This window comes from Dendropsophus ebraccatus, chromosome 2 (genome assembly GCF_027789765.1).
Source record: "Dendropsophus ebraccatus isolate aDenEbr1 chromosome 2, aDenEbr1.pat, whole genome shotgun sequence".
Classification (NCBI taxonomy): Eukaryota; Metazoa; Chordata; class Amphibia; order Anura; family Hylidae; genus Dendropsophus; species Dendropsophus ebraccatus.
Genome location: NC_091455.1, coordinates 106,907,233 through 106,979,321, shown reverse-complemented (window position 1 = coordinate 106,979,321; position 72,089 = coordinate 106,907,233).

The window sequence follows — 72,089 nt, the reverse complement described above, 5'->3', positions numbered from 1 at the left end:
TATTGATTTCCATGCTATACTGCAATGTGTGCCACGACCAGAGTAAAGTGTGTACAGTCTCTAAAACAGATTGTGGTCGGCACCACTGAAGCTGTGATAGCAGGGGGGTATGCAGTGACACAGTGATTCCAACAGGGTGCTCTGTGCAATAGAAGAATGTATCATGTAAACAATGAAGACAGAGGTCCGGGCACTCACCGTTCTTCTGAAATCTTTATTCAGGGGTCTGTACAATATTTATGTACAGACCCCCACCTCAAAGAAATGACTGAGCATTACCCACTGATCACGTTCCACAAGAACCGAACTCTAGAAGATAAACTAAATAGCAAAACAAACTGCAACACTAAACAGACCAACTGGCTACATAAGACATTACCGCAGGGTAACAAAAAGTGCAAGCAAGGCACTGAGTGCAGAGTATCTCACTTCATGACGTGCAAGACAAGCTTTGTCATCTATGTTGTGACGTGTCCTTGCGTTAGATATTATGTGGGGAAAACGGAGCGGTACATGTGGGTGCGGTTTAAGGAACACATGTATTCAGTGAGATCTGGGAAAGGCATCCTCCGACTCATTGAACATATGTGTCAGGTTCACGGTGGAAATTGCATGAAATTTTTTGGTCTGCAAAGGGTTAATACCCCCCCAGAGGGAGGAGACAGACAAGTTGCTGCTTGCCAGAGAGGTATTCTGGATCTGCAAACTCCAAACCCCTTTAGGGCTTAATGAGTGCAACGACTTAAATGCCTGTCTGTAGTGTTGATTTTAACATAGTGTCACTTTATTACTTTATCACTTGTTTTGTTTAGTGTCACGCTTTATTTAAGCACCCTCCCCCCTGCAGTCACATGATACCCTAGCTTGAGGAAGCGGCAATCAGCCGTGAAACAGTTGTCCTGGGGTAGCGTACACCCGCACCTCCACCTGTCCTCCCTTCCCTGATGTGTACTGTGCCTGAATAAAGATTCCAGAAGAACGGTGAGTGCCCGGACCTCTGTCTTCATTGTATGATAAATTCTTCTATTGCACGGAGCACCCTGTTGGAATCACTGTGCCACTGCATACCCCCCTGCTATCACAGCGTCAGTGGTGCCGACCACAATCTGTTTTAGATTTTGATTTTTGTATTTGTGTTCAGGATCCGAACCGAGCATCAGGACATTCACTCATCACTACCCATGAAGCCTATGCACCAAGAGCAAGGGCTGCCAAAAAAAGAAGGAAAGAGGGACTCCCATACACCTTTCATTACACATAAACGAGGGCCTTACTCACACCCTATACATTTTTAGGGTGGTGGTTATCCTCTTCATAATTGTGGGCAAGAGCCTGGTGTGACCTTCATTATTTTGGGTGAGAGCCTGGTGGTGACTCTGAAAAATTGTGGGAGAGCCTAGTTTGACCCTCTGAAAAATTATGGTCGAGAGCCTGGTGGTGACCCTCTGAAAAAAGGTCTTTTCAGTGTACTGGTATGCTGGTTGAGAAGGAAGAGGAAGATAAGCAATAAAGGTATAAACCAATGCAACCTATACCTTTTTTTGGGGGGGTCATAGGGGTACATGGTTATGCAGTTACAGCTTGTAAAGGCACCTTGCACCTGACTTTATGGTCTGCTGCTTTCCCCTGGTGGAGAAGCGAAGTCTGGGAAAATCCAAGCTTTATTCATTTTAATAAGCATCAGACTGTCAGCATTGTCAGTTGACAATCACTTATGATTCCCCCCTGCATCTCTAAATACCCTCTCTGACAAAATGCTAGCAGCAAGATGGGCCAGCACCTTTAAATCGTACAGCGCCAGTTTGTGCCACATGTCCAGCTTAGACACCCAATAGTTGAAGTAAGGAATCTGTTAGCGATAGCGATAAGTAAATTTTGTTGTTATTATTATTATTATTATTATTATTATTATTATTATTATTATTATTATTACAGAGGGACCAGGGAGGATATTGGTACAGTCAGCTACATACTTCCTCACCATCTTCTAGATTTTTCTTTCCTGATCATTCTAGGCTAAGCATTGGTGGAATTATCCTGGGAGAGTGTCATGAAACTCCACCAGTTGGGTACTACCATGTGTACTACCCTATGCAGTGTAAGAAACAGTCTCCTGTTTCTGCTTATTCTCCTCATCCAATATGTGCTGAGAAATGATGGTGTAGAGGAGAGCAATAGTGGAATACCAGCTGCAACATGCTTGTCATTGATGGCTGACATCTGTGAAGTGTTATTCTTTGAGGAGTCAACCCACATGGTAAGTAGCCATGCCACTATTCTCAGCATAACCATGCCGAGTCTACTAAATGCTTGCTGATGAGAGACACAGATCAGTATGCTCTATCATACCAGTCAACAGCTCTGTGGCAGTGAGCTTTTTGTGTCCCAAGCTCACTAGTTTCAGTACAGCCTGTTGACACTTCCCCATGGGAGTGCTGAAGTGCTTCCAATTATGGATTGATAGTGGCATACTGTCAGATGTTAATGTAGAAGGGGAGATGAAGGGGTTGGTGGAAGTTGTATAATATGCAAGGGAAGCCCTGACAGAGGTAGGACCCACTATGCTCAGCATCAGTAGCACGTATGCCAACCCAGGGTCTGACTCAGTCCTGGCCTCCAAAACATTCACCCAGTACAAGCAGTCTGCTGTGCTACTATAAGGCACTCTGTTTACCAAGTGCTACATAATACAGCCGTCCAGCTTTACCTATAAAATATTCATACACCCTTTAATAACCAGGTAATTCACCTGTATAAAATCGACTTGTGATTTTATTACCTGCGATTTTGGGGTGCTAGATGCTTCCCCTGCTGTCCCAGTTGCATTCCAGTGGTGTTGGCCTCCAAGTGGTCGAATAGATGTTTTTCAATAAATGAATACTTGTTCCCATAAACTTTAATGGGATCGAATATTCAATCGAATATTCAAATATCGGGGAAATATTGGAACGAATATCGAATATTCGAATATCTCACTATTCGCTTATCAGTACATGTAACCCATTCTCTGCCTGCCAGTTACACTGGTACAGAGAAATACACATAACAGTTTAACATAAGACATAACTCCTAGAATATAGAATAAAACACTTGTGGACAGGTGCCATCCTAAACCCAGCCGCAGAAATTGCGCTCTGGTATACTATAATTGCACTGATGATTGTGTATGTATGTGGTCATTATCGCAATGAAATCAGCGTGTTTTCGTTTTTGCAGGGGCGGCATTGCTTTGAATTCAATGCAATGCTACCCACTGTGTTCCAACATTGTTATTTTAATGACCGTTCTCTACAATGGTCATTAACATAATGAACATGCCTATTATTTCTGTACACTGTTCGCAGAACAGCGTCTGTAAACATTATCTGTTTACACAATGTAAAGTATGGCTGTACTTTACACTGTAGTCAATGGTTAATTGATTTGCGGGCACACCCAACGGTGCCCACAATTCAATTGTGAACAAATAATGTTTCTGTAGTCGATACAGCAGTATCAGCTGCAGGTACTGTACGTGCCAAATGTGGCAGCCGGCAGTATAGCACCTTCTGCTGCTATGCAATGGATGGCGTTATATGATGCGTGAACATAGCCTAACAGAGATGCATTTCTGCATCTCTATTATGGTGGCAAGACCTGGCTGGACCGCGGGTCAGATTAGCAAAAGAAGGTTCGTGCCCCAGGCGATTTAGGGCTCTAGCAACACTCCTGATGTGATCTATAACAATTGTGGCACCTACTTGTTTCTGATCCACGTAATAAAGATAACATATAACATTTACTGTGATGTGCATTACATAAAAACAGAACCTGCAAAAGTTGCAAAATTGTATTCCACTCATTTTCTATTTAAGCTTTTTTAATCTTTCAGTGTATTTTATGACTAAGTGAAAGGTGTCATTGCAAAATACAATCGTTTCATTCTAAAGTGGGGGGGGGGGGATAAAAACAAAATAAGGTTTATCTGGTTCTATAAAAACAATACAAATTATTGTTGGAGATGAAAGTGTAACACCAAACAGACCACTGTTTTTAGAACACAGTGGAGTGGTAGTCTGTACCCTAGACAATGAGCTGGCAACAATGGGAGGGAAAGAGCGGGCATATCAAGAGAGGGAGGCCTACAAGTATAATTATAGAGTAGTTGACTTGATACCTAGTTGAGGTGGGAATATCCCTTTAAGTCATTCCTAATACAGAGAAGTGAAAGAAAACCTATAAGGTTGGAAACCATGGTTCAAAATCATTCCCTCTCTACACAGCTAGCCTACAATGTACTCCAGTGTCACAGCTCAATTTAAACGCCTGAACTTTTCAACACCTCCCAGTTACAATGTTGTACCTTTGACAGCTATGAATGTGATCAAAAAATGTGTAATTCCTACCCTACTTGTTCATGTTCATTCAATAAAGCAATTAGAAAATAAAAATGCTAAAACTAAAACAAACCACTGACAGAACTTATGTTTTTAAGACTGGGTAGATTTTATTTTAAAACATAGTTTAACTGTAAATGAGGAATTTGCACCTATTTAAATACAGGTATCTTTTTTAAATATATAGAAGGAGATTTAAGACTTAATTTAGAAAATGTTTTGTAATTTATGAGCACCTGTGTTTCCAGATAATTACCATAATACTTAATGACAGCTTGCAGTCCCAAATGGGGGTATCTTAAAGGGCATGTATCACCTAGATTTTCTTTTACTGATTAGAGCCAGACACTGAACCTTTTTTTTTCTGATGTGTTTCTATATTCTTTATTCTTTTTTTTTTTTTTGTACATTGTAATGGGGACTGCCATATTGTCTTAGCTGTTTAGTGATCTGCTTTACAGAAAGCCTCATGGAAGGTAGACGACTATAGACAAGCAATGGAAAGCGAAAAAAAGGAGGTCAGCTCACCTTGTTGTTGTGTAGTTCAGATTTCAATGCATTGAGGGAGGGTGCACGGTTCCAGGCGGTGGCTAGCCGTCAGTAGGTAAATGGAATGGAAAGAAGGTGCGGATCCAGCACTCCAAGGTAAGTTAAAAATCTTATATTTTATTCAATCATGTTAAAATACAGCAGAGCTATGTGTGCTGTGTGGCCCAGTGGATTATACTATAGACAAGACCTGTCCCCTTGACATGAGCGTGAAACATTACTGAGCATATTCTTTGACCTTTACATGGATCATTCTACGGGGAGCAGCTATTGTCTTACACTGGTATTATCTATCTAATGTGTACAGATCGCTATAAAGCAGCCTCTTTCTTGTCACCATAGACAGAAAAGAAAGTCTCAGCTTAGTTTTTGAACTAGTGGTAAAAATGAAAACGACAACATTTCCTACGATTCTCAGGCTACTGCATGGCAGTCACAGAAATCTGCACAATCTCTGGAGCTAGTATAGATTTTTGCCAAAATGAATAATGGGTGGGAGAAGGCCAGGCATGATCCCCGCCTTGCCACAGCCCCCTACCTAGCCAAACGAGTGGGGCTGATATCAACAAAAATCTGTGCCGAAGTATGCCATGTGCACCTTAGATAAGTTTTCCCAATCTAAAATAAGAAAAGAAATGGAAAAACATCTGTCAAGTATCTAATAAAAATAAGTATATAGATGAACCTGAACCTCCACGTGTAAAGATGAGTAAACATGCACTAGTCACTCGAGTATCAGGGTACTCAAAAGAATTCATGTAGGGAAGGGGCGTGGAGATCCTAAAACAGCTGTGTTCGCTGCAAGCATAGCAGTGATTGGCCAGCCACATCAGGTAACCTGAAAGAGAGAGTTGATTGGGTGTAGTAAGATCTCTACCTAGTAATACAGATGGGGATGTGTAGGTGTGTTACTTGGTTATCACCTCTGTACCAGAAATGTGTATGTGAAAATAATAGGCTCTCTAGCAAAACTCCTTACAGTGAGTTGTATAAATGATGATAAGTAGTAAATGGGTTTTTAAATATTTACTAGGATGTTTAACATATGTATATATAGTCTGCATATATGGTATAGCATATACATACGAATAGATAGAATGTACCGTTTAAAAAAAAAAAATACAATATTAAAAAATATATATTAAAAAAACTATATAAAAAACACAATGTAGATGCAAAAATACAATATGAATAAAAACGTATGTGGCTTAAAAACATTCTCAAGAATACTCAAAATATAGAAACCTGGAAGAGAGAGTTGCTGGAGCAGGGACAGGGCATTTGTAGTGCTTAGTGTGGTAAGTTAAGAAGATGATTAGCAATTACTAATCTGTCAGTGTGACTGAGGAAACAAAAACATATTCCATACACTTGAAGCCTGTTAGCTGACAAAGAGAGCTGCTGGAGCAGGGACTGAGCCAGTGGACTAGAAGTCTGTTAGTGTAACTGGAAGAAAAAGAAAAATAACCTGAAGGTGTTATAGGAGTGATACCAGGAGGTTCTCAGAAGTATAACCAGGAGGTGTTGTAGGAATAATACCAGAAGGTGTTGTGGGAGTACTGTAGCTTTGTGTGCTTCTGGGCCTGAGTTCTGGGCATAGCTCCTATGTAGTCCTGCAACATAAGCTGGTCTACAATATTGCCCCATTCATTACAAAAGTTCTTTTGATACAGCGACCTGGGAGTCTTTAATGGCATCCATGCATGTTCCACCTACTGTGTCATTTGTGTGGTGTTTCCATCACTTTCTGAGGATTTCAGGTACACCAGACACCCTCCATTCTGTTGAATAGGAGGCCCCTGAAAAATGTGTCCCCCATTGAATTTAATAGGGTTAAATGCTCAAATCGAACACTGAAGAATTTGAAAATACTCGACTCGAGTAATGAACATTCCAGCATTTTAGTACTTGCTCATCTCTATAAATGTGATAAATCAAATATCCATTGAGTTTAGCCCTGTTTGTTCTTCAATGATGACGACTATTAGAATGAATTTTACACTGTTATTCCATGTCATTTTTCTGACTCTCCTCTTTGCTACAGTACATCTTTCTAAAGTCTTCATAATTGTATACTGTGGGTCGACACAATAAAAACAATTGGGCACAGAATCAAGACAATAGACTATTGATTAAAGTCTAAGATATAATGAAGAGGTTCATAAAGTGCACGTTATTTCACATCTTGCTTTCTACTATTTATTGGTGAACATTTACATTTGGTGCTATTGTTGTTATTAGGGATGAGCAAACTTTTGAAAAGTTCGGTTCGGTTCGATCCCCCGAACTTTCCTGAAGTTCGGGTTCTGACGAACCAAACCGAAAACGAACCTTGCAATAACGGCTGAATAATTGCAGCTACAATAGTGGGAGTGTGATAGGGTATAGTTTCGTGTAGTTGCAGTTGCTATTACAATGAAAAAAGTGGAAAAAAATCAAAGTGCAAAAATAGTGGAAAAAAAAAATAGCAGGCAAATCGGCAATAATGCCGAGCCGACTCCCCTAATGGTTAATATATTTAATTAATAGAACATACTTTCGTTGTAATAAAGTCCCTTTCGTTGTTCAATAATTTGATTAAAACGATTCCATCATTGTGCAATTAAATATACTGTTAAAATAAATATATATGTATATATATATATATATATATATATATATATACCACTGTTGTTAGAAGAAAGGTAGAGGGCACTCACCCGATTTGTGATCTTTTCTTTATTATTAAACGTGCATGAACAATTATCCGGACATCGGAGGCCACATAGTAGACGCCAAGCACTGATGAAGCAGGGTGATCACCCTGCTTCATCAGTGCTTGGCGTCTACTATGTGGCCTCCGATGTCCGGATAATTGTTCATGCACGTTTAATAATAAAGAAAAGATCACAAATCGGGTGAGTGCCCTCTACCTTTCTTCTAACAACAGTGGTATCGCATGTTTGTACAGTTTTTCTGAGTGAGCACCAACCAGTGATCCCCGTATTTTCTAAAAATAAAAATACAAGTATTAAGTCTAGTGACTCCCCAAATAATAAGCTCCCATAAAACAAGTCCTTAAAGCCTCAAACAGCAGCAGTGCCGGTTAACTGTATCCTTGATTGTGGAAGTGTCTTATATATATATATATATATATATAAATAAATGTATATTTATGTATATATATATATATATTTATTTTTTTACAGTATATTTAATTGCACAAGTATGAATTTGTTTAAATTAAATTATTGAACAACGAAATTAATTTTATTACAACGAAAATGTGTTTTATTAATTAAATATTGATTATTACAGGAAGCTCTTTTAAAGCCGTTAATTCATATACCCGGTAAAAAGAGCTCACTGTAATAATTAATACTTTACTTTAATTAACCCCTTCCCCCAATATGACGTCCAGGGACGTCATGAAAAGCAGTGGCAGAATGCATCATGACGTCCCTGGACGTCATGCTTTCCCTGCCTCCCCCCTCTGTCCCTGGGTGAGATCGGGCAGCAGGAGGAGGCTGTGTCTCACAGCATCCTCCTGCTGCCACTGCCCGGAGGGGAGCCGCGCTCCCCCCCGGGCAGTTAACCCCATAAACGCCGCGGTCAATGCGACCGCAGCGTCTATGGGGAGATTCAGTGTCCCCCGCCGATCGGGCGGCGGGGGGAGGCTGCAGAACGCTGCCTCCCCCCACCGCCACTCAGTCTGTGTCCCCCGGCCCCCTCCCCTCGTTCTCCGATACCGGCGGATCGCCGCTACTACCTCTTTAGCGGCGATCCGCCGGTACCGGGCATTACCGGCGCCGCCGATAGCTTTCATCTCCCCCCACCGTGAATCCACAGTGGGGGGAGATGAAAAATGTCCCCTCAGACCCCAGATCAGCCCCCCGATCAGACCCCAGATCCCCGTACCCGGGCGGCCATCAGATCCAAGATGGCCGCCCCCATCCCTGCGATGTTTGTTCGCAGGGATGGATATAAAATAATGATCAAAGCCCCATGCTCTCCGCCACCGGAGGTAGCGGAGAGCATGGGGCAGTGATCGGGGACCCCCCCGTGTGGTCCCGGAGCAGGCGATCGGCGGTATATACTATATACCGCCGATCGCCTGTTCCCAGTGCTGCCGCCACTTTTTATCCCCTGTCACCATAAATCATTGGTGACAGGGGATAAAAAGTGTCATCGTGCCCCCCCCCAAGTCGCCCCCCACCCCCCCCAGTCACCCCCGTCCCCCAGTCACCCCCCCTTCCCCACATACGTTACCTGATCCACGGAGCTCCGTCCTCCTCGACGTCCTGACTGCTTCTGATGTGCGCATGCGCGTCAGAAGCAGTTAGCTCTGAAAATTTAAAGTGACAGAGACCAATTTGGTCTCTGTCACTGAACTATGATTACTGTGATAGAAAATATCACAGTAATCATAGTAATACAGTGATAATTAATGTATAAAGTACAAAAAGTGAAAAACATACAAAAAAATAAAAACACACTTTTTATTATAGTAATAATTGCAGTTTACTCCCAGATTACCCCTAACCCCTCCCCAGATTACCCGTAACCACCGCAGGTTGCCCATATCCGCCCCAGATTGCCCGTATCCACCCCAGATTGCCCGTAATCACCGCACGTTGCCTATAACCACCGCACGTTGCCCATAACCACCGCACATTGCCCATAACCACCGCACGTTGCCCATAACCACCGCACGTTGCCACTAACCACCGCACGTTGCCACTAACCACCGCACGTTGCCACTAACCACCGCACGTTGCCCATAACCACCGCACGTTGCCACTAACCACCGCACGTTGCCCATAACCACCGCACGTTGCCACTAACCACCGCACGTTGCCACTAACCACCGCACGTTGCCACTAACCACCGCACGTTGCCACTAACCACCGCACGTTGCCTATAACCACCGGACATTGCCTATAACCACCGCATGTTGCCTATAACCACCGCATGTTGCCCGTAACCACCGCACGTTGCCCATAACCACCGCACGTTGCCTGTAACTCACACACGTTGCCAGTGACCCCCTCCAGATTGCCGTAACCACCCAAAATTACATGTACCCACCCCTGATTACCTATAAGCACTTCCGTTTATCCGTAACCACCCCAGATTGTCTGTAACCACCCTATGTTGCCCGTAACCACCGCAGATTGTCTGTAACCCCCCCAGGTTGCCCCTAATCACATGTAATTCCTCCCAGATTGCCTCTGACCACCGCACGTTGCCCCCGACCACCACACGTTGCCCCCGACCACCGCACGTTGCCCCCGACCACCGCACGTTGCCCCCGACCACCGCACGTTGCCCCCGACCACCGCACGTTGCCCCCGACCACCACACGTTGCCCCCGACCTTCGCACGTTGCCTCTGACCACCGCACGTTGCCCCCGACCACCGCACGTTGCCCCCGACCAACGCACGTTGCCTCTGACCACCGCACGTTGCCACTGACCACCGCACGTTGCCCCCGACCACCGCACGTTGCCCCCGACCACCGCACGTTGCCCCCGACCACCGCACGTTGCCCCCGACCACCGCACGTTGCCCCCGACCACCGCACGTTGCCCCCGACCACCGCACGTTGCCCCCGACCACCGCACGTTGCCCCCGACCACCGCACGTTGCCCCCGACCACCACACGTTGCCCCCGACCTTCGCACGTTGCCTCTGACCACCGCACGTTGCCCCCGACCACCGCACGTTGCCCCCGACCTTCGCACGTTGCCTCTGACCACCGCACGTTGCCTCTGACCACCGCACGTTGCCTCTGACCACCGCACGTTGCCCCCGACCACCGCACGTTGCCCCCGACCACCGCACGTTGCCCCCGACCACCGCACGTTGCCCCCGACCACCGCACGTTGCCCCCGACCACCGCACGTTACAGGTTCCCATCCCAGATTACCTATAAGCACTTCAGTTTATCCGTAACCACCCCACGTTGCCCGTTACCACCCCTCGTTGCCCGTAACCACCGCAGGTTGCCCGTAACCACCGCAGATTATCCGTAACCACCCCACATTACCTGTAATCTCATTTTTTTTTTGTATTTTAGTAACTGCGCTATTCTAATAACCATTACTAGCTGCGGTTTTGCTCCAGCAAATTGGCGCTCCCTTCCTTCTGAGCCCTGCTGTGTGCCCATACAGTGGTTTATGTTCACATATGGGGTACCGTTGTACTCAGAAGAAGCTGCGTTACAGATTTTGGGGTACGTTTTTTCTCCCATTCCTCGTGAAATTGAGAAATTTTAAACTAAACGAACATATATTGGAAAAATTCGAGTTTTTCATTTTTACTGTCTTATTTTGAATACTTTCCTCTAATACCTGTGGGGTCAAACCGCTCACTGCACCCCAAGATGAATTCTTTGAGGGGTGTACTTTCCTAAATGGGGTGACTTTTGGGGGGGTTCTCTTCTGCGGACACTACAGGGGCACTGCAAACGCACCTGGCGCTCAGAAACTTCTTCGGAAAAATCTGCACTGAAAATGCTAATTGGCGCTCCTTCCCTTCTGAGCCCGGCTGGGTGCCCATACAGTGGTTTATGCCCACATATGGGGTACCGTTCTACTCAGGGGAACCTGCGTTACAGATTTGGGCATGCAGCTTCTCCCCTGTTCCTAGTGAAATTGAGAAATTTCAAACTAAACAAACATATTATTGGAAAAATTCAAGTTTTTCAATTTTACTGTCTTATTTTGAATACTTTCCTCTAATACCTGTGGGGTCAAAATGGTCACCACACCCCAAGATGAATTCTTTGAGGGGTGCACTTTCCAAAATGGGGTGACTTATGGGGGGGTTCTCTTCTGCGGACACTACAGGGGCGCTGCAAACGCACCTGGCGCTCAGAAACTTCTTCAGCAAAATCTGAACTGAAAATGCTAATTGGCGCTCCCTTCCTTCTGAGCCCTCCTGTGTGCCCATACAGTGGTTTATGCCCCCATATGGGGTACCGTTGTACTCAGGAGAACCTGCGTTACAAATTTTGGGGTGCGGATTCTCTCATGTTCCTTGTGAAATTGAGAAATTTTAAACTAAACGAACATATTATTGGAAAAATTCGAGTTTTTCATTTTTACTGTCTAATTTTAAATACTTTCCTCTAATACCTGTGGGGTCAAAATGGTCACCACACCCCAAGATGAATTCTTTGAGGGGTGTACTTTCCAAAATGGGGTGACTTTTGGGGGGGTTCTCTTCTACGGGCACTACAGGGGCGCTGCAAACGCACCTGGCGCTCAGAAACTTCTTCAGCAAAATCTGCACTGAAAATGCTAATTGGCGCTCCTTCCCTTCTGAGCCCGGCTGGGTGCCCATACAGTGGTTTATGCCCACATATGGGGTACCGTTCTACTCAGGGGAACCTGCGTTACAGATTTGGGCATGCAGCTTCTCCCCTGTTCCTAGTGAAATTGAGAAATTTCAAACTAAACAAACATATTATTGGAAAAATTCAAGTTTTTCAATTTTACTGTCTTATTTTGAATACTTTCCTCTAATACCTGTGGGGTCAAAATGGTCACCACACCCCAAGATGAATTCTTTGAGGGGTGCACTTTCCAAAATGGGGTGACTTATGGGGGGGTTCTCTTCTGCGGACACTACAGGGGCGCTGCAAACGCACCTGGCGCTCAGAAACTTCTTCAGCAAAATCTGAACTGAAAATGCTAATTGGCGCTCCCTTCCTTCTGAGCCCTCCTGTGTGCCCATACAGTGGTTTATGCCCCCATATGGGGTACCGTTGTACTCAGGAGAACCTGCGTTACAAATTTTGGGGTGCGGATTCTCTCATGTTCCTTGTGAAATTGAGAAATTTTAAACTAAACGAACATATTATTGGAAAAATTCGAGTTTTTCATTTTTACTGTCTAATTTTAAATACTTTCCTCTAATACCTGTGGGGTCAAAATGGTCACCACACCCCAAGATGAATTCTTTGAGGGGTGTACTTTCCAAAATGGGGTGACTTTTGGGGGGGTTCTCTTCTACGGGCACTACAGGGGCGCTGCAAACGCACCTGGCGCTCAGAAACTTCTTCAGCAAAATCTGCACTGAAAATGCTATTTGGCGCTCCTTCCCTTCTGAGCCCCGCTGTGTGCCCATACAGTGGTTTACGCCCATATATGAGGTACCGTTGTACTCAAGAGAACCTGTGTTACAAATTGTGGGGTGCAGATTCTCTCATGTTCCTTTTGGAAAGGAGAAACTTTAATCTAAACATATATATTATTGGAAAATTAAAATTTTCGATTTCTTTAAGGCCTAATTGTGAATACTTTCCTCCTGCCCCTGTAGGGTTAAAATGCTCATTATACCCCTAGATTAATTCTTTAAGGTGTCTAGTTTCCAAAATGGGGTCACTTATGGGGTTTTACAGCATGCAAGCCTCCTAAATCAACTTAAAAAAAGAACTGGTCCCTAAAAAAAAATCAGTTTTGGAAACTTTCACAAAATGTGATAATTTGCTAATAAATTTCTAAGCCCCATAACAGCCTAAAAAAGTAAAATATGTTTCCCAAATTATGCCAGAATAAAGAGGACATATTGGTAATGTGATTTAGTAACTAATTTATGTGCTATGACTTCCTTTTTTAGAAGCAGAGAATTTCAGAAGTTCATAAAATGCAAAATTTTCAAATTTTTCATGATATTTTGATGTTTTTCACAAAAAACACACAAAGTAGTGACCAAATTTTGCCACTAATATAAAGTGCCATATGTGACAAAAAAACAATCTCAGAATCGCTAGCATACGTTAAAGCATCACTGAGCTATAAGCGCATAAAGTGAGACAGGTCAGATTTTGAAAAATGAGCCTGGTCATTAAGGCCAAAACAGGCTGCGGAGGCAAGGGGTTAAAACATCAAATGTTTCTTCTAATTATGTTATCACAATTGCATTATTAGAAGAAACATTTTGAATCATATGTGCGCTGAGCTGATCAGCTGATCGTCTCAGCGCACATATAATTAGCGGGTCCGCAGCACAGTGACTTCATTGTGCTGCGGACCAGCGAAGAGGACACATGGGGGTGAGTATACAGCTCTCCCCACCCCCTCCCCTGCACTGCACCCCTCCCAGCAAGGAAGGGGGGTCACTTAACCCCTTTCTTGCTGGGATGGGTGCAGTCTGACATCAGTCTGGCCCCCGAGGGGTTAAGGGGGATGCAATGCATCCTCCCTTAACCCCTTGGGGGCCAGACTGTAAGCAGCGATCTGTAAAGATGCTTCATACTGTAAGGAGCACAACACCGCTCACAATGATGGGTGTTGTGCTCCTGTTTGTGTGTTTTTTGTGTGTTTCTCCCTTTTTGTTTTTCAGATATCGGTATCCTGTAGATTACGTCGGATTCGGTGGACTACGACGATGACCAGCGGTTGTTTAGATTTTTTTTTTTTAAATAAAATGGTCAATGAGGGGTGTGGGGGTGTTTTTATTTGAATAAAAAAAATTCACTTGTGTATTGTCTTTATTTCTTTACTTTATAGACTTAGTAGTGGAAGCCGTCTAATAGACGGAATCCATTACTAAGTCGGGGCCTAGTGTTAGCCGGTATAAAATGGCTAACACTAACCCCCCATTACTACCCCAGTACCCAATGCCACCAGGGGTACTGGGAAGAGCCAGGTGCCAGTGGTCCTGGAGCGTCAAAATTGGCGCTCCTGGGAGACTTCCAGTTCCAGCGCGCACAGGATGGCAGCACTGTGAAGGAGCTCCCACAGTAACTCGCTATAGACTTGGCTCCCAGCTGTTACCCGTTACCACGGTAAATACCAGAGCACCTGACATACTCCTCTACCCATTAGGGACATGGAGAAACAACAGCAGCGCGCTGGGAAGCAACACAGAGCCCCCTCTTCCTCTATACCTCTCCCACAGAGGGAGAAAACAAAATCCAAGATGGCTGTGTCTCCTCACACAGCAGCGCAGCACATCACCACAGCAGACACAAATATAAATCATTCACCTCCTGCTTCTTCTGAAATGGTCACAAATGACCCCAACACTGAATCTTTTATTCCTGGACTGTCTATTTCCTGTAAATCACTAGCCATAGAAGTGGCCAAAATAATAATACCAGACATTACTGCTTCCTTGGAAGCCACTATAATGACCTCACTATCTGCTGTACAGGGAGACATTTCTCATCATACCTCCCAAATACATGAATTAGAAGAGTGCCTAGGGTTAGTGGAGGATGAACTAGCCACGACTAAATCTAAGCTACAAACAACTATGAAACTTACAGCAACATTAAGGGACAAGACAGATGATCTAGAAAATAGATCAAGACGGAGTAACCTTCGCATAATAGGTCTGCCTAAAAGCATAGCACTGTCACAATTATCCATCATCTGTACCTCAGAATTACCACAGACCCTAGGTTTACAAGGCTCTTGTCAAGTAGAAAGGGCACATCGTATAGGCCCTCCAGCAAACACTTTAACCCCTTCCAAAAAGGCGACTACTAATAAACCGAGACAAGTGATAGTCAAATATCTTAATTATGCAGATAAAGCTGCTATTTTACAGGCGTTTAGGAAAATTAAAACTGAAGTTCTTATAAGAGGTCACAAAATTCTGATATTCAATGACTATTCTGCTACAGTAGTCCAAAAACAAAAAGCATTTGCACCAATATGTACGGCTCTAGTACAGCAGCAAATTAGATTTGCACTCCTCTTCCCTGCTATTCTAAAAGTCTTCAAATCAGACGGATCTACCAGTGTATACCAGACCACTGAAGAAGCTTCATCTCTCCTAGAGAATTTGAGAGACCCGACTTCTGCTACTCCTCCTGGGGATAAGAACAAGAGACGACGTCTTGATAGTCCTACATCTCCTTCAGCAGATATGGAGTCATGAACTATATTGACTAACATGTCTAACAAGAGTCATCATCTTACTTCAGATATTTATTTATATCTCCTATTCCTTTATATTCCATCATTTTCTCCCTTTACTTATGCTCCTCCTATTCTACTATGACTTCCTAAGGTTTCACCTTAAAGAAAGAGTTTTACTTTACCAAATTAGTCATGGCATTTGTTTACTTGTACAAATCCTGCTTGAATAGGAAAATGTATAGGAAGAGATATTGCTATGTAGTATAATTGATATTAGCGAGTTACGTTTTCTCGCCATGTTTCTATTTGTTTTCAATTTCTTCTTTTTCTTGTATCTTTTTTCTCACCAGGCTATATGCCCGCTCGGAGTCAGCGAATACTCCGTATGTTTCTGTGTGAAAAAAGTGAAGTCTTATACCAACTTTCTTTCGCTTATTTAGTTGTAAGATTTAGATATATTGCAATATTATTGCTATACTGCTCTCTGTATATATTATGTAAGTTTTTTTTCAGTTTTTATGCTCTCAGGTCTAATTGTAACATGAATCTCTCATCTATATTTTTCTTATCCCTACTGCTGCTGTGTGCTCTTGGGGTGCCTGCCTCTTATCACTTCATCCGCTCCTGGCTTTTATGAAAATCGTTTCTTGGAATGTAAAAGGTTTGCGCTCTCCTTCCAAAAGAGTGCTCATCCTTAAACACCTTAGAAGACTGGGAGTGGATGTAGCGTTATTACAGGAATCTCATTTGTCTGAATCAGATTATGTTAGAATGAAAAGGTTTTGGGTAGGTGAAGTCTTTGGATCTCCTGCTCAAAATAGGAGGCGTGGTGTGGTAACTCTTATTCATAGAAATTTTGTCCACTCTATTGTTTCTCAAACCTCAGACTCAGAAGGGAGATTTCACCACATGGTTTTGGATACTCCATCTGGACATATAAGCTTATATAATGTTTATGGCCCTAATAACAGACGAGCTCCATTTTTCCAACACTTAGAATCGTCCCTTCTTCAAGATGGTGAATCCAAAATAATAGTAGGAGGTGACCTCAATACAGTTTTACACCCGCATGAAGATAGGAAACGTTCCACTCCTCTGACAAGGAATTCTCCTCCTCCTGAATTATTTTTAACAAATTTGTCATCTAGTACTCATCTAGTGGATTCCTGGCGTCATCTTCATCCTGAAGAAAGAGAATTTTCTTTTTTCTCACATTCTCAGATGGCTTGGTCCAGACTTGACTATATGTTAGTCTCACAGGGAGCCTTGAGCCTACTAGATGACTCTGTCATAAATGATATGGTTATATCTGACCATTCTCCGATTACTTTAACCCTAAAGGAACAGACATTATTTGGAGATTCCCAGCAGTTTAAGCTTCAGATGAAGTCTTCAAAAATCTTCTTAAAAAATGGTGGTCACAGTTTTGCGACACTAATTCGCAAAATACCACAACTCCTATACTGTTCTGGAAAACTGCCAAAGCTGTACTAAGAGGCAATATAATCTCTTATCTCTCTGCACGTAAAAAAGAAGTGATCACCTCTTACAATACTCTTACTACTAAATTTCGTAATGCATACACTACCTTCTTATCTTTACCTCTGAACAAAATAAATCCCTTTGGTGTATAGCAAAAAAGGAATTTGAATTAGCTCAAGAAAACCTTAATAATTTATATAAAGATCACTATTTTTCTCATCTTTATAAATATAATAATAAAACAGGAAAATTATTAGCTAACTTAGCAAAGAGTAAACGCCCTATTTCCCATATCAAAAATATGAAAGATCATAATGGTTTATTACATTCTGATCCAAAAACTATTTCTAATATTCATCAAAAATTTTACAGATCCCTTTACTCTTCTGATCTTATAGATCCTTTAGCGGGTCAATAGTTTCTCCAGTCTCTGAATCTTCCCAAATTGAATGAATCTTCTCTGGCATCATTAAATGTCCCCATCTCTCCTTAGGATATCTCTAAAACAATATCTTCCCTTCATAATAATAAAACACCAGGGCCAGATGGATTTAGTGGAGAATTTTATAAAGTTCTAAATACTGATCTGGTTCCAACTCTCCAAAAAGTATATCAACATATAATAGATAATAAATGCATGTTACCTTCAGGGGAAATGGCCTATATTAGTTTACTCCATAAACAAGGGAAAGACCCACAACTTCCATCCTCATATCGGCCTATTTCTCTTATAAATCAAGATTTAAAAATTCTTACGAAAATTATGGCTGACCGGCTTGCTTTATTTCTCCCTAAGTTGATTAGTAGCCACCAAGTTGGCTTTATAAAGGGGCGCTCAGCGATAACTCATATTAGGACAGTTCTAACCGTACAGGAAGTAGTACGACGAAGGGAAAATCCAAACCATTCACCAGGACTGCTTGCCTTAGACGCTGAAAAGGCATTTGATAATCTTAACTGGGAATGGATGGATATGACCCTCTCTCGTTATGGCATTACAGGACCTTTTAAAGATCTTATCTCTACCATATACAATAACCCAATAGCTCACACTCATACACCTGGATTCTTGTCTGACACTTTCCCAATCCTTAAAGGAACCAGACAAGGTTGCCCAATGTCCCCCCTTCTTTTTGATTTAGCATTAGAGCCCTTAATTAGATTTCTTCTCCTCACACCTGAATTTAAAGGCATTCAAGTAGGCAATGAAGAAGTACGTATAGCTTGCTTCGCTGATGACACCTTATTATTCCTAGAAAATCCCACATCACACATCCCTGGTGTTTTAAAAATCTTGAAAAACTTTGGCTCATTTTCTGGTTTTAAAATTAATATTACTAAAAGCCAATTGTTACCCTTAATACCACACTTGGCTCCCCATATTTACCCTGAAGGTATAGGTATAGCAAAACACGAACTGGAGAGAGTGGAACGGCTGCACATCCCATCTATGGCTGATACTAATGCCGCTAGGCCTATATTAAAAATCAACACCAGAGTGTCTGTATATGAATTGATCAAGCCATATTGCCCCGTGTACCACCGCGCAGGTCCTCTGGTCCACACGGGTCCCTACGCTAACTCCACACCGTGTCGGTCAGCGACCGCCAACCCCGCAAAGCGTGCACGTACAGGGAAGGGAGGCCATGGAACGGCCCTGCAACCCCAATGTCCCAGGACCAGACCCAAAAAGCCCCACCAAAACCCAGCCAGCACCACCGGCGGGGAAGGCTGCCCCCAAACGACACAAGTATGGGTATGGTATTACACTTACCATTGGTATAGCAAAACAACACCTTTTATATTTAGGAATTAAAATTGGACATACCCCTTCTTCTCTATACTCATTAAATTATATCCCAATCTTCCAAAAAATAGAACAAGAACTTGATAGGTGGAAAAATGTACCCCTTTCAATCTTAGGCCGTATTCATCTTATTAAGATGATGTCATTTGCTAAATTATTGTATCCCTTACAAATGATCCCCTTACTACTAAAACATAAGGATATTTCTCGACTCAGATCAGCCTTTACCAAATTTATTTGAAGGTCAAAACGACCAAGAATAGCATATGATACTCTCAGCCTCCCCAAACATAAAGGTGGTGCTCAATTACCTAATATCAGATTCTATAATTTGGCCTCAATTTTCAGACACATCAGAAACTGGATTAACGGTACTTCTTTCTTTTCTAATTATTCCTTGGAGTCTGCTCTTTCTTCTCCTTGGCCTTTGGCTTCGCTTCTTCGCTTCTTCACTTCTCTATTTCAGAACTACCCTTACATTTAAAACACAATGTTATTATCGCTGATACCGTGGCCACATGGAAAGCTTTAAGAAAATTGTATAAACTCCCATTTAGTCTTTCTAAGTTTTTCCCATTATGGGACAATACCCTCTTTCTACATGGTAACATCAATCCTGACTATATGGTATGGAAACAAAAACAAATCACTCACTTAAGTGACTTACTGGACTCAGATAAGGGAGAGTTGTTATCTTGGGAAAAATTTAGAGACATGTATAATATCCCTCCCCATCACCAGGTTTTATTTGAACAACTGTGTTCTTTTGATATTAATAGAGTTAAATCTTGTGCGAAGGCAGAAAAAACTAATGATTTTGATTTTCTATGCTCCAATTCTTCTCGCACCTTATCTCTTTCACAAACATACCGTAGGATATGTGTTGATTCCTTACACAAATCTCCTCCCCCTTTTCTCCGGAAATGGGCTGCAGAAATACAAACAGATAATTTGGAACAAAAATTGCAAAATAGCATCCGATATGTTACTGCAGCCACTCCCAGTGTGAAATTGAGGGAAATCCACTTCCGGCTACTCCATAAGGCAATTTACGCTTTTAACTTTTCTTACTCCACCATGCCAGATGATTTCTTGACATATTGTCCAAAATGTAAAGAACCTAGCGCAGATTTATTACACTGTGTTTGGTCCTGTTCTCAAATTCAGACATACTTGCAATTAGTACAAACCTTTATTCATAATACATGGAATGAATTCATACCTCTAACTCTACTCAGTTATGTTTTTTATGTTATGGTGGCTGGGGATGGAGATCCCTCTGAAAAACCTATCGCCTCAAAATGTATTCATCTTACTCTGTTGTTAGCCTTAAAAGGCTTACTAAACCACTGGATCTCTGACACACTTCCCACTATTTCTGAGCTAACAACCTCGCTTAAAGAAACTCTTCATTGGGAAATGCTGGATGCAATCCGCAACAAAGATGTTTCCACAAAAAATTTCATTAAAAAATGGAATTTTTTTCTCATAAAGGTTATGTCGCAGGAGGAGAGGGAAGCTGTTTATGAAACACTTTTGTAATACTGTTTGGTATCAGACGGCGGAGGCAAAGGGCACCCTAGGAGTACTCAGAGTTCCTTAATTATATTAAAGATAGAGATTCTTTATCTACATTTCTTTTGATCCTGTAGAGCATTAATTTTTGTTCTTTAGATTCTATTGTTTTTTATAGCAAAATTGTTTTCAAACTTACTATATTGTATCCTATTTATGTCTTCCTTTGATATGTAACTGTATTGTTATAGATAAAATTTGAAAAATCTAATAAAAATATTTGAAAAAAAAAAAAAATTGTCGCTATTGGACTAGGGCGGCAGCAGGCTGGTAAGATTTAGGCTGGGGAGGGCCTAAACCAATGGCTCTTCCCACCCTGGTGTTACCAGGCTGCTGTTGCTTTATTTTTAACCCGGCTAGTTACGAAAATAGGGGGAACCCTACTCGTTTTTTTTTTTTTTTAATAAATAAACAATTTAAAAAAACGAATAGGGTCCCCCCTATTTTCATAACCAGGCGGGTTAAAAACAAGCAACAGCAGCCTGGTAACACCAGGGTGGGAAGAGTTATTGGTTTAGGCCCTCCCCAGCCTAAATCTTACTAGCCTGCTGCCGCCCCAGTCCAGGAGCGCCAATTTTGACGCTCCGGGACCACTGGCACCCGGCTCTTCCCAGTACCCCTGGTGGCATTGGGTACTGGGGTAATAATAGGGGGGGGGGGGGTTAGTGTTAGCCATTTTATACCGGCTAACATGAGGCCCGGACTTAGTAATAGATTCCGTCTATTAGACGGTTTAAACTACTAAGTCTATAAAATAAAGAAATAAAGACAAGACACAAGTAAAATTTTTTTAATTGAAATAAAAACACCCCACACCCCTCATTGACCATTTTATTTTAAAAAATCCAAACAACCGCTGGTCATCGTCGTAGTCCACCGAATCCGACGTAATCCACTGGATACCGATATCTGAAAAACAAAAAGGGAGAAACACACAAAAAACACACAAACAGGAGCACAACACCCATCATTGTGAGCGGTGTTGTGCTCCTTACAGTATGCAGCATCTTTACAGATCGCTGCTTACAGTCTGGCCCCCAAGGGGTTAAGGGAGGATGCATTGCATCCCCCTTAACCCCTTGGGGGCCAGACTGATGTCAGACTGCACCCATCCCAGCAAGGAAGGGGTTAAGTGACTTAAGTGACCCCCCCCTTCCTTGCTGGGAGGGGTGCAGTGCAGGGGAGGGGGTGGGGAGAGCTGTATACTCACCCCCATGTGTCCTCTTTGCTGGTCCGCAGCACAATGAAGTCACTGTGCTGCGGACCCGCTAATTATATGTGCGCTGAGCCGATCAGCTGATCAGCTCAGTGCACATATGATTCAAAATGTTTCTTCTAATAATGCTATTGTGATAGCATACTTAGAAGAAACATTTGATGTTTTAATTAAAGTTAAGTATTGATTATTACAGTTTGCTCTTTTTACCGGGTATATGAATTAACGGCTTTAGAAGAGCTTCCTGTAATAATTAATATTTAATTAATAAAACACATTTTCGTTGTAATAAAATTAATTTCGTTGTTCAATAATTTAATTTAAACGAATCCATACTTGTGCAATTAAATATACTGTAAAAAAATAAATATATCTATAAATATACATTTATTTATATATGTAGTGCCACTCGCTTTCACATCCCATTTATTTATATATATATATATATATATATATTTATTTATTTATTTTAACAGTATATTTAATTGCACAATGATGGAATCGTTTTAATTAAATTATTGAACAACGAAAGGGACTTTATTACAATGAAAATGTGTTCTATTAATTAAATATATTAACCATTAGAGGCATCGGCATTACTGCAGAGGATCGCTAACCCCGTAATGCTGATTCCTCTAATACTGTTTCCCTGCTTTCCCAGATGCATTCCAGAGGTGTTTGCATCACTTTTTAAAGATGTCTTTGATTCTATTTGTTATTGTTATTTTAACCAGATTCGTTACGAACTTTCTCAAAGTTCGTAATGAATCTGGTTCGTTACGGTTCGGTTCGCTCATCCCTAGTTGTTATGCAAATGTTTTAAAAAGTTGTTTACAACACATATATAAGAAAACACTTATGATAATTAACCCTTAGGGGACACAGCCAGTTTTGGTGTTTATGACACGGCCAAATTTTTCAAATATGACATGTGTCACTTTATATATTGATAACTCTGGAATGCTTTTACCGATCCTTGTGGTTCCAAGATTGTTTTTTCGTGACATGTTCCACTTCATGTTAGTGGTACATTTGGGCCGATACTTTTTAACTTTTTTTGTAAAAAACTCCAAAATAATGTGAAAAATTGAAAAAAATTGCATTTCTCTAAATTTGAAAGTCTCTGTCAGTAAGGAAGATAGTTATACCACATAAATTATTGATTAATTCATATCTATAACATGTCTACTTTATGTTGGCAGCATTTGGTGGGCGTGCTTTAATGTTTTTAGTATTTTAGAGGCAGTAATTGTTTAGTAGCAATTTTCTGAAATTTTGTGAAAATTTTAACTCTGAATTTTTTAGGGACCAGTTCAGGTTTGGAGAATATTCTAGAGGTCTGGATAGTAGAAACTCCCATAATTCACCCCATTTTGAAATCTTCACCCTTTCAAGTATTCAAATTGACATTTAAAACAGTTTTTAACCCTTTAGGCATTTCACAGGAATAACTGCAAAGTAAGTGTGAAAAGTAAAAATTTCCATTTTCTTGGCAGATATTCCAATTCAGTCTTATTTTTTTCATACCGCACAGCTATAAAAAGTTAAATGCAATAACACATTTATTCCTCTGAATCTGCAGTTTTTACAAATAACCCATTTGTGGACGTAAAGTGTTGTGCGGGCGCACAACACGGCTCAGAAGAGAAGGAGCACCCTTTAAATTTTGAGTGTGGATTTGGCTGGAATAAATGTAGGAGACCATGTTACAGTTACAAAGCCTAGTGCAAAGACAGTGGAAACCCCTCCACAAGTGACCCCATTCTGAAAAATAGACCCCTTAAGGAATATAACAAGGGGTACAGTGGGCATTTGGACCCTACAGGTTTTTCACAGTTTTTTCAAAAGTGAGCTGTCAAAATGAAAAATCAAATTTTTCACATTTATACATTGGTGAAACCCCAAATTTTTCAAATTTCAAAAAGCTTGGAGGAGAAAAAGCCCCCCAATATTTGTAAAGCAATTTCTCCTGAGCACAGAAATACCCCATTTGTGAACCTAAAGTATTATATGGGCGTACAACAGGGCTCAGAAGAGAAGGTGACTGACACTTACAGACACCTGCTACTGGACGCTGACTGACGCTTACTGACACCTGCTACTGGATGCTGACTGATGCTTACTGACACCTGCTAATGGACGCTGATTGACGCTTACTGACACCCGCTAATGACGGACAGTGAATGTCACTTACTAACGGATGCTGAATGATACGTACTGACGGACACTGACATTCACTGACGCTGACTGACCCTTACTAACGGACGCTGACTGACACTGACTCTTACTAACGGACACTGATGCTTACTAACAGACGCTGGCTCTGACACTTACTAACGGACGCTGACTGACACTGAAGCTTACTAACGGACGCTGACTGACACTGACAAAAATGCTCACTAACGGGCGCTGATGGACACTAAGATCTCCCTTATTACTGGGAGATCACAGGGAAGGGGGTACTTTTTATTATGTGCGTGTGTGTGTGTGTGTGTGTGTGTGTGTATGTTTCACAGTATATGGATGCAGGCTCTGATCTCACAAAGTGAGGGATCAGAGCCTGCATCCATGCTCTGCCACGATCAGATACTGTGATTGGCAGCTCTGATCACAGAGCTGCCAATCACAGTATATAGCAGCATGTACCAGCGTCATTACACAGATGCTGGTACATGCTGCTGCAGCAGGAGGGGGGTCACAGCCGAGGTCGCTCCTTCCCCCTCCTCCTCGCAGCACTGGCTCAGAGTGAGTTCCGGGATCCAGTTCGGCGCGGAGGAGGGGGAAGGAGAGACATCTCCGGCACAGACATCTCGGGCGGCGGCGATCAGCGAGGGTATGGTCCGGGACCGGGGGGGGGGGGGGCTGCAGCGGCATCAGAGGATGCGGGGGAGGGGGGAACAGAGGACACAGCAGGTTGGGGACAAGGATTGGGGGACACAGCGAGGGGGAAGAGGAACGGAGGACACAGAGGGCAGGAAGAGGATGACAAGGACCGGGGACACGGGGGGTCGGGTGTTTGGGGACGACAGGAATCGCGGGACACAGCGGAACGGGGGCCACAGCAGCTGGAGGGGGGTGGTCGGGCGGGGATGGCACGGCAGCAGCTTCCCCCGGATCCCGGAACTCAGCAGAGACCGGTACCGGGGGTTTGCGGCTTGCTTCACCGGTATCAGTGGATCATTACCGATCCACTGATGCCGGTGATTGGCTGTGCTGGACCCCTTCAGGGGGTCCAGCGGCAGCTACTCTAAACTGTCAGCTATCAGCTGACAGTTTAGTTTCGGCTCCCGGTCACTGTTTGTGTAAACAGTGAGCGCCGGGAGCCGGGAAGTTATAGTACGTCCTGGTGCGGAAAGTAACCTCCTGCCAGGACGTACTATAACGTCCTAGTGCGCCTATGGGTTAAACTTAATGTATTATTCAATTTTTCATCTATCTATCTATCTATCTATTTATCTCTTTAGTTTGTGTTCTATGTACATCTTGTTCTTGTTTATTCTAAAACTTAGGTGGTGAAACAGATATGCTTAACTCAGCTAAATGATCTCTCCTGGGAACCATGCAAAGATTCCACAATCTTAATCATTTTGCTGCCAGAGGGGGGCTGCAAAACAAGAAGAAATAATGGCAGCTCGGTCTTTGTGGCATCCAGGAAGTTAAGATAAAAGAAGAAAAAGCATCACATTTGGTGGGACTGCCGGGAAAGCAAATATGACATAGTTGTTAATCCAAACTTCTTTTTTTTTTACTTTTGGAGTATTACTTTTGAAGGCTCTAATTCTTTTAAAATCAAAAGATTTATGATAATTTCATAGTCAGATAAAACTAAAACAAAATCAAAACAGAGTAAACATTCAAGATTGAAAGGAATTTGGCACTTTCTATTATAATTTTTAAATGGCATGTATTTTTGTGATCCTAGAAAACTTCAAATCCACTTGTTCCTTACAACAGCTCTTCAGTCTGGATGTATAAACTGTGCATAGTGACAGGCTCAGTGTGCATATGTTTAAAGTGAATCTGTCAGCTACAGTTCAAGTTCCAAACTGCTAACACTATTAGATAGACATTTGATCAAGGAGACAAAGGATACCTTTCATTTATCTGGCTGTGCTTCCAGAACATAGATAGCACTTTTATTTTGCAGTGCAAGGAGAGGCTTTTCTAAGCTCCTGATCTACTGCAAGCTGAAAAGCCTCCTTGCTCTTCCTCTCATACCTGAACCTGCTTGACTGACAATCAGCTGCAAGCTGAGCGCTGTGGGATCAAAGATGGGAGGGGAAAAGGTTTTACATCTTGTAGCAAATTAGGAGCTTGGGAAAGCCTCTTTGAAACTTCGCACTTCTACATTATGGAAGCACAACTGGATATATGAAAGGTACAATGTGTCCTGAACTTACAGTTATCTAACAGTCTTAGCAACACCTTTAATCACTATGCATTTCAAATCTGATATGATAAAAAAAACACCAATAGACAGTTGATAAAATATAGACTGTGTAAAATGGTCATAAATTGGCTGTGTTAGCAGGGAGTAAATATACACAGATAAGACAGTGGTAGATATTCATAACAGGTAGAACTAAATGATGATTCATGTTCTCCTTTCCTATATTAATTTTAGAACCCATATTTCAGATAAGGCTGTATTGGCTTCATACAACACAAAGAAAAAGGCAGTTGACACTTGAAATGGGGCCCGCGATCTAGTCCTCATCCGATACTGCCTAACAGAATCTAAGACTTACTGTGCCTACTTCACCCTTTTCCACAACAAAAGGCCTATGGAGATACAGTAAAACAAAAAGTCCATAATAAGAAAAAAATAAATAAAATGATTTGATAATGAAGATAGATGTGACACCAGCCGATCTGTGGATATAGGTATAGTTTAATAACTGGTACCACTTTACTTTAACCCCTTAGTGACCACCATGCGCCTTTTCACGGCCGCCTTTTCACCGGAGGTAGCTGAGGGGCTGGGGCAGAGTGTGGGATTGGTCCCAACCGGTCCCCACACTGGCGATCGTCGTTATTAACAGTATAACGGCAGCCGCCGGAAAAGGGTGCTGCACGCTTTCATCTCCTCTCACCGTGAATCCACAGTGAGAGGAGATGAATACATGTGTCATCATCCCTCCCCCCAGATTTAGCCCTAAAGTTCACAGTGATTGATTTCTAACAAAAGAGCATGGGGCAATGATCGGGGACTACTCGATGTGGTACAAGTGATCAGTGGTATATACTAACGGGATAAAAAGTCAATTGCCCCGGATTACCTGTAACCACTCCAGATTACCTGTAACCACCCCGCATTACCTGTAACCATCCCAGATTACCTGTAACAACCCCAGATTACCTGTAACCATCCCACATTACCTGTAACCACCCTAGATTATTCATAACCACTACAGTTTACCTGTAACCGCTCAGATTAAACCAACCACCCCAGATTGCCACAGACTGCCCGTAACCCCCCTCCCAGATTTTCTATCACCACCCCAGATATCCAGTAAACACCCCTAGATTGTCTGTAACCACCTCAGATAGCCAGTAAACACCCCCAGATTGCCTGTAACCACCCTAGATTGCCACATGCTGAGCATAACCACTACAGATTGCCACATACTGCCCGTAACCACCCCAGATTGCCACAGACTGCCTGTAACCACCCAAGATTGCCTGTGACCTCCTCCCCAGAATGCCCATCATCACCCCAGATAGCCGGTAAACACCCCCAGATTGTCCGTTACCACCCAAGATAGCCAGTAAACACCCCCAGATTGTCGGTTAATACCTCAGATAGCCAGTAAACACCCCCAGATTGTCCGTTACTACCTCAGATAGCCAGTAAACAGTCCAAGATTTTCCATTACCACCCCAGATAGCCAGTAGACACCCCCAGATTGTCCGTTACCCCCCCAGATAGCCAGTAAACACCCCTAGATTGCCCGTAACTACCCCAGATAGCCAGTAAACACCCCCAGATTGCCCGTAAACACCCCAGATTGCCACAGACTGCTCATACCACCCCAGATTGCACGTCACCAACCCAGATAGCAAGTAAACACCCCCAGGTTACCCTACACCACCCCAGATTACCTGTAATCTCATTTTTTTTAAAAAAAATTTTTAGCAACTGCGCTATTCTAATAACCGATACTAACTGTGTTTTTTTCCAGCAAAATGACGCTCCTTTCCTTCTGATCCCTTCTATGTGTCCATACAGTGGTTTATGCCCACATATGGGGCATTGTTGAACTCAGGAGAACCTGTTTTACAAAGTTTGTGCATTCTCTCCTGTTCCTCCAGAAATTGAGAAATTTCAAACTAAATAAACATGTTATTGGAAAAATTCTAGTTTTTCATTTTTACTGTCTAATTTTGAATACTTTCCTCTAATACCTGTGGGGTCAAAATGCTCACTGCACCCCAAGATGAATTCTTTTAGGGGTGCACTTTCCAAAACTTCGTAAAGTGCTAATTTTTCAAATTTTTCATGATATTTTGATGTTTTTCACAAAAAAGACACAAGATAGTGACCAAATTTTGCCACAAAACACCATATGTTAAGAAAAAACATTCTCAGAATTGCTACGATATGGTAAAGCATCACTGAGCTATAAGCGCATAAAGTGAGACAGGTCAGTTTTTGAAAAAAGAGCCTGGTCATTAAGGTCCAAATAGGCTTGGTCCCTAAGGGGTTAAAATAGCTGCTGTTGATATTGTTAGACTTGCCATATTGCATATGTGGGGTTCTGCAGTGCAAATGTTTAGCTCTTATGCAGGACACGGAGACAACTGGGAAAGTGGTCATGTGAGTATATCATGTTACCACCACATACAGTAACTTGCAAAAGTATTCACACACACACACACACACACCACCCCCTTTTTTATTTATTTATTTTTTAACTTACAATTTAAATGTTTTTAATCCGAATTGTGTGTGATGCATCTGCACAAAACAGTCTTAGGGTGCCTTGCCATATACCATGTTACAGAGGATTTCACGTTGCAAGTTCTGCAGCAAAATCCGCTGTAAGGCTGGATTCACACTACGTATATTTCAGTCAGTATTGTGGTCCTCATATTGCAACCAAAACCAGGAGTGGATTAAAAACACAGAAAGGATCTGTTCACACAATGTTGAAATTGAGTGGATGGTCGCCATTTAATGGCAAATATTTGCTGTTATTTTAAAACAACGGCTGTTATATTGAAATAATGGCTGTTTTGTGCTTTTAATCCACTTCTGGTTTTGGTTGCAATATGAGGACCACAATACTGACTGAAATATACGTAGTGTGAACCCAGCCTAATACTGTGTACTGTCATTTTCTATGACTTTCCATACAGATTTTTCATTCTGCTGTGAGAATGTAAAGCCCCCTTCCACTTTATTCTACGCTGCTGGGATAATACATTACCTGTCCGCGCTCCTGCTTGCTTCTCAGGCTTCCAGCTCCCTAGCATCCCACTCAGCCAATCAGTGCACTGTCCCGCCGCATCCGTGCAGGTAATATATTATCCCCGCAGCAGTGGGTTAAGTGGAAAGGGGGCTTTACATTCTTGCAACAGAATGAAAAATATGCTGCACATAGGTATCATAGTAACATAGCTAATACCATTGAAAGAAGGCAAGAGTCCATCAGGTGCAACCTAGAGAAACCCTACTGTGTTAATCCAGGGGAAGGCAAAAACCTCTATGAGGCAGATGACAATTGCCCCATCACAGGGAGAAAATTCCTTCCCGACTTCAATGGCAATCAGAATAATCCCTGGATCAATGTATCACCAGAGATCTAATGCCCATAACTTGTAGAATTATATTTTTCAAGAAAAGCATCCAGGCCTCCCTTGAACTTATTTAATGAATCAGCCATGACAGCATCATGTGGCAGAGAGTTCCATAGTCTCCCTGCTCATACAGTAAAGAATCTAGGTTTGTACTGATGGCGGAGCCTTCTTTCCTCTAGACGTAGAGGATGCCCCCTTGTCATGGTTACAGACCTAGGAGTAAAAAGATCACTAGAAAGATCTCTGCGGTGTCTATTCATATATATATATATATATATATATATATATATATATATATATATATATATATATATATATTAATATATGAATAGAGGATGCCCCCTTGTCATGGTTACAGACCTAGGAGTAAAAAGATCACTAGAAAGATCTCTGCGGTGTCTATTCATATATATATATATATATATATATATATATATATATATTAATATATGAATAGACACCGCAGAGATCTTTCTAGTGATCTTTTTACTCCTAGGTCTGTAACCATGACAAGGGGGCATCCTCTACGTCTAGAGGAAAGAAGGCTCCGCCATCAGTACAAACCTAGATTCTTTACTGTATGAGCAGGGAGACTATGGAACTCTCTGCCACATGATGCTGTCATGGCTGATTCATTAAATAAGTTCAAGGGAGGCCTGGATGGCATCGAATGGCATCGAATGGTGGCATCGAATGGTGAGTGCCCTTGTATTCTTTTACTCTTGCCAGACAGGTTATCAAGCTTTGGGGTATTTTGTTTAGGGAAAAAAAATAAAAATAAATAAAATAATAATAATAAATAAAATATATATATATATATTTTTTAATTAATATATATATATATATATATATATATATATATATATATATATATTAATTAAAAAATATATATATATATTTTATTTATTATTATTATTTTATTTATTTTTATTTTTTTTTCCCTAAACAAAATACCCCAAAGCTTGATAACCTGTCTGGCAAGAGTAAAAGAATACAAGGGCACTCACCATTCGATGCAAAAGTCTTTATTGATGATCTTCTAAAAACATAGTTAGCAGGCAGCGAGGACACCGTGCACCTCCAGCAGACAGCTGTTTCGCGATATTCGCTTCGTCAGATAAAGACTTCTGCATCGAATGGTGAGTGCCCTTGTATTTTCTTACTCTTGCATTTTTGAATTGGAAGTGCCATACTGCCGTTCAGCAAGTGAGCACCACCTTGCAAAGTTAAGTGGGACTACTCCAACCACCCTGTATTGTATCCTGGCCGCATGGGAAGGGTTGTAGTGCCGGTGGCTGTAACTTCTGTACAAAAGACTGTGTTGATAACCTGTCTTGGTACTGTAACCCACCCATTTCCTTAATGACCTTTGTTGCCCTCCTCTGCACCCGCTCCAGAACAGTTGTGTCCTTCTTATATACCGGATCCCAAAACTGTACACAGTTTTCCATATGTGGTCCGACCATTGATTTATAAAGAGGCAAAACTATGATCTCATTTTAAGCATCTATGCCTCTTTTGATGCATCCCATTATTTTATTAGCTTTGGCAGCTGCTGCCTGGTACTGATCAAGTACTGTCCACCAATACCCAAGATCCTTTTCAGAAGCATTGTTGCCCAGGGTTTCATTATTTAGCACATAACTGTACTTATTATTTCTACGACTCAAATGCATAACCTTACATTTATCCACATTAAACTTCATTTGCCAATCTGCCATTTATCCGCCCGTGTCACTTAACCCCTTCCTTTCTGGAGCGGGTGCGATTGGTTTGGCATTTTAACCCGAGTTCAGCGGTGAAGTCCATGTTCGAGGAAAAACGCTGACATGAAAAACGACCAAAGTCTCATAGAGACTTTCACACTGGCAAAAACGCAGCAAAAATGGCAGAAAAAAAATGCATGCATTGGGGTTTTTTGTGTGTGTGAGGGCACCTTTGGAGGTGGATATTGAGATTGAAAGCTGGCAACATTGAATTTCAAACGTTATGCAAGATTTGTGTTTGGTAAATTATAAATTACATAGGTTTTAATGAATGTTTCAGATGTTTTATTGGGAAGGTAGAGCCAAGTATTAATGAAGATCCAGTTGCTAATAGGAAGAACCATGAGTCTGTTAATGTTATATCACATTAGCTGAGCTTGTTAACTTAAAATGTCACATTTTTAATGATCAGCTCACAAATTCCTGAAGGGTTATGCACATACATTTGACTGTGAATTATCTCATTATATATTTATTTTGTCTTTCATCTAGGCAGCATGCCTGTAGAAATGTGCTCTGTATGACATATTGTTAAATTGGTAAAATGAGACATGGTTATATACCTATTTTAAATGCGAAGTAAGGTGATGTAATGTATGAGGCATGTATGTGGCTTGTCATGACTAAAATTGTTTACCCCCTTTTTGATTTGGTGTGTAAAATGTTTATAATGCCAGCTTGTCTTGGTGTACCTTAGTCTAAGATGTGTCTCATTTTGTGTCTCCAGGTGTATTATTAACATCTGATTTATTATTATTATTATTATTATTATTATTATTATTATTATTATTTCATTTTTGTCTAAGGTAGCAAAGTCAGAAAACTTGAAGTTAATCACACTTAGTTGTCACACATCCATTCAGCCCTACCCCCAAAACTACCTTAGGGGGTAGTTGGACGTCAAGCTTCTGTATTAATGCTTTTTTCAACTAACATGAAAGGGCAAGTATGAATTATTTTCTCTTATCAAAGTACCTATACCTGTGTTTGTTTGGCTACATTGCTGCATATTAAAAATCATTAATATTTCTTTATTATGCTATATGAGGGTACAGAATGTATTTATAGAAAAATTGTAACTTAAAAGGCTATGTTCACACGACGTTTTTTTCAGCTCCGTTTAAAATGACATCCATTATTTTGAGTTTAAAATAACGGACATCATTTAGCAGCCTGGCCTCCCCTTGTACATTATTCTAGTTTGGGTTACTAATTGGCCTTTGGGTGTGGCTTAATTGAAAAGTCCATTGAATTTAATAGTAAAAACGGAGTAAGAATGGTGACAAAAGAAAAACTGTGTGTGAACAACTAATAAAAAACATCCGATGTTTGCAAAAGATGTCCGAAAATAATGATCATGTTCATTATTTTGCTGTCCGTGGTAAAAATGTCCATTATACAATGCGTTGTGTGCATTGGACATCCGTCTTCCCATTGACTTCAATACATTGCCACTGCAGTCAGTTAAATTGCGGCAAAAAAAATTACGTTTTTTTAAATATCAGTATCGGCCACATTTTGTCTATTTTTGGCATGTGTACATATTTAAATTTTTTTCTTTCATGAGTAGTGAAATATTCAAAAGCTTGAAATTTGAAACAAGACTGTGATGTTCGACTATTCGACCGAATATCGAACACCTCTGGAATGCAACTGTGATGCATGGGCAAGCATGCCTGGGTGCATCTAACAAGCCCAAGTCGCAGCATTACTCCACAATTACAGCCTGTCTAAATGCACTCCAAACACAATATAACCTCTGAAGTGGAAGTAATATATAGTAACCTTCTTTCCTCTATCTTAGCATGGACTGAAAGCCAAATAAAAAAGGCCACTGTAAATCACGTGGCCTATGACAACCGCAGATGGCATAGGCAAGGAGAAAATCAAGCAGCACCCACCCCTGTCATAGTGTTTGAGTGTGTGATGTGGTCCGACAAAGTGAGTAACCTGACCTGGCCCGGTTTCACGTCAAGCGGTTAAAGCTGTGGGGATATTGATGCATGCATAGGACCGCAAAAGGCAGGAAAAGGCAGTGGGGTGGCCAGAGGCAGAGGACAGTCCAAAGGGAAAAGGCAGGCTAGAGCTAGCAGGGCCGTAGCTCTTCCCCATAGCAGGCCCCCAAGCAAAGCTCCCCATCAGGGCCTCGTTCTTCCTTGGTGTGGAGTTAATTAAATGTGTGCGCAAACGACAAATTGACAAATTCAATTTATGGAAGGCTCAGCCCAAGGTTCTTATTTTGATTTATTTTATTTTATTTTTTTGAATCAACTGTGCCGAAATGCCACTGGTGGAGACAGGTCCGAGAAGATGGAACAGAAGAAGTCAGTGACTGCATCCTGTGAGCAGCAGAGATAACTTAATAACTTGCGTCTTTTTAGGATAGACTAAACAGGGCCGGGAATGAAACCCCCCTCATTACTTTTTGCAGTTGGGGTAACATTCTTGGCATCATGTGACTCACAGCTTCTCCACAAATCATTTGTTGTGTGGTTTGTTTTGCCTAACTTAGCTACAGTACCCACAGTATTTTTTTATTTTTTTTTTAATTGTTTTCCTTCCCTGGAAATTTCTGCATTTAATCTGCCTCATGTGAATTCCTCCTTTTATTGCCCTTTTTTTTATCACAGATTTTATTGTAGTTTTGTTAATTGCACTTTGTGTGTTCTGTAGTGTACTGTACATCGGATAACAATGTTTAGCACGGTTTTGGTCGCTGTTAAAAGCTTTGTAGTTTGCAGACTTTGTTAAAGATGTTTTATCATTTATGAGAAGTGATTTGTAGATGTTATAGAAGTTTTGCAAACAAACAAACAAAAATATAAACTATGGCAATCCAGCAGTATACACTATATTAAAAAATGTACGTATGCCAACATATTATATCTGCATATATAACACACACACATAAATATATATATATATATATATATATATATATATATATATATATTTATTTATTTATTTTTTTCACATATCGCCTATTGCTATACGTAAAAGTTAAAAACCCCTTTTTTGAACTAATAACTATGCAGGTGGGGTGTGACAGGCCCTAGGAGAGCAAACACGGCGTCTACATTCATGGTCTGACTTACTCATGTGACGTCCAAAGTATAAGAACTTGGGATTTCAGATTCGTCATCACATGCCATCTTGGACCTAGACAAGGAGAGTGTGTGAAGCAGAGAGAGTTAGGTTTTAGCAGATTTTAGGCAGGAGGGACCCTCCAAAGCCATTTCTAGGGCTACAACTATACACAGCACAATTTTAATACCCGATACAGCAATTCTATCAGGGGCTAGCAGCCCATCAGTGTGTCTGAAGAATAGGCTGCAGTTGAAATACTCCCTCATTCAGTGTATGTGTTGATATCTTAGCAGGTTGAGCTTTTACACAGCAAAGTATATAGCTGCTTCCATTATAGTGGAGAGACTGTCTAGCAGCATATCATATAGTGACCCAGGCAGTCTTACAGATTAGAATTCTGCTGCGTTTGTAGGTGCGACATTAAAAAATAAAAAAGTAGATATTTTCAACTTTTACATACAGCAATAGGCAATACATAAGAATATTGTATTTTTTTTCCCAATCTGTATCAGCAACAAATATCTAATTTGCAAGATATGTGTCACTATATGATATGCTGCAGCGTTAGACAGTCTCTACACCTTTATGGAAGCAGCTATATGCTGTATTGTATTGTAGCCAGGGGTGTAGCTAATGTCTCTTGCCCCCCCCCCCCTTTCTCAACCAAGCGATGATATATATATATATATATATATATATATATATATATGTATATATCTCAAGACTGATATTACCAATAATACCAGTATATGGGAAATATCACCATGCATATTACCGCCATACTGTTATTAACCAAATCCTGTATACTAGACCAATCATGCCAATAATACCAGTATATAGGAAGGAAATATTACTGCCACACCACAACCACCATATTGTTACTGACCAGATCCTGAATGCTAAATCCAATAAAACACAGTACCAGATAACAAGTAACAAATAACACCACCACATACTGACTAACACCACCGCTGCTACTGACTAATACCACCACATACTGACTAACACCACCGCTGCTACTGACTAACACCACAGCTGCTACTGACTAACACCACCGCTGCTACTGGCTAACACCACCACTGCTACTGACTAACACCAACACATACTGACTAACACCACCGCTGCTACTGACTAATACCAACACATACTGACTAACACCACCACTGCTACTGAATAACATCCACTGTACACAGATCACTATCACCTCATCCAGTCATATAGAGGTTGCCTAAGCTCTACACAGGTCCTATACACCATATACATTACAGTGCAGTTATATCAGGTGACTCACATGGGACGTCTTCTCTGATCGGAGTTCTTCCCTTTTCATCTTCTTCTTCTGTCCTGGGCCGGTATGAGAACTTCTCCGAGCCACGAATCCACAGAATCTGCCGGACAGACGTGTTAGGCTCCTCACTTTGTCACCATCCTCATCTCTCTACACACTGCACATCTGTATTGGCCCCTCCTTGGTCTGTCTGTCGGCTGCTGCCCGGCTCCATGTCTGTCCCGTCCCTGGCCGCACACGCACCATAGAGCTTTGTGCGCGGCGGGGATGGTACTTCCGGCAATGAGGTCACTGCGCCGGAAGTACCATCCCCGGTGTACACAGAGATCTCTGGTGCGTGTGCGGCCGGGGACGGGACAGACATGGAGCCGGGAGACACGAGATGCGCACAATGGAGACCCTGTCAGTTCACACAAACTGACCCTGTCAGTTCACACAATGGAGTGTGCGGCTCGAGTCGAACGCTCCATTGTGTGCAGCGGGGAATTCAGATGTGGGCTGCACGGATGCGACCACATCTGAATACAGCGGCAGTGAAGATCATCAGGCCGGTACTGCAGTACCGGTCGGGATGATCTTCTCTGACACCGGCCTTTCTGTGATCCGGCCAGGTGACGGAATGGCCGGTGTCTTACTTAGTGGGAACATAGCCTTACATTCTAAGGGTCTTATTACACGGGCAAATAAAGGCCCAATCAATACTATAAATAAGTGCCGTTCTGCAAGATTGGCGCTACTTTACTGGGCCTATTATAGGGCCCGAATATAAGGCTGGACATTGTAATGGACAATGTAAGCGATGCTCGTGGCGCCCTTGCCCAAACAGTAAATACTTTAACTATCCACGCCACAGTCTTCTCCTGCTCTCTTTATGCGTCCCTGCACTGTACACTGTGGCTTCAGAGCTCAGACAGGCCGCTCAGTCAATCACTGGCAGCGGCGGTCCCAGCCAGCTATTAGCTGAGTGGCATGTCAGCCCAGACAGGCCGCTTTGAAGCCACAGCGCACGGTGCCTGGATACATGCAGAGTGCAGGAGTAGACAGGGAGCATGAGCAGGTGAAGTATTACCTGTTTGGGCAATCGCCAGCCATCGGATTTTAGGTATGGGCCTAAAGAAACCATCAGCCGATCGTTGTCCCGATTACACGGAGCGATAATCGGCCAATTATCACTCCGTGTAATAGGATCCTAAGTTGTAAATTTCCCTTAGGTCCTTTGGGCAAAACAAAAAAGGGGATCTCCTGCACAGATCTTGGAACAGGCAGAAGATCCTTACTAAGAGTTTTATGTATTTGGAGTCATCATAATGTTAAGATTAGGGATGGTCCAAACCGAGTTTGGTTCGGGTTCGTACGAACCTGAACTCTCGGAAATGATTAACGCTGTCTGCCCGCTCCGTGGAGAGGGTGGATACAGCGGGAGGACCGCCTGGAAAACTGGGATACAGCCATAGCCATAGGCTGTATCCCAGTTTTCCAGGCGGTCCTCCCGCTGTATCCACCCGCTGCACGGAGCAGGCAGATAGCGGGAATCTGATGCCAAGCGTTCGGGTTCATAGGAACCCGAACCTCGGCAGTTTCGGACCATCCCTAGTTGAGATACAATATATTTTATGGAAACTAAGGTGTGCTAAGATACAAAAGTAGAATTAGAGTTCTGGTAGAATGGCTCTGAAAAAAGATCAAGGTTTCAGGCCTTTTAGTAAGTAGGAGAAGGCCATAATCCTTTTCTTCTGTAGGATATATAGATTTTGGAAGCTTTGCAGCACATATTGAACCCAGAATAGGAAAGACATAGGCTCTATTTTTCATATAGGAAGTATTCCTTTCTATATAATTCCAAAACACTGGTGCAGATCCAAAGAAGTTCAACTAATGTCATCTCAACTTCTTCGAAAAAACTTGGAGACAAAAGCCTAAAGTTTAATTCCTCTCTTAGCAACTAAATGCTAGGACAGGGGTTGGGAACCTTGGTTCTCCAGCTTTTGCAAAACTACAACTGCCATCATGCCCAGGGGATGATGGGAGTTGTAGTTTTGCAACAGCTGGAGAGCCTAGTCAGATAAGAAAAAAAACTGTATTTTGGTCAGTATTTTGCAACAAAACCAGGGAGTTGATTGGAAATACAAAAAGGCTATGTTCACACACTGTTGAAATTTAGTGGATGGCTGCCATTTAATGTCAAATAATGGCTGCTATTTAAAACAGCGGCCATTGTTTTGAAATAACGTCCGTTATTTGTCATTAAATGGTGGTCATCCACTAAATTTCAACAGTGTGTGAACATAGCCTTTCTTTATTTTCAATCAACTCCTGGTTTGGTTGCAATATACTGAGCAAAAATACTGCATGGGAAAATAGCCGTAGGGTAGCTTCAAACATACAAGATCCGCAGCAGATCTGATGGTGCAGATTTGATGCTGTGTTCAGTCATTTAGATCAAATCTGCTGTTGATCTGCTGTGGATCCGCACGATCAAATTCGCTGCGATTCGGTACGTGTGAAGCTACCCTTAATGTGTTTTTTTTTCTCTATCACCACAATAGAATTTTTCCAATAAGAAGTGTGCAGTATGTTACTGTTTTTGGCTATGTTCCAACAATGTAAAAATAAAGGCAAATAACGAGCATTGTTGCAAAACAACGGCCGTTATTAATTAATTTGAACATTAACAAGGGCCGTTGTTTTACAACAACACTTGCTATTTGTACTTATTTTTTAATTGCTATCTTAGATCATATTCACTACTCAAACCACATTTTAAGTAAAACAAGTTTAAATGGTATGTGTAATAAGGGAAATGATAATGCTTTGTTAATAAAAATTCATACCACATTTTTGTAATAGTTAGCAAGCTATGGTGCCTGATTTTAGGTAATTAATGACATTGAATGTACACATTGACTCCAAGGACCTTACACTTAATCAAACATTTAAGATTCTCTGAGACTTAGCAACTGCTTATTCCATATGACACATTTTGTCAACTTTATTAATTATAAACAATAATAATTAATGATGTTCATCAACACTTGCCTTCCATCTGTTAACAGCTTGCAATCTGTCCACAGTATACATTATGTTTAGATGGGCCTTTGATTTGGGCTCTGAGCTAATTGGGATCTAGGTGGCTTTAGACAATATTACAATCAGTATAAGCACTTCACAAGTCTCTTGATCTTGTCCATTTGATCTTGAGATTCAGTATTGATACAGTAGGGAATATATACCCTCATCACCGGTTATGTTTTGTCACTTTATTTATTTTAAGAAAAATAAATAATGATATTACATTTTTCTCCAAAAGATTTGATTAAACGTGAACGTTGGCCTTAAAAGATTACATTAAATAACATCATAAGTAGTGTAACCTTAGCACAATCTACTTGAGCAAATAACTACATTTATCTTGTAGAATAATGCTGCATTTACACGGAACGATTATCGTTTGAATTTTCGCCTAAACGATCGCATTTGAACGATTATCGTACCGTGTAAACACAGCAAACAATCAAACGATAAGCGAGAAATCGTTCATTTTGATCTTTCTACATGTTCTTAAATCGTCGTCCGTCATTCGCTGACAATTCGCAGATCGTTTCGTGTAAACAGTCTTTCCCCGATTTACCCTATGTAAAAAATGGGCTTAAGCGATCTTAAAAACGATCGCAATAACGATTTTTCTTACGAATTTTCAACCGATTTTTCTAATGATTTATTCGTCTAAACGCTGATCGTTATAAAAACCAAATTGTTGCTTAAAAATCATTAAACGATCGATTGGGCAAATTATCGCTCCGTGTAAACGTAGCTTAAGAGACATGTAAACACTTTTGGGAGGGTTTATCAAAGGCTTTGTCCGGAGCAGACAAGGAGAAAGTTTTTTGCATACCCCTGGATTGCGCAAAGATTTAGCAGCTTCTCCTCAATCTAAGCCATGCTGGAACAACAAGATTACATGACACATGGCACATTCATTCAATTGTTTACTCATTTAAAAGTGTAACTGTATTTTTTTCCCCAGAAAGCAGCAGTAGAATAAGTGATTTTTGGAAACTCTATAATAGGTTTTATTAGGCAAAAAAACCTCTTTCTGTACTCAAAAAACAGTTTCCCAGCCCCCCTTCCCCCCCTCACTTCTTATATGTTCAATAACAGGCAATCCATCTCCATTACAGAGAAGCCAATGAAGACGGGTTCTGCTGTGTCTATTATATCCTACGGAGGGGGAGGGTCTGAGGGAGATAAGGGAAAAGGAAGAGGAGACATGAAGGTCAGCTGTTTGTAGACTGTATGGGCATCTAAAATGCTGGATTCAGAAGTCAGAAAGGTCAGTGCTTATCTAGGAACTTACTGAGAGAAGATTGCAGGGTGTTGTGCTGTGCAGGACTGCTATTTATCTCCTTCATGCTCACTCACTACTTTCAACCCCTCCCCTCTCTATAGAGCATAATGGACACAGAAATCCTTCTTCTTCTGAAGTGAGGGGGGAGCTAGTAAAACAGCTTTTTCATTACAGAAGGCAACACTTTTGCTAAAAAAAAAAAAAACTATTACAGAGTTTCTTAAAATCGCTTGTACTATTGATATTTGTTGTTTTCAGAAAAATGACATTGAAATGACAGTTACGCTTTAGCTGCAGCATCAGCCTTGATAACCAGAGTTAAGTATGGGGAGGGGAGTTTGTATTGTATTGTATTGCCCCCGAAAATTTATACAGATCATCAATATACACTTATAATGGGAAATGTTTATAAAGTGCTTTTTTCCCTGCGCTTACTACTGCATCAAGGCTTCACTTCCTGGATACAATGGTGATGTCCCAACCAACCCCCAGAGATGTGCGAGAGAGGCTGCTGGAGAGGATTTCTCCTTTAAAGGTACAGTATGTTCGGCACTTATGTATACATCACAGTACTGCAGTTACTCTAAGAAGCAAGCTCATGAGCTGAGCTTGCATCAAAGACAGTGTTGGTTAGTTGCTATTGTATATTGGTCTTTAAACTCTTTGGTACCGCGAATAATAGTGATCACAACATTTAGGACATTTACTTGCAGGTGCTGCACCTGTCAGTGCTCCCATTTGCACTGTAGGTTATGACACCCGTCATTGAGCCTCCTAAATGCTGGGGGCCATCACAATGCTTCCACGCTGCTTAATGACTCAATGGAATGCTTAAAGGATTTATTAGCAGAGTGCTAATCTGATTGATCAATGCTACCCAATTGATCAGTACAAGGTATCTAATGATTGCTCATAAATGTCCCCTTAAATGGACATAAAAAGAGTCCAAATCCTACATTGTCTAAATCCTGCTGCCACACTCCCTGTTTAGACACACGCCGGAGAGGGATTTCTTCGGGAAGAACCGATACCTGCATCATATATTTCAAAGATATACTGTATTTTTTTTAAAAAAAAATTTAAAATATTGTGTCTTTTTTATTCAATTCACACAACAAATTATATTACATATTTTTTTTTTATTTTCCTATACATTTTATGATGAAATGTAGTGTTTAATTTGTACTAATTTCTACTACATAAACTAAGCCCTAATATGGTCCTGTAGATTTAAAAAAAAAAAAAAAGTTATGGCTTAGATCAGGAGAAAAAAAAAAAAAAAAAAACGGAAAAATGAAAATTGGCCTTAACTCTAAAATAGGCTGTCATGTCAGGAGTTAATAGTTTTTCTCACTTAAAATAAATAGTTCCCCTAAAACAGTAAAATCTAATTATTTTATACCAGCAAATTGCCCGTTAAAGCATCAGCACCATTACATACTTCCCAATAAAAGCTTTGTGATTATGGCCATGTTCACACAACGTATATTTTTGCAAAAGTGAGGCTGTTGTTGCCGATTGCAACAATGGCCATGATTAATACGAAAATATATGTTATCTTGCCGTCTATGGAATCCCGGCTAGAGCGTATACACATAGTATACGTTCTGACCGGGATCTCTAGCGGCGCCTTAGAAAACTGGCATGTCAGTTTTCTGTGGCTGCTATTCATTGAATAGCAGCCGCAGAAAACTCTGTCAGTGCACACAATAAAGCGAGCGGCTCGCTCAATATTGTGCAGTGGGGAGTTTTGATGCGGGCGCACACGGATGCGTCCGCATCAGAACTCTGCGCCGCTAAAGATCATCCGGCCAGTAATGCACTCCCGCACAGGATGATCTTTAATGAGACAAATAAACTATTTGTTACACAAAGTACAATACAGTTAATTTTCTAGTAAACTAAACTCCCTTATTTGCCTGATTTACTTCTCTATCTGAAAGATCCGAAAGATCTGTCTGTAATGAGCATGCTATATTTTATCATACACTACCACAATATGTTTACTTGAGTAGACACCATTTTAGCTTCTTCCTCCTAAATGAGTTATGACTTGGCTCCCGTATTTGATCTTTTCTTCTGTGAGGTTCGCCATTCTCATCTGTCTTCTGCATCGGCAGTAATGTTCAGCAATCAACAAAAAAAGAAGGCGACCAAGAAACAGAACTCAGTAAAGAAGTGACTATTTATGAAAATGTCTTGATGAAGTAGGCAAACAGCCCACAATTGATTCAATGTACACAAAAGTAGCTTAAAACATATAGGTGGTCCTGTAAAATCTGTACACAGCTTGAAATTCAAGTACCTCACAGCTGCCAAGGGAAGATGAAAACCTTCTAAACAGACTCTCAGCCACTGATTGGAATCCCATGTGCATTAGGAGTGTAACATGATACTGCCGTATTTCTTACAAACAGGAGAAGTGAAGCTCTGATTGCATTTAAAATAAAATTAATATTTTCCTTTTGCTATTACTCAATTTTTCCTGTTGTCATGTCTTGAAGTGTGATGGTTTTAAGCGCCAGGGCTATCTTCTTGGCGCTGGCAGTGTTACCTGTGAAATCAGCATCAGCATTGTGTCTATGGTCCCAGCATTTAACCCCTTTAATGCTGTGATCAAATATGAAGGTAGCAATGTACCAGTCACCATGGAGACAACCTGGAACCTGACAAAGGTCCTTGGAGCTATCTCTTGTAAATGCCTTCAGGGCATATGTGTATATGCCAGCATAATGAAAAATAACAGTGTAAAATCCCTTTATTCCTTAATCCATATTACATAAAAAAACTCACATATTTGGTATTCCTATCACCATAATAACATATTATATAAATACTTGGCTGAGGTTGAATTGTACTTTCTCTTCCACCATTAAAATAGAATAAGTTTGAGAAAGTCTAAATGCTAATGTATGGGTATGTTGACACAACGTCAAAAATTGAGAAAAGGCGTCTGATTTTGATGTTTAAAAAAAATGTCTGTTTTTGCCCCGATTTAACTGACTGCAATAGCAATGCATTGATGTCAATGGGAAGACGGACGTCCAATGCACAGGATGCATTGAATAACGGACATTTTTACTGCAGATGTCAAAATAATGAACATGATCATTATTTTCAGACGTCTTTTGCAAACAGCGGACACTTTTTATTAGTTGTTCACACACAGTTTTTCTTTTGTCACCGTTCTTTCTCAGTTTTTACTATTAAATTCAATGGACTTTTTAATTAAGCCGCACCCAAAGTTCAATTAGTAACCCCAAACTAGAATAATGTACAAACACCCGTCATTGCACTAAGGGGAGTCCAGGCTGCTAAATGACGTCCGTTATTTTAGACTTAAAATGACAGACATCATTTTAAATGGAGCTGAAAAAACGTTGTGTGTACATAGCCTATATGTACTGACAGATTTTATGTATCCTTGCTTTCACAATAAAAGATACAAGAATGTTTCAGATTTTTATTATGAGGAGGCCTAATGCTGCGTTTACACGAAACGATAATTGGCCGTTTTTTTTTTTCATAACGATCAGCGTTTAGACGGTACGATATATCGTACGGAAAATTTGTTTTGCAATCGCTTAAGCCTATCTCACACATTGGTTAAATCGACGAACAACTGTTTACACTGAACGATCTGCAAATTTTTTGCGAACGACGAAAGACAATTTGAGAACATGTTGTAAGATCAAAATGAACGATTTCTCGTTCGTTGTTTGATCGATCGCTGCGTTTACATGTACGATTATCAATTGAATTTGATGGTTATCGAGCAAATTCGCAGGATAATCGTTACGTGTAAACACAGCATAATTCACATATTGGACAATCAATTTCCAATTAGTTGCAGAGTTGCATAGATTGAAACACAAAACTAGATTGTTAGATAAACAGTTGTATTTTTGCACCAGTCAATCATATAGGAAACTAACCAGCAACCACTATAATCTATCAGCAAGTTCAGAAACCCCAAACGCATGTCATCAACAATCTAAGACTCATGCTAGACACCCACGGATAACATAATAAATGTTTCTTTCCGCAGGAATTTCTCTTTCATAAATCTTTACATGGACTCCTTTAGACAACCAGTGTCAGAAAAGCCATTCATATAGAGCAATGCAGGAAGGAGATATCGCAGATATAGTGTATACAATAGCCCAATTTGCTCATGTGTTCCTAGAGATAACACCCAGATAAATTTGAGTGATTAGATTTTGCAAGTGCAAAATTTGTCATTCTTTTCACACAGGTTGGGAAAGCTTTTTGTGCTGCTCCTATTCCACAGACATACAGCATGTGTTACAGTACATTAACCTCACTGTTGTTGTTGCCATAACTATTTTTTTCCTTTTTGTTCGTAAGAATGTTTGAACAGTTCCACTTAAAGATTAGCATTAAATTATGTCTGTTGCATTTTTAACATTTTAAGTAGCTTTTAGCCCCCCCCCATGTCTGCTAAAAGCATAAAACTGGGGGCATTACATTTATTCAAAGCAAATCAGAGCAAAAGAAAAGCTTACATTGTCTGCATATGAGTAGCACATTTAACCTGTTAACTACCAGGGGCATACATTTACGCCCCCGCAGCCTGGGCCTAGGCGCAAAAGAGGAGCTGAGCTTGCTTTATAGCGGGTGAGGATCGGCTGCTATCAGGACTGGCTGCTCAATGACAGGCCGCTGCAATCACGCGGCAGCCCACCATGAACCCTTAAATGCTGCAATCTCACCATGACTGCTGGTGATAATGGTGATAACTGAGGTGATGGGTGGTGTTGCAATTGGCCGTAATATATATAAATGCCTCTTTAGTTAGGAAGGGTCTCCGCTGAGGATGGGAGTAGTAGTTCCCTTGAGATAATGATGCTGGGTAAAGTAGTGATGAAGAGAATACTTGCAGTTAGCGATGAGGAGAATATGAAGACTTGGAAGATGAACCCAGATCTTAGAATAGACAGGAATCTTGAAGAATATGCCAGGTCTGGACTGGACCGGAACGAGTCTAGAAATATCTGACAGAGGGGTGGTAGAGAAGCGTCCGCACCACGAGGCTGGAGGTACTGGACCTTCTCTTCACAGGACCAGAGAGAAAGCGACCAGCCAAAAGCTTGATGGCTATTGGAGTTGCTATGGCAGCCGGGTAATCACGTGACACTAGGCCTTTTGCATCACCACACCACATGACCAACAAATATGCAAATCAATGTACCTAGCAGAATTATGACAGTATAAGAGATAATACCAGAATAAACCACTGGGGAATAACATGAGATGAGCTTTTTGCAGTGTCAGTTAAACCTTTCCAGCACTAGACTACCAGAATACCTTTAGAAAGAAAGAACCTATGTGCTGGGACACTGCAACATTACTATTGGGGCAGAGCAAGGGACATTACTATGGGGGCAGAGCAGGGGACATTACTATGGGGGCCCAGCAGAGGACATTACTATGGGGGCAGAGCAGGGGACATTGCTATGGGGGCAGAGCAGGGGACATTACTATATGGAGGGCACAGCAGGGGACATTACTATTATATTGAGGCACAGCAGGAGACATCATTACTATATGGGGGCACAGCAGGGGATATTATTACAATATGGGAGCACAGCAGGAGACATTATTACTATATGGAGGGCACATCATGGGACATTATTACTATATGGAGGCACAGCAGAGGGCATTATTACTTTATGGGGGCACAGCAAGACAGGGGGCATTACTTTGGGGGCATGACACTAAACAGTGGAATTACTACTGTATGGGACCCTATAGGAGGGAAGAAGGAAAGGAAGTTGCTGGATAAGTTTATAATCAATTGCATCCTTGGGGGTACTCGGCTGGGATCCAAATAGCTAGAAGATCACTAGGAATTGGTGAATAGCCAGGAAGCACAGACGTGATTGCTGACTGACAAACAAAAACAACTGTCCCTGCCTCCTCGCGTTGTCCCTAATGGTGATTGGGCAGTGGAATTCGGCTGCCAGACATTGCTTCCTTGTGCCGCCTCTGCCCAGAGAGGAGCCACAATCTTCTCTGGGCAGTTAACCCCATAGACACCGCGGTTGGTGCAACCACAGCTGTCTATGGGGAATAGAAGGGAGATCAGCTCCTTCCTTCATGCCTCAGAGCTCTGTCTTCAAGGTAGCCATAGTAACCCAGAAGCCAGACGGAACCCCTGGGTTGCTGCCTTTAGTAACTGTTTAGGCTCCTGCATTGAGGCAGAAGACTGATCTCTATGAGCTGTCAGTGAGGAACTGACAGGTCACACAGAGTACATAATACAATGCAGACCATGTGTTGCCCCCCCCCCCCTGCAAACTGTACACTACAGGTATACAGGACCCCCCACTCAAACAATATAGCACAAGTATAGAGGACCCCCAACTATACACTACAGCTATACAGGACCCCTTCCAACTATACACTACAGCTATACAGGTCCCCCCAAAACAACCACTGAGTAACTGATGGGACAATACCTTTTAAGATTTTTTATGATTACAGTTTTCTGTTAAGCATTTGCAGTGACAATACACAAGGGCAAATGCCAATAACTTAAGGTATCTGGCATAAATCTGAATTCTGCATGTTTTACACATGGAGAATTGTATGTTACCTGCTCCAGGTAACAAAAAAAAATTACAAAAAATCAAACATAAAAACTGACACAAGGTGAGGTAAAATTATGCACACAGAGGTATTGATTGTCACAGAAATGTAAAAATTGTCCAGCCAATTACACTCACTTGGGGAGATTTATGAAAGGGTGTAAATATACACCTGGTGTACAGTAAACTGCCCACTGCAACGAATCACAGTTCCACTTTTGTTCTACCAGAGCTGAAAGGTGAGCTGTGATTGGTTGCTGTGGGCAGTTTGCATCAGGTGTATATTTACACCCTTTCATAAATCTCCCCCAATGTATATATATGGTCCTATATACAAATCAACGTTATTGCACATCCAATCTGTCTATGTGGGTACTAACAACTAACAACAAAGACTAAACAAGGGATGCATATACTGTACTTCACAATTAAACACAGGGTCCCTTGTTCTGGCACCGCTACAAATGCATAGTTGCTAATATTTGAATTTTTTTTCCCAGGGACACTTTAACAATGAGGGTGTGGCCTACTGTGGGGTGTGGTCTATAGTGGGTGTGGTCTGCAAGTGGTGTGGCTTTTCATCTGAGGGTTTTTGCTTCATTTTCCTATATTTTTATATTGTATGGACCTTACAGATGGGACAATAGAGAGGGAGCATAAGAGGCCCAAGTTACAGCTCCCAGCATATTACAGACTCCAGTATCAGGCCCCCAGCATATTACACACCCCAGCATCAGCCGCCAGCATATTACACACCCCAGTATCAGGCTTCCAGCACATTATACAACTCAGCATCAGGCTTTCAGCATATTATACACCCCAGCATCAGGCCCCCAGCATACCATACACCCTAGTATCAGCCCCCAGCAGATTACACACCCCAGTATCAGCCTTCCAGCATGATATACAGCCCAGTATCAGGCTTCCAGCACATTATACACCCCAGTAGCAGGCTTTTAGCATATTATACACCTCAGTATAAGGCTTCCAGCATATTATACACCCCAGCATCAGGCCCCCAGCATATTATACAGCCCAGTATCAGGCTTCCAGCACATTATACACCTCAGCATCAGGCTTTCAGCATATTATACCCCCCAGCATCAGGCCCCCAGCATACCATACACCCTTGTATCATCCCCAGCATATTATACACCCCAGTATCAGGCTTCCAGCACATTATATACCCCAGTATCAGCCCCCAGCATATTTCAGACCCCAGTATCAGCCCCCAACATATTACACACCCCAGTATCAGGCCCCCAGCATATTATATACCCCAGCATCAGGCTTCCAGCCTATTATAGACCCCAGTATCAGGCTTCCAGCATGTTATACACCCCAATATCAGGCTTCCAGCATATTATGCACCCCAGTATCAGGCTTCAAGCATAGTATACATCCCAGCATCAGGTTTCTAGTATATTACAGACCCTAGTATTAGACCCCGAGCATATTATACACACCAGTTATTAGGCTTCCAGCATATTATACACCCCAGTATCAGGCTTCCAGCATATTACAGACCCGAGTATCAGGCTTCCAGCATATTACAGACTGCAACATCAGGCTTACAGCATGTTACAGACCCCAGCATCAGGCTTCTAGCATATTACAGACCCCAGCATCAGCCCCAAGCATATTAAACACCCCAGTATCAGGCTTCCAGCATATTAAACACCCCAGGGGCAGCGGCTCTGGAGCAGGGAGAAACAAGGTGGCAATAAGGGGTGGAGGTGTTTTTTGGAGGGGGAGAAGGAGTAGGGTGCTCCATGGGGGGAGGGGGACAAAATGGCATGGTATCTGTAGGGATAAGAGGAACTGGAAGATAAGTAGAGAGCTCTGGACTGGATGTGGTCCCTAGAGGTGGTTAGGAAGCAGCTGAGGCAGCTTTACCCTGGCTAAGGGAGTCCAGGGATCTAAAGTTTCATACTGGTCCCAGATGAGACCTGTAACAACTGATCACATATAGCAAATCCTGAGGATATGAATAAATGTCTTGATTGGAAATACCTCCAATTGCCAATACAAGATTTACATGCAGTGTTGCTCCATTCAGTGAGCAGCAAAGTAAGACCAGGTAATTTTTGTTTTGTTAGGTAAGACTGTACTGTACTGCAATGCCCTAAATAAAAAATAAATAGCAGATTTTACTTACCCCCCCCCCCCCCCCCCCCCTCCCTACCCCAGACAGGGCTGGCTTCTCTGCAGGGGTTGTGTATTGAGCACAATAAATCATGATGTGCAGTACTGGGTGTTATCTATGAGGAGTGGGGCAGGGGTTACAGGACCTTTACAAAGCTCCTTGGTGGCTCACAGGTCACTTTCCCTGACCTCTGCTGATAATCCCTGAGGTTCTGCAGCAGCTGAGGTGTATTATGAGGTTCGGTTGAAGCTGAGGTGTATGATGAAGTTCTGCAGAAGCTAAGGTGTATTATGAGGTTCTGTTGCAGTTGAGGTGTATGATGAGGTTCTGCAGCAGCTGAAGTGTAGTATGAGGTTCTGCAGCAGCTAAGGTGTATTATGAGGTTCTGTGGCAGCTGAAGTGTAGTATGAGGTTCTGCAGCAGCTGAGGTATATGATGAGGTTCTGCTGCAGATGTGGTGTATTATGAGGTTCTGCAGCATAGTGATGCACGATGCATCAATATTTCAGGCAAAAAAATGGATTGGTACCAGGATTTCCTGGTATTTGATACTTCATGTTAAGCTGCATAATAGGGCAACTTAACATAAAGTATAGTACAGAGAACACAGCGGGCGGCTAGCTGAGCGACGTCCATGTTCTCTGTGTGCCCGTTGCTCCTTAGTGTCACCTCCGCTTCCTGGCCCACTCTCCACTCCCAATTGCCACAACTTCAAATAGTCGGCACTAAGCGATTGTTTGTACCGGCTATTTTACAGTGTACAGGGCCGGACTGGGACTGAAAATTAGCCCTGGCACTCACACCCCTCCAGCCCACATACCATATCACACTGTGTCCTTATGTCGTGTTGTTTGTATTGCACCTCAGTTCCATTGATGGGAATGGTGCAAAGTCTATCTATTTATCTATCTATCTATCTATCTATCTATCTATCTATCTATCTATCTCCTATCTATCTATCTATCTATCTATCTATCTATCTATCTATCTATCTCCTATCTATCTATCTATCTATCTATCTATCTATCATTATCTATCTATCTATCTATCTATCTATCTATCTCCTATCTATCTATCTATCTATCTATCTATCTAGCTATCTATCTATCTATCTATCTATCTATCTATCTCCTATCTATCTATCTATCTATCTATCTATCTCCTATCTATTATCTATCTATCTATCTATCTATCTATCTATCTATCTATCTATCTATCTATCTATCTATCTATTATCTATCTATCTATCTCCTATCTATCTATCTCCAATCTATCTATCTCCTATCTATCTATCTCCTATCTATCTATCTATCTGTCTATCTATCTATCTATTTATTTCCTATCTATCTATCTATCTATCTATCTATCTATCTATCTATCTATCTATCTAAACAGCAGAATAGAGTGCACTCACAGAAAAAGTGATTGGAGTGCCAGCAATGGAGACTGGAACCACGTCCCCTATTCAAACAAATCCAAGAATTTGCAGCGCTTCCATATGGTGAAAAAACTTGTGGTATTTTATTTCAAAAAATTATCAGCCAGTGCAACATTTCTGTTTCATCATGAGACCTTTCTCAAGAATGCTTGAGAAAGGTCTCATGATGAGATAGAAATGTTGCACTGGCTGATGATTTTTTGAAATAAAATACCACAAGTTTTTTCACCATATGGAAGCGCTGCAAATTCTTGGATTTATCTCTCTACCTATCTATCTCTTTATTTATTTATTTATTTATTTATTTATTTATCTATCCATCTATCTATATATTTAGTAAGACAATGATATTGTTACAAGTTGAAACCCCCAAAAATTGAACAAAATTGATTTTTATACATTTTTTTTTGCTTCTGCTCCCTTTTTCCCTCTGGTTTTTAGTCCCATACACCAGCCATTATAGAGTTTAAAATGGCCCCATATACTGTGTGTGAACAGAGCCTATTTGTTTGCTCATAATCCACTTTCCTTGTAGGACTGGATTATGTAAGAGTTACAAGTAACAGATAATACCTCAACACTGTGACCACTACCATCATCACAACAACATGACTAATACCACTATACTGTCACTGAATAAATCCACTACACAAACACAAGTATTACCAATGAAATAAGTATACACAGGACAAATAATACGGCACACCATGACCACTACCATCATCACCATACAGTGACTGGATAATACTGCTGTATTAATATTCCCTTTATACTACCGGTATATAAAATGTAATATTCTGCCTCAGCATTGACTAGAGATGAAGTTCAGAGCATTTGGGTTCATGTGAACCTAAACTTACTGTAAGGTCTCTCATCTCTAGCAGTGACCACATAGAGGTAAAGATCCAGATATACAATGGATCTACAGACCTTAAGAGTACGTTCACACAAACAGGATCTGCAGCAGATTTCATGCTGCAGATATCATTGTTACTCAATGACGGAACCCAGCATCAAATCTGCTGCAGATCCTGTACGTGTAAATGCACCCAAAAAGTGACTATAGTGCAGTTACATCCAGTGACTTACAGGAGGCGTCTTCCTACATGAATCATAAGTGACGTTCTTGGTAGTCAAAGCTGTCTGTTTTTTCCTCTTCTTTCCATCTGGCTCAGCCCATCATGAAGATTTCTCCAGCCATCACTTGTCTCCCCAGAATCTGCGAGACAAAGACTTTAGGCTCCACGCTGCAGCACCATCCTAACCTTATACCTCATTATAACCCTATATTCCCCATTGCTTTACACAGTAACAGTGCCCCCTCTATGCTCCTACATAAGCAATCAGGCCCAATATGTGCCTCCAAATAGTAGTCAGGCAGCTCCGTGTGCCTATATAGTATTAGACCCTCTGTGTTATGTCATTATATAGGCAGCTTCAATGCTCCCCTATAGTAGGCTCCCCTGAGCAGCAGTCCCCATATACCATAGGTCCCACTGAGCAGCAGAACTTATATAGCACAGGTCCCCATATGCAGCCCCTAAATAATATAGCCCCCCACACATAATATAGATGCCCTGTGCAGTCCCACATAGTATAGCCCTTTCGCCTGTGTAGCCCGCAAAGTATATCCTACCTTTGTAGCCCCCACATAGTATAGGTCCCTGTGTAGCCAGACTCCACATAGTATAGCCCCAACATATTACCCCCTCCCCATGAAGCCCCGCACATAGTATAGGTCCCTGTGTAGCCAGCCCCCACATAGCATAGCCCCAAAATATTACCCCCCCCATGTAGCCCCCCACATAGTATAGGTCCCTGTGTAGCCAGCCCCCACATAGCATAGCCCCAATATATTACCCCCCCATCTAGCCCCCCACATAGTATTGGTCCCTGTGTAGCCAGCCCCCACATAGCATAGCCCCAACATATTATTCCCGCCCCGGTGTAGCCCCCCACATAGTATAGGTCCCTGTGTAGTCAGCCCCCACATAGTATAGCCCCCAACATATTATCCCCCCCTGTAGCCCCCCACATAGTATAGGTCCCTGTGTAGTCAGCCCCCACATAGTATAGCCCCCAACATATTATCACCCCTCCGTGTAGCCCCCCACATAGTATAGGTCCATGTGTAGTCAGCCCCCACGTAGTATAGCCCCAAAATATTACCCCCCCAAGTAGCCCCCCACGTAGTATAGGTCCCTGTGTAGTCAGCCCCCACATATTATAGCCCCCAACATATTATTACACCCCCCCCCCGTAGCCCTCTACATAGTATAGGTCCCTGTGTAGTCAGCCCCCACATAGTATAGCCCCCAACATATTATTACCCCCCCCCCGTAGCCCCCCACATAGTATAGGTCCCTGTGTAGTCAGCCCCCACATAGTATAGCCCCAAAATATTACCCCCCCATGTAGCCCCCCACATAGTATAGGTCCCTGTGTAGTCAGCCCCCACATAGTATAGCCCCCAACATATCATCCCCCCCCCATAGTATAGGTCCCTGTGTAGTCAGCCCCCACATAGTAAAGCCCCCAACATATTATCCCCACATGCAGCCCCCCACATAGTATAGGTCCCTGTGTAGTCAGCCCCCACATAGTATAGCCCCCAACATATTATTATCCCCCCTGTAGCCCCCCACATAGTACAGGTCCCTGTGTAGTCAGCCCCCACATAGTATAGCCCCCAACATATTATCCCCCCCATGCAGCCCCCCACATAGTACAGGTCCCTGTGTAGTCAGCCCCCACATAGTATAGCCCCCAACATATCATCCCCCCCATGCAGCCCCCCACATAGTATAGGTCCCTGTGTAGTCAGCCCCCACATAGTATAGGTCCCTGTGTAGTCAGCCCCCACATAGTATAGCCCCCAACATATTATCCCCCCCATGCAGCCCCCCACATAGTACAGGTCCCTGTGTAGTCAGCCCCCACATAGTATAGCCCCCAACATATCATCCCCCCCATGCAGCCCCCCACATAGTATAGGTCCCTGTGTAGTCAGCCCCCACATAGTATAGGTCCCTGTGTAGTCAGCCCCCACATAGTATAGCCCCCAACATATTATCCCCCCCATGCAGCCCCCCACATAGTAAATGTGGCCCTCTGTAGCCCCCACATGTCATTTCCCCCTGTACAGCCCCCACATTGTAAAAAAAAACAACAAAAGTATACTCACCTCGGATCCAGCAGACTCTTTCCGGTCCTCTCTGGTCCGCTGCTGTTATCTGCTTACTTATTTTCCGTCATCAGCAGCCCGATGCAGACCGGCCCCGGAGTCTCACAGCTCCAGCCCCGCGGCTCCTGCACCTCTCTCATCTACTGCACGTCGGCGGACGTGTGACGTCATCCGTTACTGCCGGCCACAGAGCAGTAGATGAGAGAGATGCAGGCGCCGCGGGGCTGGAGCTGTGAGACTCCGGGGCCGGTCTGCATCGGGCTGCTGATGACGTAATATGTAAGCAGACAACAGCAGCAGCAGATGCAGAGCGGCGGCGGCCGGTAGGGCTAGCGGAGGGGGTTGGTCGGCAGCCCTCGGACTGATAATCTGAGCAGCCCAGCGGGCATTTGCCCGGCCTGCCAGATTATCAGTCCGGGCCTGACAGTGTACATGCCGCTGTCACAACTGACAGTAGAATTTAACCCCTCCCTAGCCGCTCCATATAAAGCAGGGGTCTGCTGCAAATGGAGCAGGCCCTCAGTGCCAATGACTGCATCCCCCAATCACGCAGACAGCAGTCATTTAACCATTGCAGAGGACACCCCTACCCCCCCCCCCCTCCCCAGGACCTGCAGGTGCAGCAGCAGTAGTGGACCCTCACTTCCAAGAGTCTCGCCCCCCATCCTCTCCCAGGGACCCACCATTGTAGTGGCTCTATATCTCCCTCGGGGGCCGCTGGGACAGGGGTACAACGACTCCCACCACAACTCCCAGCATACCTTCTTGTGCAATGCACCTCCCAGCATGCCTCCTTGTGCACAAGGAGGTATGCTGGGAGTTGTAGTGCACAAGAAAGTATGCTGGGAGCTGTAGTGCACAAGAAGGTATGCTTGGAGTTGTAGTGCACAAGAAGGTATGCTGGGAGTTGTGTCGGCAGGATGTTGCTGCACAACTGCAACTCCCAGCATACCTTGTTGTGCACTACAACTCCCAGCATATCTCCTTGTGCACTATTATGAGGTTCTGCAGAAGCTGAGGTGTAATATGAAGTTCTGCAGTAGATGAGGTGTATTATGAGGTTCTGCAGCAGCTTTGGTGTACTATGAGGTTCTGCAGCAGATGAGGTGTAGTATGATGTTTGCTTAACTTTGTATTTACACCTCAGCTGCTCAGCTCAGAACATCATATTACACCTCAGCTGCTGCAGAACATTATTTTAATTTTCGCCTCAGGCAGCAGAAAAGCTAGAATTGGCCCTGTGTGTTAATAGTATGGATGTAAATATATAATGTACATATGTGTATATATCTGTTTAACCCTTAGAGGACCTGGCCAATTTCAATTTTTGCGTTTTCATTTTTTCCTCCTTGTGCTTAAAAGGCCATAGCAGTTGCATTTTTTTTACCTAGAAACCCACATGAGCCCTTATTTTTTGCACCACTAATTCTACTTTGCAATGACAGGCTGAATTTTTTCATAAAGTACAATGCAAAACTAGAAAAAAATTCAAAGTGTGGTGAAATTGAAAAACAAAACAAAAAGCATTTTGTTTATTTGGGGGGTATTTGTTTTTACGCCATTCGCCCTGGGGTAAAACTGACTTGTTGTGCATGTTCCTCAAGTCGTTACAATTACAACAATATGTAACATGTATAACTTTCATTGTATCTGATGGCCTGTAAAAAATTCAAACCATTGTTAACAAATATATGTTCCTAAAAATCGCTCCATTCCCAGGATTATAGTGTTTTTATCCTTTGGTCGATAGGGCTGTGTGAGAAGTCATTTTTTGCACCATGAAGTTTTCTTTCTATCGATACCTTTATTGCACATATGCGACTTTTTGATCACTTTTTATTAAATTTTTTCTGGATTTGATGCGACCAAAAATGCGCAATTTTGCACTTTGGTATTTTTTTTACGCTTATGCCATTTACCATGCAAGATCAGTAATGTGATTAATTAATAGTTCGGGCGATTACACACGGGGCGATACCAAACATGTTTGTTTATTTATTTGTTTATTTTTATTTATAACATGGGAAAAGGGGGCTTTTTATTAATAATAACACTTTTATTTTTACTTTTACACTTATGCTAGAAGCCCCCCTGGGGGACTTCTAGTATAAGTGCACTGATCTCTCATTGAGATCTATGCTGCATAGATATGCTGCAGCCGGAAGCAATCGAGTGCCGAGCCAGGATCAGCGCCATTACGGCACTGACCCCGGACGGGGTAAGATGTGTGAATCGCTCCTCAGGGACAACGTCCCGGAGGAGCGATCCTCCCCACTAGACACCAGGGAAGTGCTGCAGTAAGTAATCGGATGCAGCTGTCCACTTTGATAGCTGCATCCGATTACTGTATTAGCGGGCACGGCGATCGGTCCGTGCCCGCTAATAGCCGTGGTCCCAGGCTACGAATGGCACCCGGGACCGCAGTGGTTCAGAGCGCAGCCGCCGTGCAGCCCAGCTCTGAACGCGTGGAGATTGGCCTGGACGTACGGGTACGTCCAGGGTCGCCTAGGGGTTAAAGTGTGACTGTATGTGATAAATACAGTGTGTGTGTAGTGTGTATATGATGTATGTGTGTTATTTTAATGGGGTCATCTCTTCATACCGTAGTAAGCCAAAATATTTTGTCAATCTGTTAGTTTACCCAGCAATAACGTCTGCACTCGGGAAATTACAGGGGTGAATAGAGAATATATTTTTGCGTGAGCCATGACTACTTTACCACTGAGGACCGCCCACATGACTAAATTGGGTTAATTTGCATATGGCGCAGGAGATTTTCTAAGTTGTTTTTTCAGGAACTGCAGCACAGTCCACTACCGCTCTTTGGTTGAAAAAAAAACAAGTTGATAATGTTAGTCTATAATGTATTTTTTTTCTTAGACAGAGCGGGGGAGAGGATGCGCTGCAGTGGTCTTCTCCTGATTGGTATGGGTTTGAATACTCGGACCCAGACCAATCAAAACTTTTGATATGTCTCTATAACAGGTCAAAAGTTTTTTTTAACCCCTTGCCACAAAATGACATTCCGGTAATGTCATTCTCTCCCTGCCTCCCCCCTTTGTCCCTAACAATGATCGAGCAGTGGGAGGAGGCTGTGTCATACAGCCTCCTCCTGCTCCCCCTGTCCGGAGGGGAGCCACACACACACAACCCCATAGACACAGTGGTCCAGACAACCGCAGTGTCTAAGGAGCAGCCAGAGGAAGATCCGCTCTGCTTCCTGGGTCTGGGCTGCTATGGATTAGTATGATCAGACCCCTGCACTGAGGAAGGGACCTGATCGAATGAATGAGCTGTCAGCTTCTGACAGCTCATTCATTCTATAATTCTATAGATGGACCTGAAAAAGTAAAAGCACACACACACAAAAACATACATACACAAATAAATAAATACATAAATAAATAAATAAAATTAATTAATTAATTATTTATATAAATATACACATTCCCCTTCCCCCTTTATAAATGATCCCCTATAAATGAGATACATATATTTGGTATTGCCACGTCCGTAATGACCCGGTACATTAATTATCCTGCCCGATTAACGCTGCAAAAAAATATATATATATATCAAAATGACAATTTTTTGTTAATCCCACCCCATAAAAAATATAGATAAAAGCTATCAAAGTGTCACATGTACCCAAAAGGTGTACCACTAAAAATGGCAGCTTATGTCGCAAAAAAAAATCCCTTACATAACTCCATTGGCGAAAAAATAAAAACATTACTGCTTTTACGATATGCAAGACACAGTTTTTATGAGAAAACTATGACAAAACTAGACATAGACAAAACGATGACAAAAGCTATATAAAATGGATATCGCATTAATTGTACTGACCTGACGAATAAAGATAACATATCATATGTGACGTATAGTAACAATGTACAAAAAAATTGTGAAAAACAGCTGCTAAATTGTGTTTTTATTTATACCACCTCATTAAATTATTAAAATAGAATATCTGCCAAAAAAATGAAAATTTTTAATTTCCCCTCCAACTTGCTTTAATTTCTGCGAAACACCTAAAGGGTTAAAAAACTTATGAAATGTTACTGTGAATACTTTGAGGGGTGCAGTTTTTACAATAGAGGGATTTATGGAAGTTACTAACATACAGACCCCACAAATCCACTTCAAAACTGAACTGATCCCTAATAAAATCAGAGCTGAAATTTCCATGAAAATTTTAAAAATCGCTGCAAAATTTCGAAGCCCTCTAACATCCTAACAAGTAAAAGTCATTCACCAAATGACGTCACCATAAGGTAGACATGTTGTAGATGTTTCATTAATAATTAGTTCATGTGGCATTACTATCTTTTTTAGGAAAAGAGAATGTTGAATAAAAAGAAATGTAAATTTTTCAAATTTTTGCGCAAATGTTGTGTTTTTACAAAAAACTACTAAGTGTATCAACCAAAATATACCACAAACAAAAAGAGAAATATGCCACGAAAAAAAAACCAATCTCAGAATAACCACGATAGTTAAAAGCTTTGCAGAATTATCACTACATAAAGAGAGGCAGGTCAGATTTGAAATATAGGCCCCTGGCATTAAGGCCAAAACAGGCTGAAGAGGCAAGGGGTTAAATGACAGGTACCCTTTAAAGGGTACCTGTTACAAAGTTAATGTTTCTGGAGTGGTGTTGCTGGCAGATTGAGTGGAACTGATCTGGTGTGGGACATATCCCAATACTCTAGAGTAAACCCAATAATCTACAGGCAGCTGTGTCGCACCAGAGACATCAGTCAAAGATATGTCCCGTATTTTTTGTTAGTGGGTGGCCTACACACTTTGGGTTTTTGGGGCCAAGAAATTCCTGATGGCGGCCCTGGTCAGCTGCGTGCTATACCGATATTGTCACAGGGTCTTGTGGGGTTGGTTTCTAGTACAACTCAGAACGGCTCTATATCCACCTTTATAGCACCTTCTACTTGAGGCCTTATTTGGGGCTGGTGCAATAGCGACTTTACTGATGCGTAAATTTGTAGCAGTGCCAGAACAGCGGAGCCTGTGTTTAATTGTGAAGTATATGCATCCCTTGTATGTTTTGGGTTTAGTACTCACACAGAAAGATGTGGAATAACATTGATTTGTATATAGGACCATATATATACACTGATTGAAATTAATAGATTTTTTTTTTTTTTACAAGAAAGCAGTTGCTGAGTCCCTTTTGAAAATGTATTGTGTCTCTTTTGTCTAATAGTGATCCTGTTTTAAAATGTACTTCAGAAGAAGGAACGCAAATTGCAAGACACAGAACCTGATCTATTTGTCTACCCAAATTTAGTCAAAATAGTACAATGTATCAACAATGTTTAAAGATAGAACCTTTAGAATACTTATCATGTGTAGGAAGAAGGATTACAATCAGCTACGGCTAAACACATTTTCAGAGCCGTGATGACAATTTAGATGTACAATCTTTTCAGAATATCAAATAGATTTACTTGGAAATGAGAAAAAAAAATGTTAAAAATTTACTAAAAGAAATCTTTCCGAATATGTAGACTTGATCATCAGTAGACCACATACTGCCAAAAGTAATTAAGTCAGGAAAAGATAACTATAATTTCAATTAAAGGGGTATTCCACCCAAGAGCATAACAAATGAAATGCTCCCTAGCTGGTCTTACTCTCCAAGTTCCTCTGATTATTTTGAGTCATCTCGCATCTTTCTAGCTGCCTCTGTTGCTGAGTTTCAAGATTTTCTAATAGCTCGTCTATATCCAAGATGGGACCGGACAGGAAACTACATTTCGTAGTATGCTTTAGACCTCAGAGCCAACTGCCAAGTATCAGCCTCATTTTGTAGTATCTACCTATTGATGGCTCAACCTGCATATCCATCTACATAGATAGATTAGAAAGAAAGAGAGAGAGAGAGAGATATTAAACAACTGTTTCCTTTCCCCTATACTGCTAAGGAGGCTGTCACTATTCTATTGTTTCTTTACCTCTGGGCCAGGTGCTCACTGACTAGTGTGATGTCAGGGGTGGGTGAGGTTACAGATGAGGTGTTACAGCTTGTCTGGCAACAGAAGAGACAGAGATAATGTGACTTTGGTCTCAGAAGGGAGGGGGGTGAGGTGTGGACCAGGAAGTAAGGATTTTCTGCCTCTACAGGATGTAAATCAGGATCAGTGTTCGACACAGATGTATAGTTTTAAAAAGGGATCACATACATGCATAAAATACCAAATAAACCCTGTATGCCCAAAAACTAACTAGCCAGAAATAGTCCCTAGCTATATAAATGACTTCCTACCAGTCAGTCACAAAACAAAAGTCGAGATGTTACTTCACACCAGTATATTTTAAAGTCCCAGAAGAAATATTAGCCATCTCGCTACTCCCAGGGGAATTATCCTCACAAAAGCCTTCCTGATGCAGTCTAAGTGTACTTTTTATACTTTTTATTAGTCCAGTAATGATAAGCACCTGGGCTGACTTGGGCCAAATGTGAAACATGGACTGTCCAGGAAGGGAATGAAAGGTCCCAGTACCAATCATTCCATAAAAACCAGGCCCATAAACAGATATTACCAAAGTCCTTTAACAGAGAAACCCATTCCTGGATTTTTCATACCTCACCAAGCTTTCTCTGGATGAAATATATATATATAGTGTAGTGTCCCACTGAAGGGTGGTTCTTCTTGTCTGTACACACCCAGATAAAACTAGTTTGTTAAGGTGTCACACCTAGAAATTTTATCTGCAATCTCCGCTGCAGACACTAGGTGTTCCACTTTCCCTATGCACAGCTGCAGTCTACTGTATGTAAAAGGTTAAGCTATGTTCTTATGTGATGTGTTTATGAAGGAGACATGCTGTACACTTCTATTCTCAATCACACAAACTTTCTTTCACACCACCCTATATAAGGTCAGAATTTCCGGTCAGGTGGGTAGTTGAAAGCAGCTGAAGTTGAGTTTCTCTCTAGAGTGGGTAGGACAGAAGACACAGGTTTCCGCTGCTGTGCCTAAGTGGGCCTGACTTAGGCCAGTGCCCTGAACAGGGACTACACCTCTTTTCTTAGCTAGGTTCAAGTCGCTAGCTAAGATGCAGTGCTAAAACCAAGAGGTGGGGTAACCGGATCATAGAAGGAAAAACCTTGCCTGCGCAGTGGATATTCTTCAGTCAGGACAGTCATAGTAACATAGTAACATAGTAAAAAAGGTTGAAAGAAGACTAGAGTCCATCAGGTTCAACCTAGGGAACCCTACTGTGTTGATCCAGGGAAGGCAAAAACCCCTGTGAGGCAGACGACAATTGCCCCACCACAGGGAGAAAACTCCCCCCCCAACTCCAATGGCAACCACAATAATCCCTGGATCAACGTATCACCGGAAATCTAATGCCCATAACTTGTAATATTATATTGTTCAAGAAAAGCATCCAGGCCTCCCTTGAACTTATTTAATGAATCGGCCATGACAACATCATGTGGCAGAGAGTTCCACAGTCTTACCGCTCGTACAGTAAAGAACCCGCGTCGATGCTGATGATAAAATCTTCTTTCCTCTAGACATAGAGGATGCCCCCTTGTCATGGTTACAGTCCTAGGAGTAAAAAGATCACTACAAAGATCTCTGTACTGTCCATTCATATATTTGTACATTGTGATCAGATCGCCCCTAAGACATCTTTTTTCTAGCGTAAATAACCCCAAGCTTGATAACCTGTCCTGGTACTGTAACCCACCCATTCCCTTAATGACCCTCCTCTTCACCTGCTCCAGTTCAGCTGTGTCCTTCTTATATACCGGTGCCCAAAACTGTACACAGTATTCCATGTGTGGTCTGACCAGTGATTTATAAAGAGGCAAAACTATATTCTCATCTTTAGCATCTATACCTCTTTTGAGGCACCCCATTATTTTATTAGCCTTGGCAGCTGCTGTCTGGCACTGATCACTAAAGTTGAGTTTACTGTCCACCAATACCCCCAGGTCCTTTTCGGAAGTAGTTTTACCCAGTGTTTTATTATTTAGCACATAAATGTACTTATAATTTCTATGGCCCAAGTGCATAACCTTACATTTATCCACATTAAACCTAATTTGCCATTTCACCGCCCAAGCCTCTAGCTTCTCCAAATCCCTCTGTAATATGACATTATCATCCTCTGTGCTGATCACTTTACCCAGTTTAGTATCATCTGCAAAAATGGAGATTCTACTCTGTAGCCCCTTAACAAGATCATTAATAAAAATATTAAAAAGAAGTGGACCCAACACTGACCCCTGTCATACCCCACTAGTAACTAAAACCCAATCTAAATATGTTCCATCAATGACCACCCTCTGTTTTCTATCACACAACCAGTTACTTACCCATTTGCATACGTTTTTACCCAGCATCCTCATTTTGTAGACCAACCTTTCATGCGGCACAGTATCAAATACCTTTGAAAAGTCCAGATACACAAAATCCACAGCCTCCCCCAGGTCCAGTCTATAACTCACCTCTTCATAGAAGCCGATCAGATTAGTCTGACAGGATCGATCCCTCATAAATCCATGGTGGTGCTGCGTCATAAGATCATTTTCATTAAGATACTCCAGTATAGCATCTCTTACAAACCCCTCAAATACTTTACCTACTATAGATGTTAGACTTACGGGCCTGTAGTTTCCATGATCACTCCTTGACCCCTTCTCGAATATTGGTACCACATTAGCTATGCGCCAGTCCTGTGGAACAATCCCTGTCGTAATAGAATCTTTAAATATTAGGAATAACGGTCTGTCTAACACAGTATTTAATTCTTGCAAAACATTAGGATGGATACCTTCTGGGCCCCGGTGACTTGGATTTTAATGTTTTTAAGGCGTCTCCCCACTTCTTGTTGTGTTAGGCAGGTGAGATTTATGGGAGGATTTATATTATCCCTAGTCATGTCATCTGTTATGGGATTCTCCTCTGTGAATACAGTACAGAAAAATGTATTTAATAGATTGGCCTTTTCCTCTTCCCCCTCCACCATTACACCCAGATTATTTTTGAGGGGACCAACATTTTCGGTTTTAAGTCTTTTGTTGTTTATATAGGTGAAGAACATTTTGGGATTCATTTTACTTTCTATGGCTATCCTTCTTTTTGTTGCTATTTGTGCTTCTTTTATTTGCTTTTTACACATTCTATTCTTCTGTCTATAGTTGCTCAATGCTTCCCCACTATCTTCTTGTTTTAGTAGTCTGAATGCTTGTTTCTTATCATTTACAGCTGAAGTTAACCACATTGGATATCTCTTATTTCTACTACTTTTATTCCCATATGGTATGTGTCGTTCACACGATTTACCCAGGATGCACTTAAATATGTCCCATTTCTCTTGTGTACTTTTATTTCTGAAGGAATTGTCCCAGTCTATGTTCCCAAGGTCCTCTCTTAGTTTTTGGAAATTAGCCTTCCTGAAATTTAATGTTTTTGTAGCCCCTCTACTAATCATTTTATTGAAGGATAATTGAAAACTTACTATGTTATGGTCACTATTACCTAGGTGACCCCCCACCTCTATTTTTGATATTCTGTCTGGCCTATTGGTTAAGATTAGGTCCAGGAGTGCCCCCCCCCCTCTTGTTAATTCCTGTACTAGCTGGGAAAGGTAATTATCTTTTACTATTTCCAAAAACCCGCCTCCCTTCCTGGAGCTGCAGGTTTCTGCTTTCCAGTTTATATTTGGGTAGTTATAGTCCCCCATAATAATGACTTCCCCCTGCTTTGCTGCCACATCTATTTGTCTTATAAGAAGATTTTCTGACTCTTCCACTATACTTGGAGGTTTATAACTCACTCCTATAAGAATTGTATTATTCTTCGTCCCTCCCCTTATTTCTACCCAAAGAGATTCCACATTATCATCACTTATATCCTCCCGCAGAATGGGCTTAAGGCATGATTTAAAATATAGACAGACCCCTCTCCCTTTCTTAATTTTAGTCACCCCCTAAGGAAAAGGCAGAGGGACTGATCCTCAGTGACAGTAAGTCAAAGAAGCTAAGAGCTCAGGCAACATACTGACGTTTGCTTGTCCACTCGGGTTTAGGCTTCAGTGGGAGCTACACCAAGAGATGAAATCCTAGGACTCGTACTACCTTACAGGGTGGTCAGTGATCCTGAGAGGCAGAAAGTGGTCAGATAACACAGGTTTATCTAAACGTAAGTACGAGAAGATCACTAAAGTCAAGTATTTTTTCACACATCCCGGCAGAGTACTGTACTAATTAGGCAAGGGCTCCTACCTAGCCCCTACAACACTCTCTTAAGACAAGTTTTCACTCTCTCTCTTATCATTGTCTGCTCAAGTCTACCTCTGAAGTTCTTAAAGCCAAGTATTTTTGCACTAGCACTCGTATCAGAGGTTTTTTTTCTATTTTGTATTATGTATTGCACAGAAGTATTTTCAGTAAAGTTAAGCACTGTTTAAGTCAGGACTCTCTGTCACCGCACCTGCACCTTCTCTTGCACCTCACAATTGTTCTACCAAAGGTAGAGCAGAGGGAGCATTATTACTATGGGAACAGAGTACAGGGGGATTATTACCATGGATACAGAACACAGGGGGCATTATTACTATGGGGGGGCAGCACATGGAGCATTATTACCATGGGGACAGAGCCCAGGGGACATTATTACTATGGAGACAGAGCACAGGGGGCAGTTATTACTATATGCAAGCAAAGCAAGGGGCATTATTACTATGGGGACACAGCACAGGGCACATAATTACTATGGTGACAGAGCACAGAAGGGATTATTACTATGGGGACACTGCACAGGGGCATTATTACTATATGAGGGCACAGCAGGGCAAGGGGCATTTCCACTATATATGGGGGCACAGCAGAGCTGGATACATTATTACCATATGGGGGCACAGCAGGGCAGGGGGCATCACTACTATATGTGGGGGCACAGCAGAGCAGTTGACAATATTGCTATGCAGGGGCACACCAGGGGATCCTACCTACAGGGTGCAATCTTTATACCTACTGACTTTACTGAACATTATATAAAAAAGTGGAAGAAATTTGTTGTAAAAGTGCTGAGCCTAAGATGTTTGTCTGGCAGGTTTAGAAAAGATTAATTGTAGCTGCAAGAAACCATCATGGGGGTCTGGGCAAGATGGAAAGAAAAGTGACACCTTAGATCAAAGAAGATGGATCCTGGCCTTGGTGAAGTGAAAGACAATAATTGCTGGTGTCAGCAGCAATAGGCCACTAACACATGTTTAAAATTTAGTGTGGCTGTAATGCAGCCTAGTCCAGAACAGTCTTTCATGGAAGCATGTCAAAGAGAGGTTGGGTAGCTGCTCCCACATTCCAGGTCCTGGTTTTTGTATGGCCTATGTAAGCCTGGGAGAATCAGCTGAGAGTGTGTGGTTGCCTTTAGTCTCAGAGTTAGCTGCTGTGGAGAAGTAGCTTGGTGTGTGGCTGTGCTGAGGCCACAGAAGACTTCCAGGAGCTGTTTTGTGCCTAACAGCGCCTATCCAGATGAGAGCTCTAAGTAAACAAATTGACTGTTTTTCATAACTGCCATTGACTGTTTTCACAGACTCCGTTCAATACCTGGGTGTTGGCTGAAGAAAGCCATACGTTTTGTTTTCTGTTGTGAAAAGTGTGGGCAATAAACCACTTATTTTTCTTTAAACCTGTTGCTGGTTTCATATTAAAAGACTGCATTTTGAGACTGAAGAATCAAGAATTACCATACATATTACTGTCACTCTGTTACTGATCGAATCATGCATACCAAGACTGATAGAACAAATAATACCAGTATACAAGAGGCAACTATACCACTAATATTCCCAACATACTGTTATTGCCCAAAACAGTATTCTAAAATGAATAATACAAACAACATTAGCTCACAAAGGACAAATATTACCGCCACATACTGACCAATGCCACCGTTCTGCTACTAAATAGAATTTACTATACAAAGATCAATATCATTTCATATAATGATCATATAGCTTGTAGATACTAGCTCCACACAGGCTCTGCAGACCATATAAGTGATTAGAGCCCAGTTACTTTAAGTGACTCACAGGGGACATCTTCTCTTATCAGAGTTGCTCACTTTCTCTTCTCCATCTGGCCCAGTCATCATGAGGACTTCCAGCTACAAGTTGTCCATGTAGAATCTGCCATACAAACATTTTAGGCTCCTCACTCCTTTCTGCTTAGTACCTTCTTTCTTCATATAGTAGTTACTCCCTTCTGTGCCCCCCATAAAATATTTAGGCCTTTCTATGCAACCCAATATAGTAGGCCTCTGTTTGTCTGTACATTAGTATGCCTCATCAAGAGTGCTCACAGTTAAAAGGCCAGGAATTTAAAAAAGAAGTGGAACGTGTAGGGGCTGTACAGAGACGGTGAGACATGGCCCCAAAATAGGGATTGTCCCGCCCAATCTGAGACAGGAGGACATTTGCTGCACCTGGGAGCTCGGCTGCTGTGTGCTCCAAGTGAGAACATGGATCAATGCAGTATATATGTACTACATTGATCTCTATAATAAATCATATTATTGTTCATAGAGGTCCCCTACAGCAGTGTTTCTCAATTTCAGTTCTCCACACAGGTCATGTTTTAAGGATATCCCATACAAAGAACACCTGTGATATCTGATGCATTGAGCAGGGCCACTTCTGCCATGAGGCGAAATTAGTTTATTGCTCAGGGAGGCAGCTTTGAAGATCAGGAGTTTATGGAGTGTCCATTAAATCTACTGTCTGTTACACACCACTGACTTAATTTACCCCATGACCTGCAAATGATAACTAAACAGACTAGAATGCAAGGAATTCAGGACTGCAAACTTTCTGCAGGTATTGTTATATGTTTCAGAAATCACTACACGAAAAGTAATCATTACCGCTTTATATGGAGCACAAAGCATAATGGTAGTATAAGCATTAATAAGATCACCATGAGAAGTCACAATGCATTGACTCTTGTATATATCAGGTACTTTTATTTTTGAAGAAGCAAAAAAGATTGAAGAATTTTACACACTTGTGGAATTGCAAACTTTGAAACTTTTTCTGTCTTGTCCTCACCAAGGATGGAACGGCAGGGGGAAGAAGGGGGGTGCCATTTCAAGTTCGCCTCAGGCATTAGAAAACCTGAATTGGCCTGGCACTGAGTATAATTTTAGCACCTTTGAATCCTTAAAACATCATGACCTGTGGATCTTGTGGACTGGAGTTGAGAAACAGTGCCCCAGACAAAGTGTAAAAAAAATATATATTTTTTTATTTTATATTTTTAAATAGGAGAGCAAAGTGTGTTGTTACAAGGTACAATTAGTGTTTCAAATAATAAGACCTCATGGGACTATAAATAAAGGTGCTTTGGCTTTTTAAACATAATGATTTTAAAATGAAATAAGGGGTTAAATAAACTGGTTGTTTAGTATTATCAGTTCTACTAATGGTGCGTTTACACAGAGAGATTTATCTGACAGCTCTTTGAAGCCAAAACCAGGAACACACTATAAACAGGGAACAGGTCATAAAGGAAAGACTGGGATTTCTCCTCTTTTCAATTCCATTCCTGGCTTTGGCTTCCAAAATCTGTCAGATAAATCTGTGTAAACGCACCATTAGGCCCCACAATGACATGATGTAAGAAAACACTGCAAAAGTTTGCTGTCACTTCCTTCATTCAAATACTTTGTTGCTGTCCACCCCACCCCCCACACCTGCATATCTGTGCCAATTTTCAAAAAATTAAGGGGGGGAGGTAAGCAAATTTAATTTAAAAAAAGACATGCTCTCAGTCCACACACTTCCATTACAATTATTGTTACATGATTCAAATTTCAACACACACCAGTTGCAGCTTAACTGCATTTCCCATTAACCTCTGCCAGATGATGGTAAAACTTCCATCATTTTCAGTGAACCTCAAATAGGCTTAGCATTATGGGAGATATCGTTCAGCATCAGTTAAAGTGCTTAAATTTGCCAATTCCTAGACAAAAATTATGCTAAATCATGGTTTCATCATCATTTTATGAAATTTTGGATAATATGCACATTGCATATTTACAACACTACCTTCCTTTAAATGAGAAATATTGTACATAGAACCATGAAGGGAAACATTTTCCGAATATAATGTACATGGAAAAAATAGGTCAGGATGAGCTGTTTCTCTAAATACCCTTTCTTAACAATAAAGCAGCTCAATTGGATAGGTTAATTGCAGTATACCTGTAGCAAAATGGCAATAAACACTTTGATTTGATCTAAATCACAGGGAGTCCTTATTTAAACCTACAGACAAATTCTAATCCCCAGGTGCAGACAGAATGCAACCTCCTGCTCTTCAGATTTCTTTTTCTCCTTCAAATGTAATCTTTTCAGGTTAGTCTTAGGAGTGTATCTAATTCATTTTTTCCAGCTTAGCAAACCTTGCCCCGAGTCATTTCCAATTTGATCCCTTGCTGAGAGTGGAGTCACATTCTCTGCGAGAAGTCAGTTTGGTTCCAGTGATTATCTCCAGTGAATGAGCATGCTCAGATGAAGTCTCCTACTCAATGGCATGAAAGAGTCACATCCCCTACTGGGGCCGGCCATTTAAAAGAGCGTTAATAGGTGTCATGCATAGGAAAGTGTTAAGCCTGACTGAGAATACCATAGGGCATAGAGATCATAAAATCTTTTACATAGCATTTGCTTTGTTAACAATGTGGCAAATTATGCATTACCAAGGATACTGCACATGGAGATTCTTCTTATTATTGCATTTGCATTCATTTCAGCATATGGTCTGGGATTGTGACCAGATAAATGACATACTGTTGAGTTAAAAATATGTCTTTTTTTAAGGTTGTGAAAAAAAAAGTCTGGATAAATATTTTCTATACAGAATCATTAATTAGCTCATTAGGATATTTGCTGGGAGAAAAAAAAAAAAAAAAACGTTATAATAACTAATGCCTGAGTACAATCCCACCAGTTCCAACTTCTTTCTAATGCCTAAATCTATTTCCTCTTGGCTCTCAATTAATGTTAAACCTATAATAAACACTTTTGTTCTACCAGACAGCTTAACTCAGCATCCAAAGGGAAGCTTAGAGGAAGTGGCATGTGATCAGCCCTCTTTTATTCCTTTCACTGAATTAGAAACCTTTACACCTAATTATTAATACTTTATATGAAATGCTTAACTAATCTGGATAAAATAGCTGCTTCCTCTATGCCATAGTGGCATTTAAATATACACTGTTCAGCTTTCAAGTCAATTTAGGAATTGATAAAGTAAATCTGAAAACCATATACTGTATGTAGAAAAAACATCTGCTATATTTTCCTATTTTCTAACAAGTGAATAAAAAAGTGAGTTTGATTGGTTAGTTAGCCTGTGTCTGTAAAGGTACTATTGTACCAAGTGATTATTGGCCATATTTGGCTGATTATTTTCCGTTATAGCTAATAATTGCTTGGTGTAATAGGTAGTGTTAAAAGGCCACGATCAGCCGACATGCACAAAGTCAGAAGATTGTTGTCTTTTATCACATTGAAAGAAAACAATGCAGATAGCGGCAGTCTTCTGGCCGTTGCTCCATGAAATAAGAACTGTGGCAGCAGTCCGGGCAACCCCCCCCCTCCACCCACACACACACACACACACACAGATGTAATAGCACCAGCAGTGAGCAGGGAACAAGAAGCAATTGAACACTGACCTGAGAGCGCTCACTTTCCCCTTTAACCCCTTCATGACCGAAGGTCATTGATGCACGAATGTCCAAGTCGAATAAAAGGAATGTTCCTCCTCGCCTTCTAAAAGCCATAGCGTTTTAATTTTTTTTCACCTACAGAGCTGGTTGGGGTGTCACTTTTTGCATCATGATTTCTAGCTTTATTGGTATCATATTGGTGTGAGAGAAAATTTTTGATTGTCCTTTTATTATTTTCTTTTCTAATATATAATTTTTCAAAATCAGCAGGCCCCCCCCCCCCCCCCCCCCCCACACACACACACACACACTTCATTTACACTGTTTACTGTACAGGAACATTATTGTTATATTTTAATAGATCGGACAATTTAGCATTTTACGATATTTAATATGTTTATTTTTTTTTATATTCTTATTTATACTTTTATATATACTTATTTTTATATATACTTATATATGCAATGAGCATTATCACCGAACTGTGCCTAGAGCCTGCCTGAGAGCAGACTCTATGCACAGATCAAAGATCTGTCAAGACAGAGGTAATTGTTTTTCCCCCACCTGTCCGTACAAGTCATCAGTCCTGTCACTGACTACCTTAACCCCTAGACGACCCTGGCCGTACCCATACGTCCTAGGCTGCCTAGGGGACAACTGAACCGCTGCGGTCCCGGATGCCACTTGTAGCCCGGGACTGCGACTATTAGCCAGCATGGTCCGATCGCCGTGCCCGCTAATAAAGTTTTCAGATGCAGCTGTCAAAGTTGACAGCTGCATCTGAAAACTTACTGCAGCCGTTCCCTGGTGTCTAGTGGGGTGGATCCCCCCCAACCCGCGACTTGATCGCAGAGGGGCAATCCTTGCTTCTAACCTAGGCCAAGATCTGCATCGCAATGGCGCTTATACCGACCCGGCACTCTATTGTTTTCGGCTGCAGCAGCCCAAAGCAATCGAGTACCGATCTCATGGGTCTATGCAGTATTACTATACTGCATAGATCTCAATGAGAGATCAGTGTACTTATACTAGAAGTCCCCCAGGGGGGCTTCTAGTATAATTGTAAAAAAAAAAAAAAGTGTTGTTATTAATAAAAAGCCCCCTCCCCTAATAAAAGTTTTAGTCACCCCCCTTTCCCCATGTTATAAATAAAAATAAATAAATACATAAATAAATAAACATGTTTGGTATCGCCACGTGCGTAATTGCCCAAAATATTAATTAATTTAATTCCTGATCTCACATGGTAAACAGCGTAAGCGCAAAAAAAAAACAAAGTGCAAAATTGTGCATTTTTGGTCGCATCAAATCCAGAAAAAGTGTAATAAAAAGCGTTCAAAAAGTTGCATATGCGCAATAAAAGTACTGAAGGAAAGTACAGATCATAGCGCAAAAAATTACACCTCACACAGCCCCATAGTCCAAAGGATAAAAGCGCTAAAAGCATGGTAATGGAGCAATTGTAAGGAACGTATATTTGTTAACAATGGTTTGAATTTTTTAACAAACATCAATAAAAGGTATACATGTTACATATCGTTGTAATTGTAACAACTTGAGGAACATATATAACAAGACAATTTTACCCCAGGGCAAAAGGCGTAAAAAAATAAAATAAATAAAAATGTGTGTTTTTTTACCATCTTCACCACACATTTAATTTTATTCTGCTTTTGCAGTGTACTTTATGAAAAAATTCAGCCTGTCATTGCAAAGTACAATTAGTGGCGCAAAAAATAAGGGCTCATGTGGGTTTCTAGGTGAAAAAATGCAAGTGCTATGGCCACAAGGTGGAAAAAATTAAAACGCAAAAATTGAAATTGGCCAGGTCCTCTAAGGGTTAAATGTAGTGATCGCTGTCAGTGACTGACCGCAGCTGCCTGTCATTAGCTTCAGAACTGACCACACTGATGTGTGCAGGATCGCTCACATGGGAGTGGTGCCAAAAACATTAAAAGCCCCTTGAGTCCAGGAATGTATATATGTCCCTACTGCATTGGACATGTGCAGTAGGAACGTATATATACAGATTAGGGATGTGAATGAAGTTAATATCGGCCCATGTAATAGGGCCCTAAGAGTATTAATATCTACTAGAACTAAATATAAACAGGAAAAACTATAGCAAAATAAACACGCATATAGTATAGTAGAAAGGGTTATTACATAGTAGAAAGGGTTGTCAATGCTTTATAAAAAAATCTACTTCTGTAATACACAGCACTATTCATCAGATACAGAAGATCATTTATAAGAGATATGTTGACAGGCACTGTACCTGGCAGTGCTGCATACGAGGACCGTGTACTCAGGCACCCATAGTGGAGATGCGTCAACATCAAAGACCTCGTAATCCGAATGTCAACAGGTAAGTACTGCACTGCAGACTCCTGACATATTGTGGTCACAATCTGACCGTGGCATCTCCACTCCTGGTAGATACAGCAGAAGGCCCAGCTGTCATACTGACAGCCAAGCCCCTGTGATCCTAACCTGCATTGCCTTGTTATAGGCCTGATGCAAAAAGGAGGCTGGCCTAAACTATTGACCCAAAAATAAGGACCTGTATAAAGGCATATCCACGGTCATTAAGGGGTTAATCATTTCTTTTAAACCTCTCTTATCTAAAATCTCTAAACAATTAGAAGCATTGACAATTTCTTATGTTTCCTGGCAGGGCAGAAAAAACATAGTTAAAACATACATTTACCACAGGCCCTTTATCTGCTCCAATCAGTCCCAATTAAACTCCCTGCCACTTTTTTTTCTCCAAATGGAGATCAATTTGCTCCAAATTTATATGGAAACATTCCAGACTCAGAGTAGCACATTTTTATATGAGAC